The 72,089-nt window shown below is 31.8% G+C and overlaps 2 protein-coding genes across 3 annotated transcripts; one reads left to right on the plus strand and one right to left on the minus strand.

Annotated features, from left to right (window-relative positions):
* Positions 1 to 15,714: 15,714 nt before the first annotated feature.
* Positions 15,715 to 26,243, minus strand: LOC143059624 (uncharacterized). Of its 2 annotated transcripts, none has more exons than XM_076233139.1 (6): positions 26,143 to 26,243; positions 24,199 to 24,285; positions 23,378 to 23,459; positions 21,824 to 22,015; positions 20,495 to 20,565; positions 15,715 to 19,880 (listed from the first exon to the last, which is right to left on the minus strand). In XM_076233139.1, exons 2-6 carry the CDS (start codon positions 24,282 to 24,284, stop codon positions 19,631 to 19,633), a joined length of 681 nt encoding a protein of 226 aa, XP_076089254.1. In that variant the 5' UTR covers position 24,285; positions 26,143 to 26,243; the 3' UTR covers positions 15,715 to 19,630. The 2 variants fall into 2 exon arrangements, with proteins under 2 accessions (XP_076089254.1, XP_076089253.1); XM_076233138.1 differs by having other exon boundaries at positions 26,036 to 26,175.
* Positions 26,244 to 26,293: 50 nt separating this feature from the next.
* LOC143059320 (uncharacterized) lies at positions 26,294 to 31,203 on the plus strand. The gene is made up of 7 exons (XM_076232801.1): positions 26,294 to 26,484; positions 27,302 to 27,518; positions 27,799 to 27,926; positions 28,278 to 28,348; positions 29,119 to 29,213; positions 30,024 to 30,133; positions 30,835 to 31,203. The coding sequence occupies exons 1-7, from the start codon at positions 26,302 to 26,304 to the stop codon at positions 31,147 to 31,149; spliced, it is 1,119 nt and encodes a 372-aa protein (XP_076088916.1). The 5' UTR covers positions 26,294 to 26,301; the 3' UTR covers positions 31,150 to 31,203.
* The last annotated feature ends 40,886 nt before the right edge of the window (positions 31,204 to 72,089 follow it).

Below are 72,089 nucleotides of genomic sequence, written 5' to 3' on the forward strand. Positions count from 1 at the left end.
TGTCATTGTTAAAGACATCAATAAGTTTGTGTTTTTCTTTAACAACGGTTACTTTTAGGATATTACAATACAAATGACAGACATATGATGTAACAATTTGATTGCCCATTATTTTGATTCATTCTTTACAAATAGTATGTTTATGTCTGAATCATTAGATGACATGATAAAAGCCTAAGAAAAGACCTATTTCTACCATCGAAATGTATGTTTTGACAACTTATGTATCACTTGTTTAGCCTGTTACAAAATTATCTATCTTGTACAATACGAAAAACATTATTCGAAGGTATAAATTAGGATGCAAACTTTATGACTGTCCCAAGTCAGAAGCCTGTAATTCATTGGTAGACGTTTAATGGTGTGTTACATATATGTTTTTCGTTATTTTTGTACATAAATTAGACCGTTATATTTCACGTTTGAATTGTGTTACATTTGTCAGTTCATTTTTTCAGCTGGCTATGCGGTATGGGCTTTGCTCATAGTTGAATACCGTACAGCAACCTATAGTTGTTGATTTCTGTGTTATTTAGTCTCTTGTGGAGAGTTGTTCTATTAACAACCATACCACATCTTCTTTAGATATATATTGGTTTTAAAAAAATCATGCTGATGACTTATTTAAATTGCATACTGTACAACTCGACCATTTCTACTAGTAAGAACTTTACTTACGTTTTGTTTTTATCTGCAAACAAAGTAAACATCGTTCAAAAAACAATAACTATCACGTGATATTCTATATGATTATTTTGTGGTGGTGAGCTACCACATGCGACTAATTTTCCATCATTTCCCAAATACTATACTAAAACGGTTAATTGTTCATAACTCATTATAGGTGCTCTCATTTACGACGTAATAACCATAAAAAGTTATATGTTATATACTCGTATACGTGTTAACCTTTAGTATACAGCACAAATACACATTTTTCTGAGAGAAGCCTGTGGTTTAAATGCTGTTAAAATTTATGTTGATATATTTAACAAAAATATATATATAGAAAATGCATAATTTGATATAGCTGAATTAAAAAAATACACCCTGTCACCTTATTTTAGAAATCATTGTTTTGTAGCTAAAACAATGTCACAAAACATATTAGATAAACGGACAAAAGAACTGATGCACGGAAAAATGGACTGACGGACTGCCAGATGTACGAATGATTTTAAACAGTTTACCCTCACCCTTATAACGCGAGACTATAATTATCAAAAGATTTTCGTGTATGATTATTCAAATATGAGTCGTTGTTCGTCTTATGCTAGGTACTTTGTACTGTATGTTGAGATTCTAAGACAATATCTGATTACTTTATTAAGTATTATCTTTCCTATACGATAATGTGTTTGATTTCAAGTAGTTGGACATCAATAGGGTTAAACATGATTGGAATATTGCAATTTGCAATTCAATGTATGCTAGTCAGGGTATAAATGCATCAGTTTTATTATATCAAGTCGAATTAACAAAGACACTATTGGTATGTCTCAATTTAAATTTATCATACACTTACTGTTCTTCTTGGAGTGCGTGTATGCCCAGTAACCGACAATTACTGATCCAATTCCAGCTAATGCACTAACTGCACCTATTATTCCATTCACTAATGTGTCAGCTGAGAAAGTTATAAAAAATATTATAACCCCAATGTGTATGAAATGATTTTCTTTAACTTTATAATTGTTAAACCTTAAAAGAGGTTTGCAAATTAAAATTGGCATGGTCCCATAAAAATAATTCAAATCAAATAGGCCGGTCTTTGTTCGTGCAACATTCACATATTTATTTCCCAGATAAGCCAAAAATTCCGATTGTCTCTATCCCATGAAAATTTTAAGAAAGATTATACAAGGGAACAACGACATGTATAACAAAAAAAAATAAACACCAACAATAACAAACATGTGTATCGCCCACACATAAGTAACATGTAGATCAAGACATTTATTAAAAGGCTTATAGTTATCAATTGCATATACATTAAGATTTAAGTAAATTAGAAACAAAAGGAAAGTGTTTCAACAGTTCAAATAAAAAGTAAAATCTCAAAAATACTAAACTCCGAGGGAAATTATATAAAGGAGAGTTCCTTATCAAATGGCAAAATAGAAAGCTAAAACATATCAAACGAATTGATGACAACTGTCATACTCCTGACTTAGTACAAACATTTTCTTATGTCGAAAATGGTGGATATTAAACCTGGTTTTAAAGTATCTGAATCCACACATGTATGAAAGTCGCATCCAGCTTTCATAAATATCTTTTAAAAACTATCTAGCAGGTAGATATCAATACATACTATTGTCTTCCTCATCATCCTCATCGTCAGAGTCGTTTTCTGATGTAACTTCTGCCTTAACTAAAAATGGTATTAAATCATTTAAATTGTAGAGTAACATTTCACAAATTAATCAAATACATACACACAAAAGTATGAGCTGTTTTAATTGATTAGAAATATAATGCTACTAGCAACATTTTTTTTAACAGCTTAATTACAGGCATGCAAAGTGGGAGCCGCTTGAATTGTTAAGGCGCCCTTTCCCTCTATTTTTGGATTCCGTTTGATACTGATTTTGTTCGCTACCTTGGTTATTTTCTATATTTTATTATGAGATTTGAACATCGATAAAATATGGTCACCTTAATTTTTGCAATGTTATTTATAGATGACTCCATGATTCTGAGATTGTCTACATTTCTCTTTATATTCTATGAGTTTATGAAAGCCCCCTAAAAGGGGTAACTATTTTGTAAGGCTATGTGATTGTTGTATGCGGATCCGTATGAAAAATATATGTAATGTACATATTACGGACGCTATCACGAGTTGGTTGACCGTTTTGGAATATCCTGTTCACACATGATACTGGATATGTTGCGTATGTCGTAACTACAGTCCCATTCACTTCTGACGAATGTGACCTTCGAAGTTGACTAGTTACTGAGTTTATAATAACATGAACAACACGACTGATGCTAAAAGTTGAGCAGGATTTGCTCACCTTCCCGAGCACCTGAGATCAACCCCAGTTTTTAGTTTGGTTCATGTCGCTTAGTCTCTAGTCTTCTCGTCGTATTTTGATAATGCTTTGTTAGTTTCTGTGTGCGTGACATCTCACTGTGGTCTCGTTATTCTCCTATTATATTTAATGCGTTTCCCTCAGTTTTAGTAACCTGGAATTGTTTTTTTTTGTATCGATGTATGAGTTTCGAACAGCGGTTTGCTACTGTTACCTTTATTTCTATGTTGTGGTTTGTGTACTTTTATTTGTCTGTTTGTCTTTCTCTTTTCTATGTTTGGCACTGTCAGTGTATTTTCGATCTCTGAGTTTTTCTGTCCCTCTAGTATCGTTCGCCCCTTTCTTGTACAATAATTCTTGCTATAAAGAATACTGCGTCTTTATGAAATGTGTGAACAAGGATAACAAGATAGACCCAAATTATATTCACTTTTGCAAATATTAGTAAGCTACATTCAAATTTCAAATGCTATATTTTCAACTTCAATTGTATTTGTTTTCTCATTCAAAATGATATTTAATCAATATAAGAAATGTACCTTGCAATGTCATTTAAACCAGACTATTGCATTGTTTCATAAATTGTTATTTTAGTCGATCACGTATCAAATGCATTCGCGACGCTTCTATTAATGTGTATATATAAAATACACACCAAATACAGTGTCGTTCTAAACCACTACAAACATAATGCAACATGAATACGCGATAAAAGAAGATTGGCACTCCAATCGCTGGTCTGTTCTTTTGACAAAGACTACATGAGAGTCGAACAATGACAGTTTAAAGAAAGGTGATTTAAAACATAAGTAATACCAGTCAATGTTGCTGGAAAGCTACTACCAGTTCCGACAGAATTTTCAGCAAAGCATGTATATTCGCCAGTCATCGATTCCATTGCCGATGGAATAATAAGGGATGGATTGTCAACTGTTACTCCCATGATTCCAATTGAAACAGACGAAAGTCTTGTTATAGCGCCACGTATAGATCTTTCCCAGTACACCTTTGAAACTGCTGGAAACGCATGTTTTATGGAACAAGTAAGTGTTACAGTATAACCAATGCCCGTTATGTGCGTTATAGATGGAGCATCAACTACAGGACGACCTGCAACAATAAAGATTATTAACATGGTTTTTGTCTAATGTATCTAATGTATTGAATAAAGTTAACTTGGACCTAAATACATTATTGTTTATACCTACAATGCTACAAAGTTACCATTATTCCTACAAACATGCATAATTTTCGACTGATGCATAGCATGTTTGAAAAATTTAAGTCATTTCAATTGATATTCTATAGTGTGTCTTGCTATGTTGTGATGTTTTACTATTGCTACAGAAAACGGAGAAGGTTTGGTACTAATAAAACGTTTAATATTGCTACTTTCCTAAATAAAAAATTTGCGTTCAGTGGGTGTCCTCTGTTTATGTGGTTGATAAATCTGTCTCGTTTTCGTTTTTATATAAATTAAACCTTTGGTTACCCCGTGTTCATGGTTTTACAATATAGTACTATACACCATTAGTTTTAATATAATTGTCATGATCCGTTTATCTGTGAGTACATTTAGCAAACTTGGTCTATTATTATTAGAAAGTTGATTGATTTACAGTAAAGACATAATGTCGGATACTTTTGTTTTAAACTACATTCATAACAAACTAATCATTTTGCGATTTTCGTTTACAGTGTGATTTTGATCAGATTTCAGCCTATATTCTTTGTAGTTGTATGCATACGTCTAACTTGTTAAGATAAAATACCTCCAACGACATTAAGTTCAACTGATGAACTAGAATCCCTTCCAAATTCATTGACGGCGAAGCATTTGTAAAGTCCTTCATCCGAATCTGTTGCGTAGAGTAATATTAGCGATGGATTTTCTGATGTTATTCCTTCCGTATTAATGGTGCCGTTATGTATTACTGTTTTTATATCATTGAATTCTTTCTCCCAGTAAACTTGGGTAGGAGGGGGCTTACCGGTCACAACACATGCTATGTGTACCTTTTCGCCATAGTTAACTGGTGGCAAACTTGTTATGATACTGACAGATGGTAGCTCTGAAACATAACGAAGATTGAATTTAGAGGCTTAAAGTTCATAGTTTGCAAATATATTCACTTCATTTATGTACTTTTTTTTCTAGTTTTTGATACATTTATATCAGCAAAATTATAAACAGAACCTTTAAAATGACTTAGAATTGACAATGAATAGTATATTTGAAAAGCAGATATGAGAACAAAAACAAAGAATCTTTAAAATACTCTCACCACCAATGACCTCCAACCTTGTGGTTTCACTACAACCTGTGCCGACATCATTTGTGGCTATACATCTGTAATTTCCTATATCTGATGTAGTGCTTGTCACTATAGTAATCGATGGAGCATCTACAGAAATTCCTTGTATTCCTGTTGTTAAGTTATTTATGACTATGATCGAGCCGTTAAATTCTTTCTCCCAGTAAACATTTGTGACAATGGGATCAGAAGTTATATTACAGAACATTGTAACAGTTTCTCCATACCCTGCTGTATAATTTGATTTGCTAACAGAGACCTTCGGCACACCTGAAAACAAAATACGGATAATTACTTTTCATTGGACATTTGTGGCATAAGATGACTTTGAGGGATACAATTATAATTGTACACTATAATTACCATATTCGCTACAAACAAATAAATGTAAAAACAAAGAAGAAATATGCCAAGAATGAATACGCTTAATACAAAACTAAACAGGTTATTCATTTTTATTTTTGATTGGTACGCGTGTCTTACAAATAAAACTTGTCTCCTGTTAGATTTGATGTGAGTCACAAAGAGCAAACATTGATTCTAACACATTGACCTTGATAAATTTCATACGGTGAATGGGTCTAACGTGGTCTTTATCATTTGTGTATGGTCATTCTGATATTTAGCATTGTTATAAAGCGGGAGGTTTTTGCTAGTTATTTAACAAAGTTAAACGCAACTTGTTTTCTTAAAATGTCCAGTACCAAATCAGGAAAGTGGTAGTTTGTTTCTATGTATGATGCGTTTGTTTTTGTTGCAAAACAGTGTTCGTGTTGTTCCTGTGTGGTCCTCTTCTAGATGATTTGTTTCCACCTGTTTTAGGTTGGCAACCCGGATTTGATTTCTCTCCATCAATGTATGACTTTTGAACACCGGTGAACTACTGCCGCTTTTTTCATAATTTGTCACAATGATCACAGTCATCTTATCTTTCCTTTTTTAATATTGGAAATTCCTGCAACATTTGCAACAAATGACATTTATATATGAGCGTCACTGGTTAGTCTTGTATAGACGAAATGCGCGTCTGGCGTACTAAATTATAATCCTGGTACCTTCGATAACTATTGACCTATTGAAAAACTAAAGCGAAGAAAAAATTGAAAAAAGGCAAAACAAGAAAAAGGAAAACAGAAATACCGAACTAAAAGGCAAACAAACGGAAAGTCAATAAAACACGGACTAAAATAGACGTTATCAAAAGAACAGTAAAACCAAAAACATAATATATAGATATAGGAAATGTGGTGTGAGTGCCAATGAGACAACTCTCCATCCAGATAACAATTTATAAAAGTAAACCATTATAGTTCAATGTATGGCCTTCAACACGGAGCCTTGGCTCACACCGAACAACAAGCTATAAAGGGCCCCAAAATTACTAGTGTAAAACCATTCCAACGGGAAAATCAACGGTCTAATATATACCACCAATGGGTCTTAAACGCAGAAAAAAAAACACAGCAGGAGATGGTGTTCAGTGTGCCCTAAATAAAATTGTGTACTAGTTCAGTGAAAAAAGAAGTCACATAAAACCCCGAAACATATAAATGAACTAAAAATTTTAAAAATACATACCATTCTAACAAGACCAGAGGCACCTGATTGAGACATGTGAAAAATTGCGGCTTGGTAAAATATGTTTCGTGAGATCCAACCCTCTTCCTATACCTCTAGCCAATGTAAAATAAAGAAACACATATCAAACCTGAATATACGAGTATTACCTCCAGTAATGATAACATGTATTGGTCTACTTTGTCCTGTTTCGATGTCATTTTTAGCGTAACAGGTGTACGTTCCAGATTCTGAGGATGTCACATTCAAAATGGTGAGTGATGGAATTTTTATGGTGCTTCCGTTTATCCCGTCCGTTTCTTCTGAAATCTTTGTAATTACACCGTTATTATTATACTCCCAATATACATCAGAAACTGGATTGAATTCAGTTGTTCGAACTGAACTTGCAATTGTGAGAGGACTGCCATATTTCACAACATACTGGTTCGATTCAATGTTTACATTCGGATGATTCTGGTCTACAATGAAATATTATCACTGTTTTACTGTTTGTAAGATAATCCAACTTTGTCAAACATAAATGATTGTAAGTTGTCAAGATAAGCTTTTGCTTGGAAATCCTTATAAGTGAAAGTCTAACAAAGCGATGATTAAAAAATGCCATCAATGCATTTCATCAATCCATTATAATATAAAGATGATGAAGTATTATTCCTTTAAAGCATGAAAATCTTACTTCTGCACTGATTCGAACATCAACTGTCCGAAGACGATTTCATGAACATCTATTTCTCATTTGTTTATAGAATGAGTGTACTGCTTCTCTTTTTACCTTGATAAACACGAGATCCAAAAACACGATAATGTGGTTAAGGCGAAGTGTACGTAATTAAACTACACAATTGATTTTTTTTTAATTTCACATATGATTTCTGCCTGTACAATTACACCAGAAAAGAAAATTAAAAAAGGGGGTAAACGTTTTCGTTTTTGAGATACGAGCCGTTGAAATTAATATCATGATACGCCAAATATACAAAGGATATCTAGGGAAAATCATCAAAATGAGCAGATGTTTTTACATTGTCAAGATTTTCTATTTTGTTGGTCAACATAATTTTTTTTTTTAATTGATATACGATTCAAAAATGAAAGACGAATCCATCGGTGCAAAGAAAGTCCCTATCAACCGTGCTAGATTTTACGCTACTCTTTGTTGAAGTTTTTTTTTTTTTTGGCTGGAACATTAAAATTATTCGGTGACGTCATGGTCTACAGTAACATTGTCACAACTTCTACGTCGTCACTCTATTATACCGTACAATGTCGTAGCAATGTCGTACGTGTGTATCACCCATCTTCCTATGTATCACAATGCAAATAATCAAGTTTTGGCATGTGTATTCCTATAAATATATTTGTTGTCATTGTCCTAAATTAAAGTGAGACAACGTGGTTTTTTTTTTGTTTGTGTTGAATAAACTTTAATCTTGTTTGGTTAAGTGTATTGCTTACTTTTATTTCATTATTTCAAAATAAAGAGTGATTATGACGACGTACTTTTTTGTGTTGAATAAATTTTAATTATGTTTTGGTTAGTGCATTGCTATGATTTTTTGTTTTATTGTTTCAGATCAAAGGGGCCTATAAGCTGTTTAATAAAATCTTTTGTGTTTTTCATTTAAAATCTTCAATGCTTTTACTCATACCAAGCTAAAAACATGCAGTATTTACATGAAATCAATCAAAAACAACAGTCTTGATTTTCTAATTATTAAACTTGAATTTTATTTAAAATTGGGTGCGAACGGACCTTGGGTGCAAACGTGCGAGTTGGGAATGTGTAGGGTGCGAAACTGTACTAGGCGCGAACGAATCTGATACCCAAATGATCTAGCATTGTAAATTGATAAGAAAATAAACTAACTAATTTTAAAGAATATTTCAGTCGCCAAAAAATTGCAAGTTTGTAATTAAATTTACCGTAATTTAAAGAAAGTTACCGTAGATTTTATTCCTTTCTATATTACAGTGGTTTCCATGCCTTTTGTAATGCTTGCATGGATTGTAATTTATGTATAAATTTACTAAAACTTTGGAGTTCACATTCAACGTTTTTTTATCGAGTATTTTTATTTTATTTATTTATTTTTTTTTAAGGGGGGGGGGGGGGGGGTCAACACTGATCGTAAAAATTAGATATTCGATCAAAAACGTTGAATGTAAATATTATGAACTCCAAAGTCTTATATTATAAGACTAGTAAACCACAGGCTTCTAAATGCTTGTATGATCATGATCTACGTGAAAGCATAGAGCTGACCGAGTGCGAGATCCTCATTGATAATCATCGAGGTCATTAGACATCCCTAACAGTAAACTTTGGTTCAACTGAGAACAAAAATCTTTAAAATGCTATAGAAATGTTATAGTCTGAACACATTTCACCTTTCAATCCACTAAATATTAAATTGCAGTTACAAGTGTCACAAAACATTACTGATCTCTTTTCTTTAACCCTAATAGAGGGAGATGAGAAGGATGAGTCCAGATCCCGAAATCACGGGATTAAAAACACGAAATCCCGAGGTCCCGAATTTAAATAAATTTAAATCCTGACAACCCAAAATTTGGAAATAAATTCCTGGATCCCGAAAGGGTAAATCCTGAAATACCAATCTTAAAATCACCCGATCCCGGAGTCCCGATAAAGGTCCTACCCCCTCGTAATACTATATTCTATTCATTCATAATCTTGAATACTTGAATTTGTTACTTCAAAATTACATTCTCTCATTTTGAATGATGAACACAGGCACAATGAAAGAAAACAGAGTTCGCTGTATCTGTGTATATCTCTTTGAAATTGGAATTTGATAAAAGAAGAAATGACATGCTATATTTTATCTTACATGTTTGCTTTCAATTTAAATTTTGTTCTAAATTTAGATTTAGTTTTCCCATAAATTGCGGACGAAATAGAAGATACCTGTTTAAGTCAGGCTGCACACAGAACAACGTACAGAATGCTTTGATTTTTAATTGGAGTAATTCAGATAATTTCTATGAGGTTTTAAGACAAATGTCCTTGTTGGATTCATGATAGACCGCAAAAAGTAGTTTCTCTTTCTCGTGTCCAATATTGGAGTAAGGGAGATAACTTGCGTAAATAACGACGAACTTTTTTATCCTGTATTCCGCTAGAGGCGTGCAATTACGTATACTCCGCCTTATATGACATTACTCATATTGTTTATCTTTTTTTACTTCTCATATTATCATGTGTTTAGCTTAAAACAATGTAAAGTAATTCAACAGATGATAAACATGATAATTACAGCTGTATTATTTAGTTCAAAAAAATGAAATCGTACCTCCATATATAGTGACATTAACAGGTTTGCTTTTACCAGTACCGAGTACATTTTCTGCAAAACAGATGTACTGTCCTGAGTCACTGGATGATGCATTATCAAGAACCAGTAATGCTACAGACTCTGAGTGTGTTTCGCCTTCATCAGACTCTCTGTATGTTTCTCCCAGATGCCAAGTTGTAGTAACACCATTCGATACGCTTTCCCAATATACATTAAAATGTGTCGGAACAGATGTAATGTTACATTTAAGTGTAATGTTACTACCATGGCTAGCATTGAATGGTCCTGGTTCAAGGTGAACATAGGGAATATCTAAAAGGCAAACACAAAATAGCAGAAGACTTGTATGTGATCAGAATGAAAGAAGAATACACAAGGGCGGTTTTGTTATTGAATGCAGATAAAAGAAAAAAGAATCACATTTGCATACCCTAATTTTAATTTTTGGATTTGTGTTTTTGCATGATATGTTATATAGAAAAAAATATCTCTTATTTGTGCGCGATTGTGTGATGATTGATGCTTAAAATGTTTGGCGTGTCCCAAATGATTATGTAAATATTTTTGAATCAGGTGCGCTCAATCCATATTTTATACAAGTGCATACATAAATGACTTCCTCGGGTTTTAGATAGACGCATACTTTGATATTATGCGATGATATATACATGGTTTCTTCGATCAAAATGTTAATGGTCGATACACGAGGTGCCTGAAAAGTAAGGAATATTTCTTTCACATATGACGAAGAATATGTTACAATTGTCATAACTGCATTTATGTGCTCTTTAAAGTGCATGTGACATGCAGAATAAGACTTATCACCGAGTTTTATACTTAAATGAGCAACATCTACTTGCGATCAATATGTATGTTGTTTTCTAGGGTCCTTGTTGACTTTCATTATTTGTCATTAGTCTTTCATGTTATAGACAATGCATATTTTAAGGTGTTTCTTGTCGTAGAACACACCGAGGGGTGTCAGGATTTATCAAATGAAAGCCCGACCGTAGGGAGGTCTTTCTTTGAGCAATCCTGACAACCCGAGGTGTGTTCTACGACAAGAAAAACCTTAAAATATGCATTATCTGACTTATATACCGTCAAAAAAAATATTATTTTTTATAAAGATTTGCAAAATTTAGTATCCTATTTTACCGACAACACTAAAGTGGGATATTCCTTTCTAATGCGTTCAGGTTTTAATACGCCCTACGGCTCATTTAGAATGTTAAAAATAAAACTCACTTATTAATCTAGATATAAACCTTTTAAAAAAATATTATCCTTACACAATAAAACTATTACTGTAACTGCATGAAGTAATACACAAATGTATTGTTACCATCCGATAACGGTGTATGACAAATACAAGAGTCATTGTAAGTAATTTATTGTACCACTTAGTTTATGGAAAAGGGGGAGAGGTATGTGTTTTTTTTTCTTTTTGTAATGTCATTTCTATCGCGGAAAAGTGGTTATTTTTTTAACAATTTTAATTGAATCGAATGAAAATTTCAGAAAGATTGTCTTTGAATAGCAATACATTTTATTAACAGATAATCAGGATATAATTATATACCCTCCGCACCCGACCCTTTTCTGAGTTACGTTAATGTTATTCAATAGAATATAATATTATCTTATTAGTTGATCATTTGATAGAGTAAAAGTATACATAAATTGGTTATTCAATAGAATATAATATTATCTTATTAGTTGATCATTTGATAGAGTAAAAGTATACATAAATTTAAAACAGTTAAGAACTGACACAAAGACGAATATAAATACATGTAGGTCACAGTAGGATTGCCTATTCAGCGTCTATCGTCCTGAACATGCATGAAATATTTGCCACTGGACGTTAAGCAAGCAACCAACAATCAACCAACCTATTCAGTGTGACTCAATAAGATTTTCAAACTCTAACACACGGAATATGTTAAATCTGGCTTTTTATTTATGAAAGTCTATATTAAAGTTCATCTCACATACATGATAATGTTTCTTTATTGTAGCGATAAATTAACAAAACTTCCCGTTATTTGTTTCTAAAATTAAAATGCGGGCAATGAAGGTTTCTTTTACATCTATCATCGATTGAACTTTAAAATATAAATTTCCAAATCGGCAACAAAAAACTATTAGACGAATAAAATTTTGAAGTAAATTATAGATTGTATTTTTATCAAGGAAAATAATGACCTCACACAGGTCATTATTTTATGCCTTTGAACATTTTTCATTGAAACATGGTATCATCCGGGTTGATTCTGAAAAAGAATGACCTGTCGTTCTGAAAGAAAATAACTCCATATAGGTATATAAGCACTGTTATTGTAGTTTCCCTGACTTTTTATATCCCTTTGGTTTCTTTTTATTATTTTAATGCTATTTTTTCCATGTTCAAAGTAAAATCATAAAAATACTGAACTATATATATATTTAACTACTATGTCAAAAGGTTTTGCTAGCAGATTTATTAATTACTAACCGCCGATTATTTTCAAATCAAGGTACGGACTCGATCCAAGTGAAAACTGATTTGTAGCTGAACAAATGTACGAACTATCATCTTTGAAGGTAAGCGATCTTATTTCAAGAAAAAAGTGTTCCATTTTAAAACCATGCTTTTCTGGTATTGTTACAGAATGATTGCTTAATGTGACGTGGCCATATCCATAATATGAAGGCTGTACAGGAACGCTAATACCGCTCTCATTAAATTTAAACCAGGTTACGTTTACAGGTCCAAACTTTGTTTCGTATGTGACGCTGCAGTGAAGTGTTACCTGTGAACCATATACTTCTGTGTAGTTAGTTTTGCTACAGTTGACCACTATATCTCCTGAAAAAAGTTTTGAATTCTATATTGCTAAATTCTTCAGACATTGCGTGTTTAAAACATTTGATCAGTTGTCTTATATTTAAACCTTGACATGAGATTGGAGACAAATTACATGTATCATTATTTAAAAGAACAACAAACAGTTAAGATTTAACAAGAACAACAATATATTATACATGTTATACAGAATGCGCCCGGTCAAACATGCTAGTTGGCGATCAATCCTCCCTCTTATTCGGGGACAAGGGTGCAACAGAACGATATAAGAACTGAACAAAACAATAAACAAATACTGTATATGATCAAAGTAAACTATATTCTAATCCATATCAAAACATGGGCTTAGCGATTAATGAATTTGCAACGGCTATTGTAATGCTAATTTCACCGGGGAACTTATAAATATATAATTGTATGTGTGATTTGCATCCTGTATAACTTAACAACATAACGCATGTCTAAACATATATACCTTATTCATTCAAAACTGTCAATAACGTTTGTTCAAAGTATTGTTTTTTCTTATCAAATCAAAGTGCTTGCTTTTCGAAAGTATTTGTTAAGAGATTTAAATATATCTACCCTATGAAAATCAAATTTTTATCAAGATATATTTTTGAATGCAGGTGTCGATATTTAAAAATTTAGTCGGTGAATATACTATGTAGTTAAGGTGACGCTTTCTGACCCGGGCGACGTCAGTGGTGTTGGTCAATAAGTCATTGACTGCTTTTGTTTACGTCAATATCTGATGGGGGGAAAAGGTTGACAATTTGTTTGATTATAAACTGATCAGCAGTTTTGAACGTCAGACACGCATTGAAGAGGTTCGAGGATCTTTAATTAGGAATTTTTTGCTAAGTACACATAGGTTCATCTTTTCCAATCCTTATTTTTTCGAAACTTTATTATATTGTAAATTTGATTTATACTTTTGTCCGTATTACAATGTATTACGCGCGTTTTTTTTTCTTTCAAGCAAACATTATTTTATATACGGACGCAACTTTCAAGCAACGTCTACTACTAACAGTTACCATACCCCCTACTACTGTCAAAGTGGTGACTTGGCTGCTACCAGTTCCTACGATGTTAACAGCAAAGCATCTATACTGTCCTGCATCATCTGTCGATACATGGGTGATGTTCAATGATGGAAAAGTATCCGTTGTGCCGTCAAAACCAGGACTAGAAGATGTTATGTTTGCCACTGTATCATTAGATAGTTTTTGCCAGTATACAGCGTGATAGTCTGGTGTAGAAGTGATCATACATTCTAGTACAAAAGGCTTACCACTCCCTGTGCTATAGTTCAAATTTGGAATAGTTACATTTGGAATACCTGTAATGTATTAACAGATAATTTTTATTATTCCATGTTGAAACAATCATATCTTTTAACGTCACTACTAATTCAATAATAATAATTGGTGTTTTACTATTAATATAAACAAAATATCTTACAATGATGCACGATGGAAATGCACTATGCATGTGTTAGCCTTGTTTAAGAAAATTGAAATGCGAATGATTCTATAATAAACCAAAATGGATGAAGAGTAAAGCAAACCAAATCTAATAATCTTAACATGTTCAATATGATACTATGAATGCTGTGTTTTGGGATTATTTGTGTTTAATAAATAACTTAGAGTATAAATTTTGAAAATGTTTCGACACCATCACTGCATGAAAAGACATCTTTTGGTCAACTTTTGTACAGCACAAAATATTATTAAAAGATAATCCGTATCCCAAGATCATATTTTGTTACCTTTTGTCATAGGAAAGGCAACCTTCAGCCTTTTGTTTTAAAAAAATGTGAACAAAAGATGATATGTGACATTTTGTTCCTTTTAAAAGGTGGACCACATATCATCTGTGATATTTTGTTCATATTGAAAGGTAGACGACAGACCATATGTGACATTTTGTTGTTATGAAAAGGTTTATGACAGATCATCATTGACATTTTGTCCGTATGGAAAGATGAACGACAGATCAAGTGGACATTTTGTTAGTACTAAAAGGTGAAATACAGGTCATCTGTGACCTTTTGTTCATACTGAAAAATGAACAACAGGTTATTAAACATTTTGTTAATATTTTTACCATATGAGGTCACTGATGTACTGTGTATGTATGTAAATCTCACTAGCTATAGATATTTGTTTCAAGAACAAAAAAGTAAAAATCATTTACTTCGAGTATCTACAATGTAACATATGATGTTTTATATCAGGAAACGTCAATTACTAATACTTGTGTACAGTGTATTTAATATAAACTGTGGAGAGCATGTGACATCGCACTAACAATGGAATTCTATGAACTCTATAGAAGGTATGGTATAATTATACAACACTGCATGGTCTTCAACAAAGAGCAAAATCCATAGCAAGCTGTTCATTGAACTGGCATGACAACATGTGAAAAAATTTCAAGACAGAAAAAATCTAAAGGCCTGATCAACTTTATTCCAATTCAGCAATAGCAATTGAGCTAATATTATAAATTTCAACATCTCACTGTTAAGCTTTAATAGCATCTTCGAAGATTTTTAACATAGATCTTATAAATGAAACATACTGAATAATATAAAAACAAACACATTGTATAATGTACTATAAAATTTATTAAGTATAAAAAAGTTTGCATATTAAGAACATATTGGTATTAAAGACCACAAAATTAAATGAACAAAAACTTTCATACCAATTATTCTTCTTAGTTTAAGACAGCTTGCTTAACAAAATGTATTGTGTCCTTTTTATTGTGTAAAGTGTTATATAAACCAACTAGATCTTCAAAATGAATAACAAGCAACAATATTAATTACATTCATTAAATTTAAATACAATAATGTTCAGCAAAAATATAATAATGTACAGCAAAGGTGCGCTTACACTTTTGCGACATGTAAAAAAAATTATCCTAGATTCTCATTGTCTTGATAAAATCTACACGATTCAAAAAATTACATATACAAATCTATATTGAAAAAAACTTTTATACTTGTGCATGCAATACAATTTTCATGGTAAAGGGGTCTAAATACAGCACAAACAACATTTTCCTAAGACCAAAAAAGTTCAAAAGTATACTTTAACATAACTCATTTGTCTACATATATAATACCCTTTTATATTTTTTTCTCTGATAATATTATAAGTACTAATAATACTTTGCTTTCATTGAAAAAAAAGGATCTATAAAATAAAACGTTCCCTTGGAGAAACTACTATTACATTTCTGTGTCCAACTTTTACTTTTGCATGTACAAATCGACACTTGATTCTCTGGATAGGAATGAACATTGCAGGTCCATCTCTTACATATAAATCTGATGACCACACTTCTATTGGTTTACCATAACAGTGTCTTAAATTGTCTGGTAGTTGTTGGAACCAATTAACTTTGGCTAAATAATGTGGATGTGCAAATCCATCAACAATAATAGAATGCATATAAATTTTTACAATTTGTCCTGGGTGAGGTGTCATATCAGTACAATCAGTATCAATAGCGCCTTCTTCATTACACCAAAACGCCAAAACATATGATGATCTATGACTTCTACTTGTCTTAGATCCTATTAAACTACCATTAACATATAATTCTTTGCATACTTTAACAGATGTACACACAGTGAACTCATCATGGTGATATAATGTTGAATACAATCGATCAAGCCATTTTATCTCATTATCATTTAAAATATCATCCTTAAATTTTGATGCAAAAATATTTGTGGCTACATCATAACGTCCCTCAGTAATGGATGTATATTGAGAGGATAATTCAAGAATACTTGGTACTATTTGAGCAGATATTACACCCAATGTACCTCTCTCTCTTGTTGTATTTGTCAAGTCATTAAATACTGTTTGAAAATGTTTGTCCATATTCATATCCTCTTCCCTGACCAAAGACTCTTTCAAAAATCTTTTCATTAACTGTACTTCAATGTTCTTTTTATTGGTTTTGTATGAACCCAGTATGCCATTTTCTCTCTCAAAACTAAACAACCAAAATGAATACACAGGTCCAAAATCTAAAATACAGTCATACAAATGTCCATGCAAATGCATATTAGGAGTTACAAAATCTTGTCCATACAATTGTTCAAATTTCTTACAAAATTCTAACAATAGCCTATCAGCAACTTTAGCATTGTTAACAGTAATAAAAATTGAACATAATCTTCTACAAGCCAAAACGAATTTTCTCCAACAATCAAGATGTTCAGATGGTAATAAATCATACAGAGCATAAATTGAAAATAACAAAGTCCAATTCTTGTATTGATCCGCATTAAACGAACCAAAGGATGAAGAAAATTTTTTGGGTAGTCTCCCTACATCAGATGGACACTGAAAAGGTTCTAATCTCTCTTGTATTGTCCTAAAGTCATCATCACACAACAACTTTTTGGTCTTCCATACAGAAATCATATGTTTAGCCGTTCCTAAAAATAAATTATGCATGGGGTCCAGAGCGGTCATTCGAATCGGATCAAAATATACCAATTCAAGAAGCACAGAGTATCTTGTTCCAAAATTTCTTTCTAATGCTTCTTTGTCGCCTTTGCTGGTACAATTTTTCAATAAACAGCATTCTTCCCGATGACTTGCATTATCCCTACTTATCCAACTATCTCTATCAAAACCTCCATAATTTTTTTCTCCAACACCACCAGGAAATTTCTTTTTACATTTGTTACAACCAGCTGTGGCTGAATGTCCAAGAAACCCGCATAACTTTCTGCTGGCAGGGATATCACAACCAACACATATCAGAGCAAGTTTGAAACATTTTAGTATAGTAGGCGATTTGTATGAATACATGAAAAAACCTTCACACCAAGCAATCTTAAGCTCCTCAACAAGAGGTTTTAAAAATGTATTAGTCTTTGGTTCAACCCTCATATCAGGTATAACTCCAATAAGTAACATATTTTCCCTCCTAAATCTTTGAATTCTAGGAAGGTTACAAAAAGCTAAGTATATGGCACCAACTGAATATATAGAGTGTTCATATGGTTGAAACCAGTCTACATTTAAAATACAACCATAATTTCCCTCATTTGTAAAAAATTCATGCTTAATGCCATTAAATTCATGCCATATTCTACCATCATAGATATCATACATAATACCTTCTTTTGTTTCTCTTGTACGCCATTGTTCACATAAATCTTCAAAATTATTTCTCTTTACAAAGAAACTTAAGCTTGATTTAATTGATTTATAACAATAAATCTTATATGGAACAAGAATTTTTGAAGAACTATTATTAATTTCCTTCAAGAGGGGTTCATTGCATCTTTTTCTAAGATGTGGAAGGCGGTGGTTAGGAAACTCTACATATGAGCATGTATTTGAAAAACGTAAACCTTCAACTACATGAAAACAATCATCAAAGTCATACAAAGAATAACATTTAGTACAAACTACATACTGCTTAAAATCCAACATATTACTCTTTAAAAGTTTTGATAACTGGTACATATTTCCAGGAAAACTACTTTCAATCTTAGAACATACTTCTGAATTTGTAGATAACAGTTTAAAAAATGCAGATAAAATGTTCAACAGTAAGGTTACAGCAGCATCAGAAATATAATGAATACATTGCCATAAAACTAAAACTTTACAAAACCAATATGTTTGCTGTTTTATTTTTAAATCAAATTCTGATTCTTTATTATGATTTTCTTCTGAGCAAATATCACTATCAGAATTATGGTCAGATAAGTCTGAAAAATCATCATTGTCTGAATTTGCATCAAAATATGCCTGAATATCTTCTATTTCTAAATTATTATGAGATTTTGATAAAACATCATTCCAATTCCTTATTTGACCTAAATCAAACTCGACTTCTTCATCACTTATGTCATTTGGATTTAAACACTGAATACTAGTATGGTCTGTATTTGTGGCATCATCAGTCAATGCATTTGTATCACAGAATCTTACATTGCATTCTAATAAATGCCTACGAGCATGTCTGTCAGAAAAGACAGCATTACATTTTGGACATGCCTTCCGAGGTCGTTTTGCATTTGATGCCATTCTATATATATACTTGAAAAGTGACCAAAATAACTTGCACAGATTTGTTGGTGATAAGACAACTGTTGAACTAGGAGTAGTGGCTTCACGTCTTTGGGTATATGCTTTCTCAAAAGAAGTAGCGGCTTCACAGCTTGGTGTGCACGCTTTCTCCTAGGGAGTTGCAGTTTCTCAGTCCGTGTGCACACTTTCTCCTAAGTAGCTCATACACCAATAATCTAACCAAGTAATTGAAAATAAAAATTTTAAGCTAGAGCATTTTATAGCAGATTAAATTCAAAAGTAGTAAATTAACATTCAATCTAATCGATGAAAATTTATCTAAATTATTTATAGACCTTTAAGGTAAAAATATGTTTTTTTAAATGTTGGTATTAAGTTAAAACCAAAAATAAATCATATATATAACATAAATTAATTGTACAAGTGACTTATCAATATAACAACAATATCAATTATGTGAATGCAAACTTAAATTCAATACACTATTTTTCTTTAGCAAGTTGGCCGCAAGCCTGTGACCTCTCCGGTATTGTACCATGTTGGAAAATAGAGGATCTTTCTTCAAGTCTTCATAAAAATTGTTTGATTGTTTCCTTATTTTACATGGAACAGGTGTTTCTTCTGTGACTATTTCTGTTTCTGTTATACTGTTGGCCAGTTCCTGTTGTAGCTTGTTTTGTGCACATGTTTCTTTATACCTAAAGTGAAACAAGAAACCAAAATGATCTAAATGCCACTACATGTCAGGGCTGCTCCAGTAAATACCATGACGCTCCTTTTTTTTTGCAAGAAAATCAAATTGTTTAAATTTTGGCATTTCCTAATGGGTTCAGTATGGACTTATCACATTTTTATTCAAGACAGCATGGCGTACAATGAGTCACAAAGAGGATAAATCAAATAATATCACTAACTAGCAGAACTTTCTTGAAAAATGGCACAATGATTCATACAGATTAATGTATTAAAGTTATTGTCTGGAAACCAAAATTTGTCTCCGGAAGACAATGTCAACATCATCATAGCATTATATGAAACAAACAAAATATTGCAGTCTTATAATATATTTAGTTATGGTGGTCTTTTTTGGAGTCGTCTTTTGTAATTTGAGTTTTTCAATTTGTATAAGACCACATTTTAATGTGTATAAGATCACAAGGTCATGTCTAGTTGATTTGGGTGACAATTTGAAATATTCCTGATTCCCCTCTGATTTTTAAAAGGATATAAATAGAATGCTGAAGAAAGTGTATATTATAAGTGTGTTTATCATGTTTATGTCTAGAAAAAAATCAAAAGATATTAAGCCTACCTTTGCCTTTTTTCTCTGCGTCGCTTTCTACTTTTTGCTTTAACCTTTTCTTTACTTATCTTTGTACGCTCCTTTGAAAAGAAAAATTGAAGAAAAATATAAATATTGCTCTTACCTAAAAAGAAACAAAAGAGAAGGTAATATGATAATACAGTTAACTCTCGTTGTCTAGAATTCAGTTGACTCGAAATTTGGATGAGTTTAAGTTTTCACTTGGTCCCGAACTTTGTTCCATATAATTTATAAATGTATGTAATTCGACTCCAGATGAGTCGAAATTGGATGAGTCGAAATTTTGGTTGAGTCGAACTAAATTTACAATCCCAAGGTTAACAAAAGCATTCATAATTCATTATTTATCTCAAACTAATACACATATGTCAAAACATGACCTTCAGCAATTATTTAAATGGATTTAAGAGGTAATCTAACGATACACATGTAATTAATTTTTTAGACACTGACCACTCTATTGATTTGTGATATGCTATTTCCATGAGTGTTTACCCAAGATTAACTTTTATAGAATTTTCCTAAATAATTAGTGATACATTTTTAATGTTCTTGGAAAAGTATTTAAAATGTTTTCAACACAATTAATTGTGATTTAAACTAATGAGCTTGGGTGTGTATAAAATAAGGATTATGACTTCCGTTGATGATCACATAAAAACTTCTCAATTGGTGTCTTTAATCTTGTTGTGTTTTCTTTTAAAAAGAGAGAGTGTATCCACGAAACCCACGAAAATTGGTATCCAAGAAATAATAATGAATCCTCAGTATCTCAACTTGTGTTTTGCATGACTTAATAAAAAATGAGAAAGTGTCCCCATAGACACTGATGAAGCCCCTGGTTGCTGCCAAGCATACAACATTCATCATTAAGGGGCAAACCTAAAGAATGGTTAAAGTGAACGCCACCAAAATTAGATCTGTATTTTGTGGAAATAAGCATTATGTATATGTTTGATAATATTTGATTGTGAAAAAAAGGATAAAAGAGTACGGAAACTAAAGATTTTGCAATTTCTCTATTTACATTTGTATAAAGGGGCATTACTCTAAACCAATTAAAGTGCCAAACTTCTATCTTGATCTGTGTTTTGTGGTAATAATCATTTTGTATAAATTTGATAACATTTGGTTGAGGCTAATTGAGAAACATTTTGTAAGTTTCATTTATAAAGGGGCAAAACGTACAGATGGACAAGGTTAAAACCTCCTGGCCTCTCCACTTCATCGGAGGCATAAAAATTCAAAGGAGAGAGAGGCGCATGCTATATATGTGTAAAAAAAGTTCTGGCTAGTTTGGTAGTTTTTATGGCTTACTGTGATTTCAGGACAATGTTTCTTGCATTTTGACTTCTGGTCAGGATAACATGTTGCTGTTTTACAATGCTCAAAACGAAAGGATCTATCTACTATAGTAAACACATCTCCATGATTGAGCTTCCCAGGTTTTGTAATTACTTGATTGTTTACTTTCAGAGGATAATCTGTACTGAAATTTGTAATCTTTGCCTACAAAATTATACAAAAGAAAACATATTTTAAGTGTGATAATTCTTTCCTTCACAAAATATGAAATCAATACATGGAATATATATTGGTCATTCATGTACATGTCAGTATGTCTTTTTTTCTCAGCTGATTTTTTTGTTTTACGTCAGCCCTATATCATGTGTATGTATTCACAGTGGTGTAGCTTTTTCTTTCTATATTGAAGACCATATGGTGACCTTTCATTTTTTAAAGGTGTTTTTTGTGTCATTGCGACATATAGTTTCTTTTTCACATGTTCATATACAATGTATTAAATGAGGTTAAATTTCAAAACTCAAGTATCACAAGCAGTATTCTGTAGTCTCTCATTTAAACAAAAAAGATGTCATTTATCATCATGATCTTTTTCACCAAGTGTCCAGTGCAATATGAATATAACATGCATATATATATGAAGTGTGTACAATGAAAGTCATTTAAGTGGCCTATAGTTGAGAACTATGTGTGTTTTGAAATATCCAATCATCTGGTCAGGAAGTACATATATACATGTATGTAGTATTAATTCATATCTATTTAATATTAAACATGATTGTTCCTAATTATGAGCTGGCATTTCTGATGATGAAAAATTTACAAAATATCTTTTTTATTTTCCTTCTTTCATGATTTCCAATTTGATAATCTTCAAATTATAAGACTGCAGTCTTATGTTTAAATATTTATTATGTACAAATTTATATGGGTCAAGTCTCAAAATCTGAACACAATATATATATAAAAAAGAAGATGTGGTATGATTGCCAATGAGACAACTATCCACAAAAAACCAAAATGACACAAACATTAACAACTATAGGTCACTGCATAACCTTCAACAATGAGCAAAGCCCATACCGCATAGTCAGCTATAAAAGGCCCTGATAAGACAATGTAAAACTATTTAAACGAGAAAACTAACGGCCTTATTTAAGTAAAAAAAATGAACGAAAAAAAATATGTAACACATAAACAAACAATAACCACTGAATTACAGGCTTTTTTATTGTTAAATAAAAAAAACAATGGGATGATATATTTTGACAGGATGCATGCTATGTACAAAGTCAGAAATACGACATTTGTTTCAATTCTTTTGCTGTGTTTGAGCTTCTGATATTGTCTTTTGATAAGAGACTTTCCGATATGAATTTTCCTTAGAGTTATTTTTTTTATATTTTACTTTTCTCTAGTAATTGACTTCAGCTAAACTATTTAGTTTGGACTTTAATAGCATGCATAACATTGAAACTAAAACTAGTTTGGCATTATATATTCAGCAAGAACATGTATGATATATCATGTATATTAAAACTTATATATATATGATTCAATAATTACCTCTCCATTATCTAAGATCCAAATTCCGCAATGTTTGTTGGACACATTTGTATGATTGATAATTATGTCACAATCTTTGTCTCTGCAAACAAAGATATATCTACATGTAATTAAGTCATGCTTGTCCATGACAAGTTATAAAAAATATTTATATTCATATAAAAGAAAATGCATATATGCTCCCAGTTGAACATGCCTTAATTAATAAACCTTATCTTGTTTTTCTTTTTTAAATTGCTTGATGATTTAAGATGAATGATCATTTAGTCAAACAATAAAGTTCTGTTTCTAACTTTTACCTACCCATAATTTCTATGCTTCCCCCAACAGATTTCACGAATATTTTTTTTCATACTCACAATCAGGAAACAACTACTTTAAACTCTTGTGTCACCTAATGTCTATAACACTTTTTTTTTTTAATGTTTCCCAAATTAAAAAGCAATCCTTACAAGTTACATCACTAAAACTAACTTATAAATGAAATGCTTAGAAATGAAGTCATGCATCAATAATTAACATTTAATTTACATTAACCATGTAGACAATGAAACTAATTTTTTGAATAAAACCAGTCAAGGGGTCATTCAAGCCTTGAGCACTTTACAATATTCAAAGATTGTAAGAGAATGATAATCCCTCTCTTTATGATAACTAATGCTCCTACTTATTCATGAAGAAAGGGATTATCATTCTCTTTCATATACATATAAATATGTTTGAATTAATTGATCTTGTCAGCTTAAAGCTTACATCAGCATGACCAGGGCCCAAGGGACATACAAATTAATTTAATAAAGATTTTTTATATTCTCACCTACCTTCCAAGCAAACAGTTTCTAACAGTTAAAGGAAACTTGGCTCCATCAATACCACTTCTTTCAATAACTATTATTCCTCCAAGCATTCTGAAATGAAAGTAATGCATTTCATAAATATAAAATCTATCGTTGCCCAGTATTCCATGCATTCATAAACCCCAGCATGAATTAAAATCAGCATGCACGTACAAATATAAGAATGAATTTTAAACAGACAAATTTTCTGGAGGTTCATCATAAAAATAAATTCAATCATTTCAACATATGTACATTGTATATGGACCATAATTTGGTATTCCGCCTTTGGTTTCTTTTTGTATCCTTTTTTATAAGTTCTAAAACTTTAAGTTTTATTCTGTGGGTTGTGTTGGTGTTAGAATAGTATGAATGGAACAATTGAGTTTTTTGAGAAAAAAATAATACGTTTTGATTCACCGTTTACGTGACAGGAAACCAAGCAGGAAACCAATCTTTATTTTCTTTATTTTGCACAATATATTTCAAAAGATATAAATGTACACCATTACTAGTGTTACTTGCTTCATGTTAAAGTCATAAGAAACGAGTGACCGGTGAAAAATAATGTTCTTCCAATTCTTGAACTAATGCATACTAACACAATAAATTTAGTCTTCTGTGCACGAATTTATTATTTTTTTCGTGTAAATTTCGTATAATCGTCATTTATTTTTCAATCGGTCAGTGTTGTTGTGAAAATATGGCAGGTAATTAAAGTTCGTGTTTTGAAGCCGAAGTTTAACGGTGGTCACCTGTTTGTCAACAATCAACAAATAATAAACAAAAAAGCATGGAAAGAGAGCACGTGTTTAACATGTAAATTCAGATAATAGTTTATTTTAAGGACATCCATGTGTATTGTGATCACCGGATTTTTACGAGATGGGTCACACTGAGGTCACTTTGCATACGGAAAATATGTCGGGGGAATAGCTTGCTGGAAGGAAGCAATTAAAATGAAGTAAACTTCTTCTAAATATGAATAAATTAAAGAATTTTCTTCCGAAAAAAGTATATGTACATAAGTTTAATAATGAAAACTATCCATTAAGTTATAAAAAAACATATGCATTATTTTTTTTATTTGAGGTTTCTTATGACTTTAATATTTAAAATCTATTTTCAATGTTAAATTAAAGTTTTTTTCAAACGCGACAGGAAACCATAAGAAACCAAAAGCATTTTTTCAGTTTTATTTTATTGCAAAATCTGCTTAAAATGATCTGAACAGTATACTTTTTCTTAAAATCAATCTTAAATGTAACAGTTTTATAAAACTCCTAAATATGTGCTTGTTTTGAAACCAATTAGTACAATTTATTTGGAAATTTCCATATTTTCTTCATTGATACAGGATACCATAATCATTGTATCATGATGTTATAGCCACAAAAATATATTTATATTTAATTTTGAAATTCCAGTTATATACAATTTATTCCAAATCATAGGTTGAGCCTGGGCCCCCTTTTGTGGGAAAAATTTAGTTGATTATGAAGCATGACTGGAGCATGCCCCCTTAAGAAAAGTTAAGCACCCTATAACTAGTACAAAATATTTAAAAATAAATATTCTTTAGAACTAAAATTCAGAAACACAAATAATAGCTATAGCATCACTGTGCCATCACAACAATCATGACAATCTATAAAAAAAATCCTTTTGGATCTCATTACATGACAGTTACCATGATGCTACTACATACATACAAACCTGGGGATATTAAATGAACCTTAAACTTTTTAAAAACTTGAAATTATTACTGTACAGGCATGTACTGATGTAGCTACAAATATTAATACAATTAACAATTACATACATGTTCAAAATCTTCTTGCATAGTTGATTTCAAATCAGATCAGCATAATAAAGCCGCTTTGTCTTTGAGCATGTGCCGGATTCCATATAAGTACATCAGCAACTTACATCCAATCGGCAGCTGTATTTTCTTATCTTTTCTCAGTCTTCGCGCTTCTTTCAAAGAACGGCATCGGTCAACGAGAACATCGCCATTCAATCTTCAAGTCGCAGTATTCTAGCTATAGTCTATAACTAATATCAACGTTCCATTTCCGTAGTATTATCATGTCTAGTGAAGAATCGGACATATCAGACGACGAAATTCAAGCAACCAGCTCAAGGTCTTCAAGTATGAAAAGATTGAGATTGACTGCCGATGAACTTGTCCGCCATCTAGAAGACGACGACTCTGATATCGACCAAACAACTCGTGTGGATTCTGACGATGAAAGTGATTCAAGACACCAGGTATTATTCTAAATAAATCTTTATCCAAAACTAAAACGGCCAAATATAATTCCAGGGAAATGAAATACTCAAATAGTCCGCCATTTTTTTTTACATGAAATGGGAGATAATCAAACAGTTTAATCAAAAACCAAAAGACCAGTTAAGAAAACATGAATACAAGCCTTCATAAAAATAGGATGAAATATATATATACAATCCGTTCAATCTTTTGAGGAAGAAACACAGGGGGGCAGGGGCTATGTTTTTTTTTCCGCCTTCAGTGAAGAACAATCTGGGTTTTTTTTAGCGACAAACCGAAAACATTTTTTTACTTTCAATTTTAGCATTACATATAGTGGTAGCTGAGGGTGAAACAAACAATTTTTTTTTTATCTCAGGGTCCAAAACAAATTATTTTTTTCACCAAAACCTGGAAACAAATTCTTTATTTTCCAAAAAAAACCATAGCCCCCCCCCCCCCCGAAAATAAAATGGTTGCTGCCTTATTATACTTGATCACTGGCCTAGGAAAAAACTCAGACCCCCCCCCCCCCAAAAAAAAAAATTCTTAGGTTGAAACAGAATTTGATTTTATCTTGCCATTTTTACATTATTTACGTTATATTTGGCCATGCCGATAACATTATTCATAATTCAGAATTTTCATAAGTGGGGGCCTGCTCCAGTCACACTTCAGTGATTCCCTATTTAAGCAACCAATTTGTTTCCCAAAAGGGGGTGCAGGCCCCCTCCCCCTAAATCTGCCTCTGACGGAGTTTGAATGTTTATATATTTTTATACTATATATATAGAAAATGTGTTTTTTACCATTTAGATAGATGCAAGAGATATCTCAGTTTCACCAGTGCCTGCTGAAATAAGAACGCCAATAGCTATTTCAAATAGAACAGAACAAAGAACACCTATTTCTAACAGGAACTCTAGGACACCTAACAACACAAGCTACAGTAGAGCTAACACCAGTACACCTCTGCACCAAAGTTCTCAACTACAAGATGAGAATACAACAACTCCATCAGTACATTCTATGAGTAAGAAAAATCTGTTTGATAAATTTCCACAGTGTACACACATAACTAAATGTAAATACATAGTTCTTTAGATTTCTCTTAATGAAATTAGTATATCTATCAACTTTCAATAATAATATAATAATAGTAGGCAAAGTATAACAAGAAAACAAGAGTGTAAAAGGGAAAACAGACACAAACATGTACACTTGAATTGTTTATTTAATATATTAAAGAACCTGTAAATTATTATTTTTGTGAAATATGTAATAATTAAAACTTATTTTGTTGAACATTTCAGGTACAAGAGATTTACTCATAAAGATTTACGAAAGACAGAATGAAATTTTGATAAGACTAAAAGAGAGGGAAACTGTAGGAGTATCCCAGAAGGTTGATCAAACAGTTATTGTACCTCCTGCTGTTAAGGTATATTTTAACTGAGGACGATTATGAAAATGCCAAAAGAATTATAAAGTTCAAAATGACAAAGGAATTATAAAGTTCAAAATGCCATAAGAATTATAAAGTTCAAAATTATCAGTTAAACACTACCATGACTACAGCATATGTCATCATGCTAAATTTCACAAATGATTGCTTTTTATTTCTAAAAGGTTCCATAATAATTTTTAAACAGCATTTTCAACTTGCTTTTATGTACATATAATGAAATATGCAATTTACCAAACCTATATATATACATATATATGTGTGATTATTCATTTTTATTATTTTTGATCTCATTACTTTTAATTCACACTTTTGATATTTCTGCAGAATGCTGTGCGACAAGGTTTTAAGAATGGAAAAGACAAAGGCTTGACATGGATCTTTGATGATGGTAAAAGGTATTACAGCATTTTATTTAGACATTTAGGCAGCAACTATTGATTTTCTGGTGAGGGGGGCTATGGGTTTTTTTGGAAAAACAAGTTTGTTTCCAGTTTTTGGAGAAAAAAAATAATTTATTTTTGATCCTAAGAAAAAAAAATTGTTTGTTTAATCCTCAGCTGCCACTATATGTAATGCTAAAATTGAAAGAAAAAATTTGTTTTCAACTTGTCGTTATAAAAATAGATTGTTTTTCGCCGCAGGCAAACAAAAATGTTTGTCCAGAAAAAAATCCATAGCCCCCGCCCCCAGAAAATCAAATGGTTGCTGCCTTATACTTTCATATGTACACGTACAACTGCAAAGATTTATTATGGGATAATTACCCACCTGCAGTGGAATAAAACATGATGAAATGAAGGAAGTTTTAATTCACTGTATGGCCTATAACAATAAGCAAAGCTATTACTTGATTGTAAGGGAATGACCATTTAACTTCAAGGAGGGGGGGGGGGGGTTTGATTTTTTCTAAAAATGTATTCTGATTATTTGGTTTTATAATTTTCTCATGTACTCGGTAATACTGAGCTATACTTAAATTCAAGTAATCCCTATTAAAATGTACTATACTTTTCGAAACAGTACATAATGTTTTACTGTAATGCGTATGATTGATACCTTAATCACATCATTTTAATGTTCTCGTTAACAAGTTTTACAGTTTTCATCTTTAAAGCTTTGTTTCAAACTAACAATAACTTTTTATTTATATTCATTTTGTTTTTAGAGTTTGTGATGCCATAAATGATGGTATGACATCTCACATCAAAAATTTTATGAAAGGTTGGAATCCGACATATGATAACCCAACTGTCCTTAATCGTGAGTATATATTAAAATCTATTTAAATTGAAGTTCACATGCATACAGATTCAGTGAGGTTGAATTATTTACTTGCAAGTGAATCATTCATAATCAATGTTTTTTGTTAGCATATTTTGTCAAATTGAAACATACTGGCTGCTAAAAGCGAACTATTATTTCACTATTCGCATTTCATTAATGATTGAGCAAAACAAATAATTTATTTAATTTTTTAGTTATCTTGTAGCTTGTGCCCCTTTAACATGGTAAATAACCCCCATGACGTCATGTATTAAATAAATTTCATGATATTGTTAAAAGTTTTTTTTTTTAAATATATCTATGATCGATTATTTAAAGAAAAAAAATCTTCAAATTAAAAAAATTTACAAACTTTAACAAAACATAAAAAAATAAATGTAAAAACAAGTAATATAAAATTGAGAATGGAAATAGGGAATGTGTCAAAGCAACAACAACCCGACCATAGAGCAGACAACATGGTGTTATTGTCCAGGAGACAATATGATATCTATTAAATTCCAACAAATTAAATGATCTTATTATATTTATTATACTGATGATCTTAAAACAAGGTGGAAATTAATAATATAACAATTATAGACAAGATATATCGACCGCGGACTTTGACCTCAGTCAATATACTTCTTTTATGTCTATATATCCTTGTATCGACCTGATGCAAACGCTTTTATTATAAAGTGTACAATTCCATATATTGGTATTCTATGATGGGATGTTCAAAGAACTTATGTTTTAATAAAAAAAATATGTACGAGAAGATCTAGATTAATTGATTTATTTCAGATGCTCTCAACAGATACTTCCTTACAAAGAAGCAGGAAAACACTGCCATCCATAAAGACAAGCTTGAGACAGAGAAAAGGAAAAGAGCATCGTATGAAAGGAAGAAAGAAGTATGTTTAAAAGGACATATATAATGTTCTTTTTTTTCTTAAAAATGTGGAGTAAATTTTTCATGAAACAAACTAACAGACAACATAAGCAATCATTATGTAATCAAATAGTTACTGCATTATAGGACAGTAAATGTTCATGCACACTGTATGGTATTCACTAAAATGATCATTTAGAGAGTTAACAAACATGTTCTGTTCTGTATACCTTTGGTTTTGTTAATAGTTTTTAGTTTTCGAACAAAAAATTATTCAACAATTTTTGATGATATTTCCATATGGTATTGTATGTGTTAATTTGACTATGTGGTAGAAAACATATATTTGTTAATTTTAAAACTAACTTTGTATCTTCGAGTACAGTCTTATTAGTTTAATTTCAAAGTTATGAAATGATATTTTCTGTATAAACAAATCAACGAAATTTTATCGGCCAGATTGATGTGATATATATTGTATATTGGTATAAAAAAAAGTTATAACATTTTGGGTATACTTGTCTGTCTGTTAATATGTCTTGTAAATATAACACCTTAATAATGTTTTAATGAAGAAAATTTTGGTGTAACACTTACTGGGGGATGTAATTATAGCACACATTCAGGACAAAAAAAGTATCTTTAGCTGAAAGCTATTTTAACCATACAAATGATTTGGAGATCTGTAAAATAAATTTCAATGATTATTTTTACTTTTTTTAGAAAGCCAAGCGCAGGATTACTGCTCTAGAGAAGATGGAGATCAGCGCAGCTAAGAAAGCAAATATAAGAGCTTGTTTAGAAAACAAATACATGTCATCTGATGAAGAATGTGCAGATGGTTTTATAACACATCAACCATCCTGGCAGTCAAAGAGATTCGCAGAATACAAGAGGAAATTAGATAGCAAATTTCTAGATATATGCTCCACAAAGAGCAGAAGACTTTTGTCAAAAAGAACTATTGGTTCAGTATCTGAAAAAGAAAACCCAGACATAAAAGATGAAACTCTTTTATGGGTTATTAAAGAAAATTAGAACATGATACATGTAATTTCAAATAAATACTAAGTGTGAGGACACATATATGCATTGATAGTTGTTTAATTCTTTTGATAAACATATTTTCAACTATAGAACGAGATGTGGTATTAATTTCCATGAGACAAACAATTACAGCAATTGCAAGGTTTTAGTATAATTTACTTAGGGTTATTGTAAACACAAAGGGTTGTATATAGTTGAAACATTGTTAGATAGAACTCCTTGGCAAAATGAACATATCAGCTTTTACTTGCAGTGGTTTTTTTTAATATCTGTACATCCATGTAAAACTCATAAAATATCAACATTTAACAAACAGCTTTAACTGCTTATATCTGCTATAGCTTTATTAAGTTAGGAGCACACATTGACCCTTCTTAGCAAATCATTTGCATTCATTTATTTCCGTGGTTTTTTTTTATAGAGGCAATGGGGTTGGTAGCTGCATGGCCATGGATTTCTGTTTTTTAATTTTTATTGTGTGTTTTACTTTTATGGCAAATAATCTGGTTATATATATATATATATGTGTAAAAGGGGAGGTTTGTATTTGGCACAAACAAAAAATTAAAGGTACCCATGATTTTGATAATACTGTAGTCTATGTGGACCATGCCAATGTGTTGTTGGTTGTTTCCTCTGTTTGTACAACTTTTGTTAGAGGAACTGTTGGTTATTTAATTCCTGATTTCCTATTCAGGTGTTATTATATCGGCAATGTTAAGCAAATGACAGTAAGAGAGACAATGATTACTATTACTAAAACGTATATATATAACTAGATATAGGAAGATGTGGTGTGAGTGCCAATGAGACAACTCTCCATCCAAATAACAATTTAAAAAGTAAACCATTATAGGTCAAAGTACGGCCTTCAAAACGGAGCCGTGGCTCACACCCAAACAACAAGCTATAAAGGGCCCCAAAATTACTAGTGTAAAACCATTCAAACGGGAAAACCAACGGTCTAATCTATATAAACAAAACGAAACTGACATGGAATGAATTGCAAAAACCTCACAAGCCTTCTGGTTAGTCAAAATGCAGAAGTACAGTTTGGCAGATAAGATACACACAATCTAAACATTTTGTATCTTTTTTTTTTACAATATTTTGGATCACACCAAGTAATCTGTCCTATATCTTTTGTCACTATATATTTACACAAAAGAAGACCTTTTGGGATCAAAATATCATATGACTATGGCCTTTTATTCTATGAAATATCATCTGTATCAAACCTTTTGTCATCTTTTTTTCTTCTGGTAAATGAACTTTTGTTATCTTTTGAAAAAAAAAGATTATATTTTACATACAAAAGGTTATATTTTGTCATCCACCTTTCAAACACATTTTAGCTATTTAAAGATCGACTTTTAAACACCTTTTGTGAAAACAAAAGTGGGCCATTTCGACTATCTTTTGAAGTAAAAAAGGTATACAAAAAGATGATCTTTTAGATCTTTTGGATTTTTTAAAAATGTATTAAAAAGTCATCAAAATGTAGTCAAAATTGGGCCTTTTAGTCCTCTTTTGGATATCTCAAAAGATATTTTTTCATGCAGTGCATTGAGTCTTCTAAACAAAACACTTTACAACATATACATGATATGGTAGGTACATTTTCTCGTTGATTTTATACTGGATATTTATAAACAGATATATCATGTTAAGGAGGATTATTTGCGAAAAATATCAGTGGAGAGAATGTTAAATTTCGCGAGCCGTAAGGCGAGGGAAATTCATTCTCAAGACTGGTATTTTTTCGCAAATATCCCTGAAGAACATGCTATATCTGTTTAATTACACCAAAGGTTAATTTTCAAAAACGCATAAATGATCGTGACGTTACAAGCGTCCAGATGGATGGAGTAATTTTTGCCAAATACCACTGCAGAGATGAACGATATTCATTTGATAACAGTAAATTGGTGAAAAATGCACTGACTTTAAACCAATCAAAACCCAGGATTCTTACATAATGTGCAATAACACTCAAAATAAAGTGCCATCGCGAAAAACCTTTGGCTGACTTGATAATAATCTAAAACTTTCTTGTCAGCAACTTTAATGTTTTTGATTTATTTAAAACTTTGAATATCTAAATATCTGATTACTCTACGACAGACATTCTACACAGGACATCCGGATAAGAAATGACACAGCATAAGCATTATGGTAGTAAAATGAAGAGGTTATATGCAACTACTCTATCTGCAATATGTCAATCACTCCTTCTGGTAATTTTTATTTCAAACAGCATAAAAGAATTATCCAGATAATCATGATAATGTTACTATTTGATAAAAACAATATAGTGTATCAGTAACCATTGAATGATAAGTATAACACTTGACACGCGGCTTATCGTTAATCAAATCAATATAGTATGTCAATTATTTTAACTGTGATCTTTGTACAGGTCAAACATATATGACCAATACGATTGAATATCTTGTTAGGTTTCAATGATGAAATATTGAGAAATGTTATTTCTTGTAATTTTTAGATATATGAAATGAATAACGTTAACTTCCATGTGAAATGAGAACCGAAAATTTCACATGTAAAATACACGTGGTTATTTCACCCCTTTGACGTCATACAACAATATGCATTATCATGACGTCCGATCAAAACAGAATATGAATGCTTAGAAACCGACATACCTTTAACTTGAGAACAAAAAGCACTTGCCAATGTAATAAAATGAATAACTAATCAAAGAATTTGAATATAGAACAATATTCAAATGGTGACCGAACAACACTGATATACGCGCTTTCGTGAATAAATGTGTTATTCTGTCACTCGTTGAATATTTTTTCTCTATTGGAATTCTTCGATTGGTTATGCTATAACCCCATATAATTGCGAACCACTATCTGATTACTTTTCATATTTGATGTTGTTTGATGGCTTTTATGTGTTTGGTTCGTTTAGTGTTTTGTCATAAGTCAGGTCGCAGCTATTTTATTTTATCGGGTTTTTTTTCGTTTGAAATATTTTACTCTTGTGTTTTGTCTCAGTTCTTTGAAAGATGACTAAACGGTATTATTTTTTGTTATTGTTGATGGCCTTTCTTAGACACAAAAATTGCTTTTATGTACGTAATCTATACTCTACTGGATACATTTCCAATTTACAGTCATACAACATGGATTATTTTATATCTAATATATAATAATGTTTATCAGAATAATAGAAATTTATTTATAAATTCAATGTTTATTTTTGTTCCTACAAATCAGACATTATAATTTACTAATGTATTTTATATCAAAGGTCCCTTATGCTGTTGACATACTAACAAAGTCGAAAATTTTTATTATCTGGTAATTGGTCACAACTAAGGATTATCGTGAATGAAAAGAAGCACAAATAGTTGAATCAAATTATCGATTTAAATGGTGTGCAATCAAGTGCTGGTTTGCCCCACAAGTATAGTGTCCGGTTAGATTAAAATTTTACATAAAGACTGTTGAAATAAATAAATGTTTACAATCACTATTTTATATAGCAGTGTTTGTTCTATGTTCTTTTGACTGTTAAACAAAATGTATTTTATCATGCAAAGACAAATATGTTATCAAATGCAGATAATATTGAACTTAATATCAACATGATCAATACGTGATACCTACAAACATACATTGATGTTGTTGACATCTGTTATGCTTATTTGCATATCTTAAACAAAAAGCTTTTTTCATAATTGCTTACATCCACTTTGTATGATCTTTGTTGGATAATTGTCTATAAGCCAATCATGCCACATATCCTTATATTTATATTGCTATGGATTCATTAGTATTCGTTGGTTACCAATTTTTGTCGGTTATGTGACAACAGGTGAAACACGAATTTAAATGTCAATGAATTGTCAACTGTCTATAGACTTCGTATGCAGAGTTTGGCAGACCCGAAAATTTAAATATCCAGGAAAATGCAAATTTTCTCAATCTATGAAAATTGATACCTACGCAATATATTACCCAACTGTGAGTTAATTTATATAAAGATACGTGACATAATAAACATGTTTGCCAATGTATCTTCATTGGGAACGATGAAATCACGAAGACCGTCTCGCGTAATAAAAAACACTTGTATTTGTCATATGTTAATTATTTACCTCCAATTATTGTGAGAAAAATGGCAATATATCCCGCTGAGTACTGATCTTTAGCTGAACAGATGTACAGACCATCATCCTTGAATGAAAGTGTTGTTATTGTAAGAAAATAGTGGTTCATTGTAAAACCATTTTTTTCCGGAATTTCCACTGAATTATTTTCAAAGGTCACGTGGTCATTTTCATACCATGCAGGATGTTCAGGATAACGAACAACACTGTTATTGTATTTATCCCAGGACACTCTTAAAGGTCCAAACTCTGTTTCGAATGTGACGCTACACTGCATTGTAACTTGAGAACCATATTCTTCTGCATAGAAGCGTTCGCTTGAGTTGACCAATACATACCCTTCAATAATATTTTAAAAACATTTAATCGAAATATTAAAGTGATGTCTTAAATCAAAAATCAAATATTTCGAAACAATAATTATACATAGAGTTGCCCATCATAATCTTAAAAAAACAGTTATTTCATCATGAAGAATTTCATATTCAACCTTTAAAATAAAATTTGGAACATTAGTTAATTGTAGGGCGATAGATGTCACGAGCAATGCATAACATTATCAATAAAACCACATATGAGATATTCTAAAGGAATAAAGTCAATCAACATTTGTTTTTGAAATCTGTAAAACTGTTTTATTGATGATTTATTTTCCAGTATAACATTTTTTAGCTGGCGCTTTAGAGCCGGTTTACATTTCTGATGATAACATTTATTTTGTTATTTTCTAAATATGTAACTCAAGACAACCGCCGTACTTGCGTCGCGAAACCGACGTATTGTTTTGAAAAAGTAGCATTCTAAAGAATACACCTGCCATTTGAAATTGCGACGTGTGCCTAAATTTTCGGATTTTCATAGTTGAACCTACATCTATAAATCACATTGTTTTTTAATTCTTGAACTAAAAAAGGTGTATCAAGTTTTAAGATTGGTTTCATAAGGTGCATCTTTTATCCATGACCTCCTTGTGTGAATTTCAGATTGAGTACCTTTTCATTGTATTTCCTGACAAAAACAACCAACAACTATTATAAAAACAGTGGCAAATAATTTCCGCTTGAGCTCTTTTCACCAAATCTCCTGTCAAAAACAGCTGTTAATAACTATTCAAAAAAAAAAAACAGTTGAAGAGTATTATTCCTTTATTGCTTAATTAACCTCCTATTTTTAGAAAAAAAATATTTGTTTATGTCAGAATCAATCCAGTTTACAAACAAAGTGTGATTACAAAAACTAACTATATGCCTTATCGAACCAATCATGGGCCTTTTTTTTTTTTTATAAAAAGACGGTTTGGTTCAATTTATTAATTGTATCTTAATTTATTTGATCTCATAATGTTTTACATTTTAAAAAAAAATTACTAATTAAACTTCTACAAATATACGATACGCAATGGAAAACAGGTATATTATGTATTACTGAAAAATTATTACACCAGGGTTTTCGATATCAAAAACTAGTCAAAACATTTACTAAATTTTATCATCGGTATAAGGACATCATTCGTAAATATATCTCAATATGCAGACTTCTTATACGTTCAGGTATTTCACATCCAATTTTTTATGTAAATATTCTATATAAAGCACAAAAATGTCAGTATTCACTTCAGAAACTAATAAAACCTTTAAATAGACTTATTAAGAAGGGGTATAGTTACGAAACTGCTATCAGGTCATTAAAGATTGCATATTTTGGCGTTGATATTGATTCACTTATAGGGTCTTTGCATCGGAACTAAACACATTTAGTCAAAAACCAGTTGTTGGCAAAACATGGGTTATGTTCTTCTCATATATGTTGTGATGGTATGATACTAAATCCCTAACGGGAAGGATTGTGCCTGATATTCATATGATGAAATCATAATCTTTCAATCAGGTTTATTGAAGTCTGGAGCTGGCATGTCAGTGAACTGCTAGTAGTCTGTTGTTATTTATGTATTATTGTCATTTTGTTTATTTTCTTTGGTTACATCTTCTGACATCAGACTCGGACTCCTTTTGAACTGAATTTTAATGTGCGTAGTGTTATGCGTTTACTTTTCTACATTGGCTAGAGGTATAGGGGGAGGGTTGAGATGTCATTAACATGTTTAACCCCGCTGCTTATTGCGCCTGTCCCAAATCAGGAGCTTCTGGCCTTTGTTAGTCTTGTATTATTTTAATTTTAGTTTCTTGTAAACAATTTGGAAATTAGTATGGCGTTCATTATCACTGAACTAGTATATATTTGTATGGGGGCCAGCAGCAGAACGACTCCAGGTGCGGGAATTTCTCGTTACATTGACGACCTTGTTGTGACCTTCTTCTTTTGTTTTTTCTATGGTCGGGTTGTTATCTCTTTGACACATTCCCCATTTCTATTCTCAATTTTATTTTATATAGTTTATGAGGTACGAAATAGTAGCTGCATTTGGCTCGTAGGGTACAAAATTGATTTTATCATGGGTACGAAATGGTAAATGTTAGATACGGAATGTTTATTGTGGGTACAAAATGATAGGGGTATAAAAAGAGCGCAAGTCGTTTGTCAAAAATATGTCCTAATCATAGAGGAATAATAAATCTCTTGTTATCTGTATGTATTTTTGTAGGGGTGTGGTGGACTAAATACATTTACAAAGTTTATGAATTGTTGAAATGCTCATACATGAGACATTCACTGGGATTATCGTTATTGCTCCTTTAACATATTCTTTTTTCTATTGATCTTTTAGTTTGAGGTTCACGCATGAGGCTATTGTTGTCGAAATGTGTAAACTAAAACATCTGTGCAGTTGGGAAAATAAAAATAAAATCAAAACTGAAAGATAAGTTTAATATTTAGATTAGTAAAAAGTTAAAACTTTAACAATAATGTTCATAACAAAGTACAATTGGAAAGATTTCCATGCATTGCCATTTCATATTATCAAAAACTCCAAAAAGAAGTGGTTTCAATACAGACTACTATACATAGAATACATATAAACTAACAGCAAATTTTCCCTCAAATAAAAGTAAAAGATACAAAAAAGTGTGGTTTGCAATTTCGCTTGTGATATAGTCGAAACAATTAAACGGATTTGTTTTGCTACAGCTCTTATAACATACCTTCTTAATATTTGAAAATAAAGAAATAGAATAAGCTTTGAATATATATTAGTTCATTATCACTGAACTAGTATATATTTGTTTAGGGGCCAGCTGAAGGACGCCTCCGGGTGCGGGAATTTCTCGCTACATTGAAAACCTGTTGGTGACCTTCTGCTGTTGTTTTTTTCTACGGTCGGGTTGTTGTCTCTTTGACACATTCCCCAGTTCACTTCTCAATTTTAGTATTTAGTTTTAATAACGAAAACCAATACAATTGACATAAATAACTAAATCATTTTGTTAGCACAATTCAATATTTATTGAAGCAAATGCATGATGGGAACACATATGATAGCACTAACAGACATTAATAAAAAAATGTATTTATAGAAAAATAATTAGTCACATTACACACAAATATTTGGACGGGTAAAGAAAGAAACGGATATACGTATTTACTGCCGGACGCTATCGGAAAATGGTTATTAAGTCGGAACCGCAACAGGAACTCATGATAATATTATAAAACCGACACCGATCAACATAAGAAACAGTGTCAAAATATGCAGGCTTTAATGCAGATTTGTATTTCTATCGATTTTTGAGCTTTAAACATCGGTATACTACTGTTGCCTTTATTTAATTAACTCTGTATTTGGGTACGTTGGTGCAAGTATACGATCTGTATTGCGTCTCATTCTATGCTAGACAAATTATCTTGAACTGCTGTACATATATTATATCACTGTGTATGTATATATTTATGCGTTAACGCGTTACTTATGAGCAATGCAAGTCAAGTAGATCGAACAGATTTCTGAGTAAGTTTTTAAACATTTCAAAGGAAGCTATTAAACCAAGAGTTCCAAATGGTGAAGTTGAAATCATCCCTTCGTAAATTTTACGGACGCCATCACGAGTTGGTTGACCGTTATGAAATAACCGTATCACAAATGATATCGGATATGTTCCTTACGTCGTAACTACAATCCCCTTCCCTTTCCTGAATGTGACCTACCGAATTAGACTATTTCCTGGATTTGTTATCACATAAGCAACACGACGGGTGCCGCATGTGGAGCAGGATCTGCTTACCCTTCCGGAGCACCAGAGATCACCCCTAGTTTTTTGGTGGGGTTCGTGTTGTTTATTCTTTAGTTTTCTATGTTGTGTCGTGTGTGCTGTTGTTTGTTTGTCTTTTTCATTTTTAGCCACGGCGTTGTCAGTTTGTTTTAGATTTATGAGTTTGACTATCCCTTTGGTATCTTTCGTCCCTCTTTTCAAACAAATATTCTTTACCATGTTTACTGTGGGTAATTCATTCAGTCGTCGCTGTTCTATAAATCAACAGCTTTTGAGTATATTGATAATTTCGAATCCTAATTAGGACGAAGCACGGATATGGTGTTAAATCAATTCTATTCATGTGTCATATCACTAAAAACCATTAAAGTCTGAAATGGCCTATATCTGTACTCAACTGTACTGATGTTTACTCGACCAGTCTGAATTGGTCTGACTTTAACTTGACATTACTCGACCCCTGTCTGAGCCATACTTGACTGTACTGAATCGTACTTGACCCTTATCATTGACGTTGAAAATAGTCTCAACTATTACTCGACCAGTCTGAAACAGTCTTAACCCATTCTCGACCTGTACTCGACCTATTTTTCAGTATGAACCATACTTAACCAAAGGTCTGAACAATACTTGACCAGTCTGAACCATACTAGACCAAAAAAAACTCTACTTTGTTAACTGTTAAAATAAATGTCTTTTTAATTGACATATATAACAATAGCCAACATTTTTTTTAAATTGCTTAACCTTATATTAGAAATATATATTTATGATTATATTTAGGAAAAAAAAATATATTATATATATAATTTATATTAAAAAGGGATAAAGTTAAAGACATAAATAAAACTGTTTTTCTGATTAGTGGTGAACTATAAACAATAACCTCTGCTTGGGGGGGGGGGGGGGGAACTCATAAATAAGATCACTACTGGTCAGAGGTATTAAATTCTAAATAACATTGATTCAAAATTGCAACATCCTGTTTGAATTAAATAACAAGGCCTTTCGAATATACATGTACTATGTACTAGATAAGTAATACACGAATTTAAGAAAATAGGGCTTTCTTTCTACCTGTAAAACACACATGTACTGAGGTAATTAGACCATATTAAAGTGCTGTATGTATGCCATATAAAAAAGAAGATGTGGTATGATTGCCAATGAGACAACTATCCACAAAAGACCAAAATGACACAGACATTAACAACTATAGGTCACCGTACGGCCTTCAACAATGAGCAAAGCCCATACCGCATAGTCAGCTATAAAAGGCCCCGATAAGACAATGTAAAACAATTCAAACGAGAAAACTAACGGCCTTATTTATGTAAAAAAATGAACGAAAAACAAATATGTAACACATAAACAAACGACAACCACTGAATATACAGGCTCCTGACTTGGAACAGGCACATACATAAATAATGTGGCGGGATTAAACATGTTAGCGGGATCCCAACCCTCCCCCTAACCTGGGACAGTTGTATAACAGTACAACATAAGAACGAACTATAAAAATCAGTTGAAAAAGGCTTAACTCATCAGATGGACAAAAATATAAGTGGACGTGGCCGGGTACTTATACATCCCGACACAAAAAGACACAATGAACAGATCTGAGAGTACTCGCAGTTATCTGACAGCTAGTTCAAAGCCACAAGCAACTAATAAAAAAAATCATGCATCTAAAACTAAACTATCAATCCGTACACATCCAACATCCAATGGATTTAGTGTAAAGACATCATAAACAGCCAGAGAAAAACATGACCTTGTGCAATGCCAAGTTACAGGTATCGACAAATTGTAGATCCATGAATATGTATATATATAACATACTAGTAAAATTTAGTTAGCTTTTAATCTACTGATGACAAAATCAATATTTATTCCAATAAAAACAATATTCAATGATCTTATTACGGTGTTGAATAGGTAACCTTTTAGAATAAGTTTTTTTAAAGGAGCGACAAGTTTACATGGATCATTTCTAAATTTCCGGGCACGGTTAACAACATTTCATGTCTTTATTTGACAAATAGTCCAGTTTCCGTAAAATACTTCCGAAATATTCATAAAATTTTGAATAATATTGAAAATATTAATCACAATTCATTTTTTAGATTATTTGATTAGCTTGTCTTATTTATATTTTAAAAGTTGATATATATTATAATGTAAGTGTTGATTAATATTGTGTTGAAGTTATATCATGATTGATTATTTTGAAATTTTAATTTCAATACTATATTGAATATATTTTTAGTTTCAAGTTGTTGTTCAAATTTCATTTTTATTAAAAATTATTTCCTAAATTGATGAAATCAGTTGATAGATACAAAATATGTATAAGTTGGTTAAGACCTGTTCGAGTATGGTTCAGTCTAGGTCGAGTATGGTTCAGACTAGGTCAAGTACGGTTCAGACTAGGTCGAGTACGGTTCAGACTAGGTCAAGTATGGTTCAGACTAGTTTGAGTACGGTTCAGACTCATATAACATGATAAGTGAGTGATTAAGTACACATTCAGACTGTTAGGTATGGTCCAGACTACAGTCGAGTATTTTCAAGTATATTTCAGATCAATTCAGACTGGTCGAGTAAAAATCAGTACAGTCGAGTACAGATATAGGCCATTTCAGACTTTTTAAAGAAAATTAGACACTGGTCATGCAGTACTTGCATGACAAATTAAAGTCGTCATTAAACCCCTCACCCAAAATATACCTTGTTTATTGAGGAAACTTACAGGTTGCATTTCTGTAAATATTGACATTGCAATTTCCCATTGACACTCCTTTTACGGCTTAAACTGTTCCACTTATACTATGAAGCTTTGAAAAAAATCTAATCCTAGATTTGAAAGTTCATTTGCACCACAAATTCTTTCAAAGCTCAAAATATAGGTCTGTGCGGCATATTTACAACGTTTATATGCCCTGACCTTCTCAGAGTTTAAACTAACACTAATGTTCTTAACTACTCCTACCTCGAATGAAAGGTTACCACATAGTTCATTGTAAACAATATGCACATATTTATTTTCTGGTAACATTCCCAAGAAATGGAACACAGAGATCATAACTGGGAACCAGTATGTAAACAAAATTAATTTTCTATGAATATTCAAGATCTACCCAAAAGAGGCGTGTTTTGCGAAACAGCTGCATTTACAAAGTGTAACATACAGATACAGTTTATTATGTATATATGATATGAGATGAAGAACACGCCTATAGCAATGCAGTATGCTGTCAGTGATACACTGTTTCAAATTGTGTTCATATCCTCTTAAGCGCATCTGATACAGTTTCAAGGGAGGTAACTTTTGGCACGACGTTAAGCGTTTGAATTCCCGCAAAACGTCACTTTTTGCGGGACGTAATGCGTGTAATTTCCCGTAATAAGAAACGTAATGTGGATTTTTCGATGCTCCGATTTCTGTTTCTCCAGCATACTAATTTCTACACCATTAACATTAGTGCATTTGATTCTAACAGGATAACAGTCATAAGAAATAAAACACATTACTGTTTCTGAGAGATCTTCAACAAAATATCGTATAGTGATCAATCTCAAGACGACTGACCCTTTCGATGTTACTAATATAATGCATGTCAATTATCATTTTATTATCATTTATCATCCATAATTTGGTCCGGATGCGATTGTCTGTCATTTGATTACAGCACAGAAAACATGATATTTTTAAAATAATACAAAAAAAATAGGCACACAAAGAAGTAAACTTCCTAACTGAACAATTTATTCAATTTATTTAAGTTAGGTAAATAATGGTACGCCGCTAATATGAACAATGATACAATTTTAATTAAAGAACAAAGTTCCTATTTCCTCTACGTAGCACGTATTTTATCTAAAAAAAGGCAATAGCCAACAATATTTTTATACGCCCGTAAAAATTGACGGGAGGTATTATGGTTTACAAATGTCCGGTGTCCGTCTGTCAGTCGTAAAGATGGTACAGCATATCTATACAGCACGTTGCAGAGGGTATAATGTGTTGACCCGTCCGTCTGTCTGTCAGTCAATCCTGTTTCTTGTCATCGCAACTCCTCTCAAACCACACATCAGAATTTCATGAAACCTTGTTGGATAATAAGGACAATCTTACGTAGTTGTGCAATTACAATTCAATTTTTTTTCTAAGAGTTACGCCCCTTTGACCATATTTGCTTCAATATACTTCTGCAGCATTTTGACGTCGCAACTCCTCTGAAACCACACAACAGAATTTCATGAAACCATTTTAGATAAAAAGGACATACTATGCAGATGTGCATATTGACAGGAAATTAGGTCTTTCCACTTTTCTGTGGAAAGACCTATTGTTTTTCTTCTGATTATTTTTTTTTTTTTTTTTCTTCCGCCTAATTTTGTTCTTGCGATAAACATTTGTTTCGCAATATGTCGCTTAGATATTTGGTATATGATATCGAACAGTTTATGCGCTTTTGAAATTTACCCTGCGTAAACGAATACTTTTCTTTGTAGGAGTTATCTCCCCAAACACTGTTTTCCTTGTTAGCGCAACTCCTTCGCAACCGTAAAATATTATGACAAATTTATTTTACAAAATTGCTCGTTATATCCTTCGCATGATTTGTCCTATTTTGACCGAAGCGATATGAACGCTCCATATGAGAGTTATTTCCCCTTATGCATTTGTTATAAGTGATATGCATTTCTATCTTGTAAACCATAAGTGCTAGAGACCTAGAATCTTTAGATTTAAGGTCCTTGGTCCAAAAAAATAAAAATTAGGTCAAGGTCAAAGGTCAAGGTCAAATTCTAAATTTTGATTTTGGCTTATTTTCACTCTTTTTCATTATTTTTATAAGATTTCGACAAATTATTTTTACTAAATTGTTAGTTGCGACATGTCGTAACTTAAAAATTTTTGAATGGAAGGGTGCGTAGACAATAAATGGGAGTTTTTGCCCCTTTTATATTTAGAATTATGCGTAAAGGGATATTACTCATGAACCATACATAATACAGACCTATGGTCTTTTGATATGGAATCCTTGGTTTATGACCTTAAAATTGAGGTCAAGGTCATAGGTTAATTGGACGTTCTAGATTTTGACCTTTGCTTGAAATTCATATTTATACATCATTAAGCCATAGGAACTGACATTTTCAACTGAATTTTAATATTTTCATATCAAAATAGATACTTATTGGTGGAAAGACCCTCAATTGTTCTTTGAACAATTGGTTTTTAATTATGATTCCTTTTTTTTCCTATACAATTTTGTTTATTACAGTTATTTCATTTCTCCAGTGACAAAGTGGGGACGTTGTTATGTGAGCACGCTCACTAAGGTTCTTTGATATCCTTATTTCATTAAACTTAACATGGTTATTTTTTCTTGATGAATTAAATGATCTGTATACTTTTTGGTGAACGTTTTGAGTTATAGGACTTTGTAACTAAAACAGGGGTATGTTTTTTTTTTCACAGGTCGCGCTGTATCTCAAAAACGATTTTTGATAATTGCTTAAAACTTTACAAACTGCTTAGTTATATTAATCTGAAGATCTGTATACTTTTTGAGGATGATTCCAATTTTAGTTAAGAGTTATCGAGTTTATGAAAAAGAGGGGGTTTTCACATGTCGCGCCGTATCTCAGAAACTATTTATAATTAGCATAAAATTTCACATAATTGTTAGTTAAATTATTCTATAGATCTGTACCCTTTTCGTGATGATTCTTTAATTCATTTTTGAGTTCTTGAATTTTCATTGAGCTTCAATTTGGTATCATAGAAAACGTGTTGTGATATATAAACTTCCTGTTGAGCAAGAATAAGGAATGAGTCAGGATATACTTAGCATGACTTCCTGTACAACCCCTATGTTGTTTTAAAACATGTATTATGGTTTTTTTCATAAGACGACGGGCGTGTCATGCGCTCGTAGCGCAGCTGTTTATTTTGTTCTTCTTCTTTCTTTTTTTTTTACAAATGACGGAATGACAGCAATACAATGCAATTCCCAATATAATTAAAATTTCCAAATGGCATAATATTGATAAGCACTGATTTTCGAACATGTCCATACGATATCAGTTTTTTAGAAATTTGGCAAAAATTGTACACGTGAAAAATCTAATTAACCAGAAGGACCGAAGGACAGACAGAGGAATGTACGTGCGATATTTTATGTACCCCGCAATGCGTCTCGTTGTGGTGAAAAATATCATATAGTCATTTACCAATAAAATTACGCAATGACAGAAGTATTTGGATTTTAACTTGCCAACTCTCCCCTCCCCCCCCCCCCCCAAAACAGCATTAAAAAATGAGGATATAGTATATAAAAGTACAATATGATAAAAATGACTTGCTTTGAAATCGTAATTTTGGTAGGTATAGTGTGGAAAGTTGGAAGAAGAAAACAAACCTAAGCTGGGGGGGGGGGGGGGGGGGGTATAGGTAATATGTCTAGTCCTCTCGCTATTGATTCAATCGTTTTTTGCCAAATCAAAAAATCAAAATTATGGTATGGTCTCTCTGTCTGGACAAAAGCATTCTTTAGCATATTGAAGATTTTCCTTTATAAGGTTTTGTTTTTGTTTTCTGACAACATAAAAAAGATGTGGTATAACTGCTAATGAGACAACTCTCCACAAGAGACAAACATGACACAGAAATTAACAACTATAGGTCAAGGCACGGTCTACAACCATAAGCAAAGCCCATACAGCATAGTCAGATATAAAAACTGCAAACTTTAAAACTGTTAAGGAGCCTCCCAATTTTATTCAATTGTAATCATTGACCCGGATAAAAGTTTAATTCTATGAATAAATGTGAAATTCTTAAAAGTGATCTAAATGTGAAGAAAGGGATTTTAATGGGGTATTGTAAAGAAACAGCACCCCACCAAACAAAACAAAACAAAAAACAACATCTAGAGGTCAACATATGGTATTTATAAATTTAAACACAAGTGTGTACAGTACATGTACCTGTATGTCAAGTTCTAAATTGCCGAGTCTTCAATTTTAAAAGCCGTAAATATTATTAACAGTCCGTAATAACATTTTTCTTGTGATGTTTCTCACTTAGACCACAAACAAAGAGATGTATGTAAGATTAACATGATTTTATTTCCGAAAACAATATTACAAATTTTCACGTAGCTTTTTACAAGCAATATTTATACATCTCAAAAATGTCGCCTGTAATTTGCAGGGATAACGTCGAAATTGTCTTCCAGCGACGTCGTGCACTTTAGCGCTAACGTTGAGGTTACAAAAGGGGGAAGCAATTTTTAGGATAAATCGCGTTTATCTTAGAATCCAGCACGGTGACATATATTTTTTACTTGAGATTTGGAGAAAGCATGACAAAATGCAGTTTATGCAGAAAAATGATAAAAATGACATTTTAAGAAACAGTTTATTTCCTTGTTTTTAGGTTTAAAAAATACCACTTTGAGCATCTGGTCCGCAATATCAAGCAAGGCTTGAACAATTGTATAGTCATTCGTGTTGGGATTTAATTTTTTCCTTATTGTCACTTACCACAGCTTCAGATTGAACCCGATCTTAATAATTCACGACGAAGAATATTTGCTCCAAAAATTTTATAACAATGCCTAACTTTTTTACAAAATAGCACAAATCCCCAAATTTCAGCCTCAATTTTCTCGAAAACAAGTACGGTGACCTATCTTTTATTTCGTGTTTTATTTTTTAACTCGTCAAGGCCTACAACATATATCAAAATTATGAAAATTACATTATATCGAGAAACTGTATCGGATGCCCTTAACTTCAACATCATTGATCCTGCTACTTGTAAAACTATTTATTGTTTTATATGGTGTATATTTTATCCTGTCAGAATTCAAATGAACCCAATAATTTACATATATATATTTGAATAACCGGATTCATTAAAGACACATACATGCATGCTGGGAATTTCCTCACAAAAACATACACAAGATACAGACACGCAAAATCTCAAAAAACAAGACACCATAACAACCAATTTATTTAGAAAACTTCAAACTTATATCATATTCTTTATAGAAAATAATGATAAGCATTTGAAACTTTATAAATAAGACTGTACTAAGTATATGGAAATTGTCTCCCCATAACAATGATTTTTTTGGAAATTAACCAGAGGAGTTATCCTACATTATTCACAAAGGGTAGTAAGCAAACAATTTTTACTTTGAGATTATTTCATGTTAACAACATTTGTTCACTATGAATTGATATTACTTTACTTCAATTATAAGGATTAAGTCACCCATATCTACTAATTTAATTTTGAAATTAAGAATTTTCAGGACAAATGATAACAATGCAAAATAAAGGAAGTAACTCATGTATGCTACTGCACTGTAATTAGTATATGTTATAATTGTACAAACCTCAAATGATTAACTGATTTGGTTTCGTTACTTAAACGTTTTTAAAAGCATACCTCCTAATACTGTCAGAGTAGTTGGTTGACTTTTACCAATTCCTACAAGGTTAACAGCAAAGCATGTGTACTGTCCAGCATCATCTTGTGATACTCGATTTATGGTCAATGACGGTAAACTGATTATTGATCCATAAAAGCCAGGACTAGTTGATGTTATATTTGTTATTGTACCATTTGATAGTTTTTGCCAGTATACACTGGTATGGTTTGGAGTAGATTCTATATTGCATTCTAGTTCCAAATGATAACCATGCCCTCTGCTATAGTTTGAATTTGGAATTGACACATTTGGAACACCTATAAAATGCATTTAACCGAAAATATTATGTTGTCATATTGATACAACCAATTCACTTTTACGTCAACAATAATTCAACAATCGATTAAATTGTAATCTATGCTTTAATATCTGAATCAAATTTAAAAGAACATTAAATATGATCAAGCTCACACAATAACACTGTATAAGTGCACTACAAATTATGTCAGCTTTTTAAAAGAAAAGGGAAATATGGATGACGTTTACATAAACACAAATGATGGAGAGTAAAGCAAAACAAACCTTAGAAGCGTCTCATTGACAATCTGTTTTACACTAGTAATTTTTGGAGCCCGTCATTGCTTATTGTTCGATGTGAGACTAAACTCCGTGTTGAAGATCGTACTTTGACCTATAATGTTTATTTTTTTTTTTATAAATTGTAACTTGAATGGAGAATTGTTTCATTGGCACTCATGCCACATCTTCCTATATCTACTAACAATTCTATATTAACAATTCGAAGGTTAAATCGGTGATCGTGAATGCCGTGCTTTTTAATCATCATTGAATACATAAATATGTAATTAACTTTAATATAATATATGCAAAAGGTCCGATACAATTGAGTCGACTGAAAATAAAGACATTATACAACATTTTTTCGTTGGTTTTATCCAGGATTGTTACTGTTAAAACAATCTGTATGCGGCATATAATCTATTGTTGTATTTTTAACATTGAAATATCTGACAACTATAGGACATACATTAATTTTGAGATAAACTGTATAAGAAGTGAAACAGAATATACACATTATTGTAGTTAAATGAGCAGGGTATGGCTTCACGTTCTTCTAAGTTTTTAGGGATCAAATTATTAAAAAATTTCTTTTCTCGTAAAGTTGTGATGTATTTGAATATCCGAAAAGGCGTTATGCAGATAACATCGGATATGTTCCTTATGCCGTCACTACAATCCCGCTCCCCTTCCGATAACTTACCGGCTTTGTTATAACATGAGCAACACGACCGGTGCCACATGTGAAGCAGCACCTGAAGTCACCGCCAGTTCTTGTTGGGTTTGTGTTCATGTTTTACCCTATTTGTGACATTTTGTCCAGGCATCGTCATAAATATAATTAAATTTGTTGATACTGTCATACAAGAGAGGTTTAATGCTATAAAACGAGGTTCATTGCACCTTTTTCTACGTTTGAAACATTCCAGTACCAAGTCAGGAATATGACAGTTATAGTCAATTCGTTTAATGTGTTTTATCGTTTGATTTCTCCATTTAATTAGGAACTTCAGTTTTGAGTTTTCCTCGGATTTCAGTATTTTTGTGATTTTGCTTTTTGTTTAACTCCCTTATGAATAAGAACCAGTATTGATTACTTCAAATTAAAACATTTTGCGTTTTCACGGAGACAAACAATTGTTTTAACCTTTAATCATAATGATTCTTGGACTGTGCTTAACAATTTAATATATTGCTACATTCATCTAAATAACAGAAATGCCTTTATACGAAAAACGTGTATGTAAGTTACTCAAATAAAAGATTTATCAGTTACAAATGTATTCTATGTTGTTGTGTGACCACTATTCTTTAAAGATTTATAACTGGAAAACAATATTAATGTTTATCATTTACCTTTAACATACACTAAGAAAATGCATTACGACCAAAAAGATTAAACTCCGATGAAGCAGTCAAGCAACCTCTTATCAAAGGTCATCTACGCGTGTACAAATATACTGTTTCTCTAGGTGGTATTTGTTGTTTAATGCAACCGATTCCCTCAACTAAAGGTTTGAAGGCTTGTACCGAGAATGATATGAAACTGTATCGGAAGAGAGGTTGTTACACATGCTATTAACTCACATTTTGACATTAAATTTGCTGAACATACTACAGATTGTGTGTAGACAATTTTAATGATGTTGGGTGATCAATTGTTGTAAAAAAATAAAATCACAGTGAAACTAAAATTCTGTTTCTAAATTCTATAATTTACACTATTTATATGAACGAAAAACATGCATGCAAAGAACCTTCATAAGTGACCAAAATTATATTTGTGGTTTGTTAATGGTATACATTAGAAAAATTGCTATATGACTTTTATCGTTTTTTCTTTGAATATTTGATTTTTTAAATTTGAAAAAAAAATCGATGCAATAAAAATAGGTGGTGCTAAACTGTATATGTTGTATAACGCCTTTATTTTCAGCTCAGGACAGCTTTGTCGGTCGAAGCCATTGTGGTTTACTTTGATGATGCTGGAAGAGGAACTTATGTCGTAACATTTTAATATATAGATACGAAATAGTGGAGGCATAGGTATTATGTATCGTGCTTTTTTTTTAAATGAGCAGGTGCATTCTAACTATTGTTTTCGTTGCGGTTCCCGTTAAAAAGTTATAGATTGTATAATGAAAAGTAACGGCGGTAAAACAGAGATGAATGTTTTAAAGTGTAAATCATCAATTATGGGATAAAAACATAGTTCGTATATCGTAGAAAAGATAATATATGCATTTAAACTAATTAATTATAAGAATTAACAAATATCTAATACGCCCTAATTGTTAACAAATCATGAACATGAACTATAGCCACGATACCACTACGATCTGTGAAAAAATGCAAATTTTGAAGATTGCAGTAAGGTCGTGGTGAGGTCTTCAAGATTGAGATTAGCGTAGCCAACTTTGAACATGTTCAAAACAATCGTGGTGCAGTCGTGGCGAAATCAGGTCGTAGTAGAAGCGTAGCGAGAGCATACTAAGATCGAAGTAATATCGCAAAGGTCGCCGTACCATCGTAGCGAGATCGTAGTGAAAGCATGATTCTATTTAGAGAGACTACGCGAAGATCTCCCACCGACGTTATTACGACCTCACTATAACCATCATATTCTCACCACGACCCAACTACGCGTCCACTACCACTCTGTTTACGACTAGTATTAATCTAGCGTCACGCTTTTCTTACGACGTGACTGCGTTCATACTACGACCATCATTCTCATTGTCTTTTTCACAAAAAAAATTATAAAGAAGGTCCTTCGATTTTGTTATTCTGTATGTAATTATCCATTTTCTCTAACGGCTCAACCTTGCTTCTCGTTTTTCTATAGATTATACTGTATTGATAAGGAACACAATATTAACGTTATTGCTGGCAACGTAGTAAGATTGCGGTGTGAGTGTAGTATAATCGTGGTAAGAACGTGGTATAATCGCAGTATATAGAAACGTGGTAAGATCGTAGTAAGAACGTGAAAAGTGTAGAACGATCTTGATAAACATAGTAAAGTGGCAGAATAAGCGTGGTGAGAACGTGGTACAATCGTTGCGGAATCGTTGTTGAAATGTAATGAGGTCGACTTAGCAACGAACATTTACATTTTCATGCCGCGACCTCACCACGATCTGAATTTATTTTAGATCGCAGTGAGCGTGGTGCGATCGTGGTCTAGTGTGACTGGGGATTTAGCATACTAGCCCTTGAAAACATCAATGAACTTGAACGTTTTCAGCCAAAAAACATTTCCATATTTTTCATCGCACTTTAGCGTGATATTCCATTGTACAATATCAAACAATCAACCACCGCAATGAGAACAAATCACACCAAATCAGTTGAAAGTCGATGCTGTATAAGTGTTTGAGAAACTGAGGAGTTATACCAGGTGTGTCTTCGAATAAATATGTGTGTTTATATGTAGCACTGCTATTTGTTTATTACTATTGTACAGGCGTTTACATGTAGTTTATCAATACCAACCTCCGATTATGATCAGATCAAGGTATGGACTCTTGTCCATTGCAAACTGATTGGAAGCTATACACTGGTATGGACCTTTATCCTCGAAAGATAGAGGTGATATTGTAAGATAATGATGTTCTATGATGAATCCATCTTTTCCGGGAATTACAAGAGAATAATTATATGAGGTAATATCAAGGTCCTCTCCGTAGTACGGAGGATAAACAACAGATCCGCGTGTTGTTATGTTATCTGTTCTTCTAAATTTAAGCCAGGACAAATGTACAGACCCAAACTTTGTCTCGTATGTAATGCTGCACTGCATCGTAACTTGTGAACCATATACCTCTGTGTAATTAGTTATACTTGAGTTAACCACAATATCTCCTACAAAAAAAAAAGGATTTGAATTTGTAGTCAGTTCAGTCAAATGACCCACTAAAAATATATATTATATTATAAATATAGTAACCCATTATACCTGACATTTCATATCATTCAGGGACGTGCATTAAATATTTTTTTCTATATCATTCTGAGTTAAATGCATCACTTTTTCTCAATCCTTATCTTGAAATAAGATTGCAGACAGCATTATAATAGTTTTCTTTAAAAAGATTAATAACTTTATCACTGATTTGGTGCATTTCTATATATAAGCCTTAGAAAAACATTCAAAATTTGACATTTCAAAGTATAAAAAAGTGGGGTGACCTTCTATATTTTTTTTATCATAAGGAAATATTAGATTTTTAGATTTATCATTGTTTTTTATGTCATGATTCAATGTTATGTAGTTCATTTTTTCTGTGTTACTGTCCTATCAGTTAATGCATACTAAGAATTGAATTACAGTGAATGGCAAACATTATAGGTTTTTTCATGTAACACGGACGAAAAAAAGCATGAATGGTCTCCATGGCAATCATACTGAAACTTTGATTTTTTATATCATTTAAGTCATTTTAAGGTGATAATATAATCTGTCTACAAGTATGAATAATTCTGAGACTATAAATTTCTGCCCACCCTCTATAAATTCTTGTCCGAACAGAAGTTCTTCTTTAAATATTACTGTATGTATAGTGTCCGACTAGGATCGTGTTTTTTTGAGTGATTTGATCGGTTTTATTTTAGTTTGACCACTTTTTCATTCGGGTGAATATGATTAATAATGTAAACGAACAGATTTCTTTTCTTACAAGACAAGACAAGTTTATACAAGGTATGCTAGTTTTTCAGATACAAATATATTATCATTCTGACATTATTTTTTTTATAAAAGAAAAGATGAATTTAGCCTTACAATGCTCATATTCGAAAATACAGAATAAAAATCATTTTTATATGCATATCAATGTAAATGTCGAAGGATATGCATACATTAAATCTATATATCCAAAGATACACAAACACTGTACACACGTTTTTTTGTCGTTGCATTGGATACGACATTTTGAGACTAGATTTATTTTTTTCATGAGCAGTCTGGGCTTTTGTCATTGCGTCCTTGGTTTATCGAGTGATTATACTAATTTCCTATAGCTTAATAAGTTATGTGTCAGTGTATTAACGTTTTAAAGCAAAAGAAGTCTTCCAATTACTAAGAAGTACTTTTCAAGACACGACACCAATTCATGTATTAGTTTGATAATGGTATAATAATGCTTACATTTCATAAAGTATTGGTCATTTGTATAAATTGTTAACTGTCACATCTATTAAATTGCACATACACACCGGTATGTATAGAATATATTTTTGATGTCAACAATCTGATGTAAGCAAAGACCATGAATTTGGATTGAGTCATACATACATATAGTGTGTTTTAGCTTTTTACTTCATTGCTAATTATAAGATAAATGAAATTTAATTCAAATGTTATTGTCAAAGGCACTAAATATAGGTCGGGTTATGTGTGTGTGTGTGTGTGTGTGTGTGTGGTTTTTTAATAAAGTTTTGTTCTTCCCTTTTTGGAGTGGGAGCAGGCCTCTATTAAAATAATAGTTTTCATTACACGGCATCTTTCTGATTCTTCGCTGATGTCCAGTAGGTTTCTTACTACCTTTTTATAAACTCCAGAGTTCACCACAAGAATTATGATTAACTGTAAAATCAAAAGTAGCATGACTTGAAGTTGAAAAGAGTATGAGTCCGTTTTATGCTTCTGCACTACGTTCGAAAGACTAATTTATAAAGGATACAGTAATTTTTAATTTAACATGTTTAACACTGGAATGTTGTGATAATAAGTTTTCCGAACAGAAATTTTGCATTAAGGTACCACAATACCGAATAGAATACCTCCCTTTCTTCGGCTTATTTTTTCAATTTTCCAATGGTTGGTTATGCTTTTATATACGGAGAAAACAAAGTAAAAGAACATAATATCCAGGATTGTATACTGAACCCATACATACATATAGAAACTTATATGTCACCATCTTCAACCTTGTTGTCGAAATAAATGGCTTCAAAATTGATTAATACGCTTAGAATGTGACAGGAAACGTGTGTCGATATTAATCACATAATATAACATTATTCCTACTCAGAGGTATTGAAAAAATATGTTTGACAATGGTGATAACATCGTTGCATCCATGCATAATAAAATGATATTCGAAATAAGAGGCAATGATCTGGATTTTAACTAACGTTTCTTGTGACGGATGTATATAGCAGGATAAAAACAATATAAAAATTATGTAAATTGTCGGAAATATAAATTTATTTGTACTCACTACGAAACAAGTGAAAAGCTAGACCAGGGGCGGATTTAGGCGGGGGCGTGGCGGGCGTGCACCCCCCCCCCCTAAAATTTGCAAAGCATGGGTTGTCCGCACGTAATAAGTATCCGAAGAGACGACGAAAGCTAGCCTAATGTCGTCGCATTCAATCTGTTTTAACATTCAAACAAGTATTACTATATAAAACAGTAATTTAACAGAATTATTTAACGTGATTACTTATCAACTGACCTATTGTTTATTTAAGTTCTATAAACATGTTACACTTCAAAGGAAGGTGTCAAACGCGGTACTGCGTTTGATGACAAATATCATAGGCTTTCAGCAGTTAGAATAAAACAATTGTGACATTGTAGTTGCAGTTTTAATAAACAATTTCTTTGATAATCGAAGTTCAAAAACATCCCTACATCACTTTCCCACGAAGAAGGTGGAAGTGCCCTACCCGCTATTTGGGTTATTTCATCATGGCACGACCAAGAAAGCAGTCTAAGTTACCGTAGGTACTACAGTATTACATGGGATCCCAAGAAAATAAGCACAATTTTTTAAGGATCTCATTTTGATTTTAGTGGTTAGCGTCCAATTTTTTTTTTACAGAATTGAAAAGTCTAGCACGACCTCCGAAAATAGAACAAAAATAAAAACACGTATTATGAATTGACAAATAAATTGTACCAGTAATAATTTTCGTTTTCAAAATCTTATATTGGTCAGATGAAAAATCGTCATTTGCTTCGTCTCACTTTGCGTCTGTCGGTCCGCCTGTCTATCTGTCAACTCTTCACATTATGGTTAATGTAAATTGTCATTAAAATTATGCGGTTTTAGATTGAAACTTTAATTTCTCGCTCATTTTACCACAAATGTTTCTCGCCACACTTCGCTTGGCAAGATATCTATCTACATTGCACCCACTCTAGAAGAATATTTCAATAACTTTGATTATTTTAACCTCAAAAAAATGTTCGCCTCGCTCCGCTCGGCGAATTTTTATTCTGCGTAGAAGAATATTTCAATAACTTTGATTATTTTATTCTGCCCCCCCCCCCCCCTAACGTCTTATCCTGTATCCGCCCCTGTAGACTAGCCTCTCAATACGCAACGTCTTGATAGCTCGTAAAAATAAAATTATAAATTTTCCGACAATTTATATACATGGTATGCATTTTGATCAACGCAGTTGTATGTTTTGGTGATTTATTGGGAATATATGAAATAGTCCTTCACTTAATTAATGTTATAAACTAGAATACGTCATTTTTTTAAAAAGTCAATATATCTATTTCTTATTCATCTTTTTTAAACCCGGACCATTTGTTGAAAAACCCGGCCAGTTTCAATGTTTATCTCGAAAAAACCTGGACAATTTTAAAAGCTAGATTTGTTGGTTAAATACAAGGAAATTATGCTTCTTTGTTTATACAAAACGTGTAAAGTATTCAAAATAAGATTGGGAGCAATGCATAAAACTATCATAATTACGAAAGACCTGTTAATTGACCTTATCGGATGTGTTATCACTCGAAAAAAGAGGAGCGATTCATCCCAAAAACCAGGATCCTAGCAGGACACTATACATTCTGCGTCAATGTAGATTTAACTTGGTTTTTTTTTTCTTTTAGAAGTTGAACATAATCTAAATAAAACTAAACATACACCATAGAATTTTGAGATAAAATATTAGAAAAAAGCTGTCATATTATGCTTTCAGATAATAAAAAGAAAAAAATGAGTGACTGGACTTGATTTTGTTTCTGCTTCATAATCAAATAGGTAATTCCTAACACATTCTTTTGTAAAATTTACTTTATATGAATTATCTGCCCTTACATTTGAGGTGTTCCCCAAAGTTGGCAAAATTAAATTAAACAAATGTTTTCTGTTTTTTCTAAAAAAAACAAAAAAAACAACAATAAATATTATGAAACATATCATTTTCTATATCTAAATGAAACTTCTTACACGTGAATTATCTGCTACTCTCAAAATTTGCACACTTCATTAAAAATCTAGATCGTTTGTTTTCTGATATTTCACAGTCCAAGATGAATTTAATTTGTATGTTAGATTTTTGGTGTTTTAACGCCACTTTTAGGCACCGCATTTAGACTATTTCTAGCCATTTGTTAGGTTGAGGAAACCGGAGTGCCTGGAGAAAACGACCGAACTTCAAAAAAAAATTCAATGCTAGTCAGGCCAAATAAAAATATATGCGTGTTTCCTATGTCCCTTCGTATCTGGTGTTTTAAGCTTAAAAATAGCCTACCTGAAAGTTTGTTTTGTAATTTTTCAATAAGCACTGATAAAGTCCGAATTTCCCTCCCATAGATTCAATGTAAACAAAATGTACAATAACAAGAATTCCCTACCTAACTAAATAAAAATATTATTGTATTTGGCCTCAATTAAAGTCAAGTGCAACCACAAGAGCGGGGTTCGATCTTATAACCTCAGTGACTGGCTAGTGATTACAGAGGTAACTATTTAGACAACTCAGCCACCGAGGTCCCCTCCAAGATGGAGGAAGACACCCTATCTACCTTAATGAAGAATCAATTGATGCTTTTCTTCCATCTCAACTTTAATCTAAAGTGTATACTGAACACTGCTGTTGTTTTTACAAAAGAAGTGACCATCATTAAGCCATGAATTTAGACGTAGCAGAAGTAGATAGATATCAAAATATAAGAGGAAGGTCTGAAACTAGAAATTAAATAAATAAATAAAGAATTGTTTGAATAATGAGAGAGATAGCGGATGCATGGGTACATATAAGTATTTTGAAGGAGTCCATTCGTGTTAATTTTGAGGTAAACTAATGGAATGTTAAGAAGATTTTCTAGTGTAGAGTGTATTCCTAATTTTAAAATGTCTGTTTTATTTATATTAGATGCGTGCAATCAATGGAATATGGTTCCTTGGACGAAGGACATCAATAATGTATTTTTGGGAAAACGTGGATTCCTTTGTTAGGTGTATTTCGTCTTTGGAAAGAACTGTCCGAATTCTGTTTCATGTGAACATATTAACAATAAGACGAGAAAGGGTGCACAATTGAAAACGCCCACATATATCCAGTTCAATTTTCGATGTGAAAACTGATATTCAGTAGTTAATTCCATTGGGTTACTTATGTATGATTGTAAGTAGTTAAAAATTATCCAACCATTTGAATAGCATATAAACATTAGAAATAAAGCAGACATTATCATTTCTATATCTCGGAACCATAATTCCTACATCTTATCCTTTTTTTGTTATATAAATTCTAAATTAATAGAGTGTGGCAATATTTATTACTTAATGATAAGTTAAAATGAGTAACACATATGCCGCATATATTTATAGATATATATGTAATTCGTCTAAACAATGTAAGATCTGTATATTTTCGGTTATTTTCTGACCGTGATTCAAACTCGATCCTCTCGTACAGTTTTCTATGGTTCAGACGTACGTACTTATAATATATATACTAGTATATAAACAACGTTTAAATCTACGATTGGTTTGGATAAAAATCGTTATTTCTATTTATTAACATGCAAAACAAATTTCTTGTTTTAGGGATGTAAATACAGCACAACCAACATTTCTTTGTGGACCACTTGAAAATACTACAGGTTTTGTCTTTCAATTTTAAGTCCTATGTGGACTGTAAAGGAGGGACGAAAGATACCAAGGGACAGTCAAACTCAGAAATCTAAAATAAACTGAAAACGCCATGGCTAAAAATGAAAAAGACAAACAGACAAACAATAGTACACATGACACAACATAGAAAACTAAAGAAAAAACAACACGAACCCCACCAAAAACTAGGTGTGATCTCAGGTGCTCCGGAGAATAAGCAGATCCTGCTCCACATGTGGCACCCGTCGTGTTGCTTATGTGACAACAAATCCGGTAAATAGTCTTATTCGGTAGGTCACATTCATGGAAGGGTATGGGGATTGTAGTTACGACGTAAGTACATATTCGATATCATTTGTGAAACGGTTATTCCATAACGGTCAACCAACTCGTGATGGCGTCCGTAAAATTTACGAAGGGATGATTTCAACTTCACCATTTGGAACTCTTGGTTTAATAAAGAAAATCATGATAGGAAATGCAAGCACGTGAATATCGTATCAATTGGAAAATATATACCCCGTATGCAGGTGCTTCTGGAATGTTACTACTTAGAAATGGAAAGTTCACAATTGGAAAGCTGAAATCATCTCTTTTGTCGTAAAGTTTTGTTTTCAACTGACCCTCATTGTCAATTTCTAGATCTAAGTCAAGATATGAGGCTGACTTAACTGTATCTGTAGTATCCTTTATCTCTAGTTCGATGGGATAGATGCGTTCCACATAGTCACCAAATTTTGAATTATTTGGCGAAAGAACATCATCTATATAGCGGAAAGTAGAGTTACGGATATTGCTAACTTCTTGTCTTTCTTCCTAAGAAGTTCTTGCATGAAGTCAGCCTCATAATAATAAAGAAACAAGTCGGCAAGTAGAGGGGCACAGTTTGTTCCCGTTCGAATGCCGACAGTCTGTTGAAAAACACGTCCTCCGAAGGTAACAAATATGTTGTCAATCAAGAAATCAAGCATCTTGATAACATCAGTTTCAGAGAAGTTTTTTTTTTTTTAATCAGAGTGATCCTTTACAGTATTTATCTCTCCCTAAAACAAGATACTTGTATCTACGTTGGCCATTCTTTTTTATGAAGCAAAGCAATACCAACTTTTTCAATTTGTCTTTCACAGACGTAGCCTGGGCATTGATAGACCCATTTAGTTTCTTAATTCTAATTTGTATCAACGACCTCACTGCCTTAATCCATTCGGAGAGAGTGTCTACGTCTTCCTTCTCGCGCTTAGCCCATTGCCTGGCATAATCCTCGACTGAATCCATCAAAATTTTAAAGTTGTATTCCCAATTAATGGATTTAGGCTCACGATATTTCGGACCTTTAGATAACACATAACACATTAATTCATATTAACAATGTTGAGGTCACCGATAATAACGTGGCCAGCAGACTATATGTGCAACTTGCCTAGTTTATTGTCATTGTTTTACGTTCCAAATTATCAACAAAGCTTTTATACTTTATACAATTACAAAAACAAGATGACAGTTCCTGACTGGAGGTAAAAATTTAATTAGAAAATGATGATCTCCAAGGAAAATTTAAAAAGGAAATTCCCTAGTCAAATGACAAAATCAAAATATCAGACACTACAAACGAATGAACATTCCTGACTTGGTACAGACATTTTTTCTATATAAAAAATGGTGGAGTAACCCTCGTTTTAAAGATATCTAAATCTCTCTCTTGTATGACAGTTGCATCATGAAAAGATGATAACTGAAAAATATCAGAAGGTCATTCAAACTCAAACGTCGAATAAAAACTGACAACGCCATGTAAAAAAAGACCAATAGCAAATAATCAATTATTGGGGTATGACTTTTAAACAAAGCTTTTTTTTATTTAAACACATCACTTAACAGTGACGCTAGAAGCAAAATAGCTAAATGAGAAAAGACGAGCATTGTAGGTCAAAGGTTTGGAAAGGTGTTGATCACCTATCCACTTAGAGCTACATACGAGGTGTATTTCTCCCAATGTATACGATATTCCCGTTCTTGCATTTTCTATCATGATTTTCTTGATCGAGGGTTGTTGCTCACAGTGAAGTTATTAAACCAAGAGTTCCAAATGGTGAAGTTGAAATCATCCCTTCGTAAATTTTACGGACGCTATCACGAGTTGGTTGACCGTTATTGAATAACCGTTTCACAAATGATATCGAATATGTTCCTTACGTTGACCTACAATCCCCTTCCCTTTCATGAATTTGACCTACCGAATTAGACTATTTACCGGATTTGTTATAACAGAAGCAACACGACGGGTGCAACATGTGGAGCAGGATCTGCTTATCCTTCCGTAGCACCTGAGACCACCCATCGTTTTGGTTGGGTTCGTGTTGCTTATTCTTCAGTTTTCTTAGGTGTGTCCTGTGTTTTAATGTTTGTCTGTTTTTCTTCTTTCATTTTTAGTCAGGCGCTGTCAGTTTATTTTCGATTTATGAGTTTGACGATCCCTTTGGTATCTTTCGTCCCTCTTTTATAAGTTTTCCATAGCAGATACATAACAACTCATTCTGGTTTATCTTAAAAAAAAGAGATGATCCTATCAACGTCTTCTGGGTACGTGAATCTTGTTCTTGTCACTGTACTGAACCTACAACATATTATAGATAAAAACAAATGATTGAGTTTGCTTCGTTAGTTAAAATAGTATAGATTCTTACCCCCTAATACTGTCAGAGTGGTTGGTTGACTGCTACCAGTTCCTACGATATTAACAGCAAAGCATGTATACTGTCCTGCATCATTTGTTGTAAGTCGAAGGAAAGTCAATGACGGGAGACTGACAGTTGAGCCATACATATCAGAATCTGTCACTGTTATATTTGTTGCTGAACCATTAGATAGTTTTTGCCAGTACACATCGGTATGGTTTGGAGAAGAATCTATCAAGCATTCTAGTCGTACACCCCAACCACTTCCTTTGATATATTCCAAATTTGGAATTGTAACATTTGGAACACCTGTAAAATGCAGTGATTAGATAATAATTGATTTCAAGTAAACGTTCAATGGTTTGGTTTTATTATTGCAGCCCTTCTAATAGATGACCATATTTGTGATTGGATTCAGGCATTTTTTGGATGCAAATGGAAGATAGAATTTGTAAATTCAAGAAGTTATTAAAAAACGATAAAGAAGAAATATTAAATAATAATACTTTTCAACAATTGACCATATTTCTTTTTCCTGTCTATTGTCTGACATTGTGTTTTGTCCATCTTCATCATTGGGCTGTTGTTATATTGTCTTATATTCACTTGCCTTTTATTGTTTTATATATGAATGGAATAAGACAAGGAAATTCAATGGGTTTCAAAAATATTGATATGAATGTACAGGTAACATGATTTAATGTCTGAATGATATTTGATTATTTACCGAAAGATCTATACTTGGCAACATTCGACATGTTGAGACAAAAATCATCTGAAAACATCGGTTTTATACAACATTACTTTCTTAAGTCGAGTGATGCATTTTCTTATCGTGAGGTATGGTTGTTACACTGAAATAATGTGTAAAAGCACGCAGGTCGGCTAGTTTTGTCATTTGTGAGGACTTGTAACTTTATACTTCAGTCACCATTTTATTATTACTCATGTTGTTTGTTTTACATTTTGTAAAAGGTTAGCATGCGAGTGATAAATAGGTATAGGAAGATGTGGTATGAGTGCCAATGAGACAACTCTCCATCCGAATAACAATTTATAAAAGTAAACCATTATAGGTCAAGGTACGGTCTTTAACACGGATCCTTGGCTCACACCGAACAACAAGCTATCAAGGGCCAAAAGTTACAAGTGTAAAACCATTCAAACGGGAAAACCAACGGTCTTATCTATATAAACAAACGAGAAACGAGAAACATGTATGAACTACATATTAAACAAACGACAACTACTGTACATCAAATTCCTGACTTAGGACAGGTGCAAATATTAGCAGCGTGATTAAACGTTTTAATGGTACCAAACCTTCTCCCTTTTACTAATATTTAGAATATTGTGAAGAAATGTTTTGTATTTTTTTTGCTACAAATAGAGGATTCATAATGTAACAACATGATCTAGTTTACAACTTATAAAATCAGTTACATCATAAAGCTCAACTAAATAGTTTTCTTGAATTTTTTCACGGATCATAAGTTTTCTCTTTTCTTTCTTCCTGTCCAGATAAACATGTTCAACATGTTAAACCTGTTAAACGCATTATACATTTCTGGGTTTTCCGTATAAACTCTCAAAGGTATAGCTCATTTTTAAATGACCTGATAGTTGTCTCATTGACAATTATACTGCATTTTCTTATTTCTGTATTATATACATGATAAGTGCTATAACTAATTTTCAGATTGAGAAAAAAAAACCTTTGTGCAATGAAAGGAATATATTTTTTATATTATTACTTGTAGTATACCGTTTGCTGTCTAACACCTATACAAGTATAGGCTGCATAATTACATGAACTATACAACGCACGTTCGACGAATCATTGTGTACTTCTTCCATATCATTTAGTTTTTTTTTAAACATGGATATATTTGGTATTTTGACAAACAACCTTGTAAATAACCAATCTATTGGTCATAGATGATTTTAAGCTTAACGTGCAGTTATATAATTTTGTTTAAGGTAAAGTAATTGCAACTCTTATGTATATCAAGTTATTATCCATCATTAAAATATATCTATTTCAGTCGAAAGCGTAATGTTTATTCCATAGTGCGTAGTTCGTGATACGCCATTTAGTTCCCGTGACCAATATACGTTGAAATGGCGTGGGTTGGATGTGATATTACAAACCAAAGTGATATCTTGACCGTATTCAACACTGTATGGTCTTGGTTCAATACGCACCGAGGGAAAACCTAATTGCAAATTAAAATATAAATGATGATTATAGTTTACATTATGTATTATATATCATTTGTATATTGATCAGCGGAGGTATCAAAGTCTAATATAAATCAATTGTATTCAACTTCTTTGCCCAAATTTTTTTTTTTGAATTCGATCAGCATCAATCAATACATACATTTGAGATGGAATATTTGAACAACAGCGGGGCAAGATAAGACGTATTGACATTGTTGGTTTTTTTGATAAATATAAACGATGACAAATTCTTCTTTTACTTGTTTATATTGTTATCAATTTCTCTCGTACCAGAACAGTTTTTTATTTTGATTAAAATTACAAGGAAATCATTTTTTAATACCACATTTTAGTATACATCGCAATGTAAGTAAATTAATAAAAAAAATCAGTATACCTTTTTCAACTAAGGTGATACCAAAATAAAATGATAGATACACAGTAGCAGTGACCTTGAAATTTTACTTGCTGATCTCAATACCAATAGACATTCCCAAAATTTATTTTTTGTTCATTTGCCACTCTCATTTTAAGTGAAAAACAAAACATGTTATTCAAGGCTTATGGTCCTAATCTATATCTGTTGTTGGCAATGATATTTTGCCAATCAACTAAAAGAGAGCGGTCCGGAGACTACATATGGGAGTTATTTCCCCTTTTGTATTTTAAAAATATTTTTTTTGTTGTAGCTTGCAAACCATAAGTGATAGAATCCTTGTGTCCTTTGATTTGAGGTCCTTGGTCCCAAAAACAATATGGTCAAGGTCAAAGGTCAAGGTCCTTTATAAATTTTGATTTTGAATAATTTTCACCTCTTTTCAAACACGATATAAGAAATCGACAACATATTTTTACCTAATTGTTTATTTCAACATGTTGTAATACATACATATTGGTTTAAAAAGTACGCTTACATCAAATTGAATTTTCTCCCCTCTTTTAGTTGAAAATATGCATATGGTGATATAACTCATGACGCAAATATAATTTAGACCTAGGGTCTTTTGATTTGAGATCCGTGGTTGATGACCTTGACCTTTGCATTTACCTCATATGTCTTCATGATAATGCAATGGAATTTTTTCAAGTCATTTAACCTTATAAAAGCCAACCGGAAGTGATCTTTTGTAAACCGGAAAAGTGTATTAAACCAGATATTTTGGTATCAGTGTCAGTTAATTTGTTGATTAATACCGAAAGTAACATTTTTTTTTTTCAAACCGGAAGTATAAATTGTCTCCCTTATTTAAAAAAAATGTATAGAAACATTTTTTTTTTGCAAGAAGCGAGTATTTAACGCTGGGAATGATATTTTAAACTAAATTTTACTATTTTCATATCAAAATAGATCTTTACAGCTGAAAAGACTTTCTGTTGGTTCTCTGAACAATTGTTTTTTTTTTATTGTTTTCTGTATATGTTTTTAGTATAATCTTTTGTGTTAATTATTAATTATTTCATTTCTGAATATGGTTGAATATTCATGACTGGATTTGACATTTAACCTCCATCAACACTTAAATTTTGTCTATGTTTGCAAAAGATGACCACAACGTTTGTAAAGTTGTCAAATTGAATCTCAATGTGTAAGCAACAGTTTAATCAGACCAATAGTCAGCATTTCGATGTTGACATGAATATCAATTGTAATAAATGTCCTGTTTACAGAAGTAAGATTTTTTCGAAATACTAAGAATTTTCTTATCCCAGTAATAGATTAGCTTAGCCGTATTTGACACAACGTTTTAGAATTTTTGGTCCTCAATACTCTTCAACTTTGTACTTGTTTGATTTTATAATTATATTGACCTGAGTGTCACTGATGAGTCTTATGTAGACGAAACGCGCGTCTGCCGTATTAAATTATATACTGGTACCTTTGATTACTATAATGTGTCGAAAACTTACCCCATTGGATAGACAGTGTGGATTCAACATTGCCACATACTGAAAGAAGAATCAGTATAGTATAACGTGACCACCTGGACATGCATATTCTAGGCTCTGACAGCTACGTGATCAAACGGTTATGTTTAATGAAGAAATATATAATGGTTTATACCTCGCATTATAAAAATTATTGAAGAAATAGAGAATAGTATATACCTCGCATTATAAAAGTTATTGAAGAAATAGAGAATATTTTGTACCGCGCATTATGTAAAACTTTTTTGAATTTTGGCTCATTAATGCTCTTCAACTTTGTACTTGTTTGGTGTTACTGAGCGTCACTGATGAGTCTTATGTAGATGAAATCTTATGTAGCCGAATTCGCGTCGAAGTATAATCCTGGTACCTTTGATTACTATTTATTAAACACTTTTGAGAAAAAAACAATAGTCAATGTTGAAAGGATAATAAGGATAATGAGATCTGTTTGAGAAGTTTCACCACTTTAAATTTCTAACACTGACCCGAAATAAACAGCCACTGTTAACTAAAATATTTTTATTTTAACATTCAAAAATATATGCGTTTAGGCATGACCACAGTCTCCGATTTCTTATATCTTAAAATCCTAATGTTACTAGGATTTATGGCATTTCATCAAGCAGTTAATAGGGGAAACATAACAAAATTAATGTTCAATTGGATGTAAAAAAAACAGTTTTTGCACCTGATTCCTCTCTCACCACAATAAACACTAATTCAGTAAATGATGTATTGTTTGTCCAATCAGCAAGTGTATATACATTTGCCTAAGTATGTTATACAAAAGAGCAACCTAGTGCCCGGAAAGAACAAATTATCGTTAAAACTTCATCTCACATATCAATATAATATTTTACCTGCTAAAATAAGCAAGAGTGTCTGTGGTATACTACAGTTCAAAGTCATAATCTAGATAAGTAGAATTGTTACAAAACAATATTAACATTTCTTTTATTTTGACATATTTAAACAATTGAAGATCCGTTTAACAAATAAAAATCGGTCGAAAGATTATCCGAGAAACCGGTTCTTCTGAACTGCTTAACATGACAACACTAATATTTAGGGTCATTCATGTAACATGCATGTGCGAAAATCACATATTCTGATTAAAAATAAATTTAAGGCAGCTCTAACGATAAATGATTTAGAAAATAAGTTGAACTCTTGCATATCTACAAGAATGTGTAATTACTTAAGAAATTAGGTCTCCTTCAAATTGTTAAGACTAAAAAATCAAGGATTACCAGATTAATATAATGTATGTTCAGGTTGATAACATTTTGCTTTTTTATGTAAAGTTGAGTTTGAACTTATCATATTATGATTACAATTGTATACCGCAAACATGATGTGCAAAATTTGGCACACCATCATTATGTATAAATATGCAAAAAAATTGATATTTTGTACTTCTGATAACAATTTATGAACGATCAACTCAACTATTCAACTACACAAGTTGACATTTCTATCGATTACACCTAAGCAGGTTCCGCTCCCGAAAGATTGTCAACTCTTTTTCGTCCTAACTAAAATTATTAAAATTGATATTTGACGGTTTTTTTTTTCTTTTAAATATAAAGTAGTTTCTCTTACCAGATATATAGTAAAAATATGAAATATCCTAGACCCAAAGCATTACTAATAATGCTTACTAAGCATGAGTTTGTTGTGGTATTTAAATATAACGATTCAAAGATTTCATGATTAACTTGCAACTATTCTCAGCGAATAAAACATTTTTCGAAAATTAAATATCTGAAGAAAGAGGACAAGGATAAACATTATTTACAACTTTAATAATATGTGTTTATCATATTTTATTTCTTTAAAAATCAGCATTTGTGAAATAATATATAATAGGCGTGTTTTTTGTAATAACTTTGCACTGTGAAACAGACCTTTAACAGTAAAAGTTAAACATCATATAAAAAATGTTCTTTAAAAATTAAAATGTCAATTTGACACGCATTATTAATAGTTAAAAGTTTGAAAAACTGACCAAGGATATGCATTGTACATGTTGTTGTTAAACGCTTTTTTCCCCTTTTTAAAGCAAAATTGAATAATACATGGAATGGTTGTGATGCATATTTCGGGTTAAATTTGTGTTGGTGTTATAATGTTTTAAACGTGTTTCATGTTTTAATTGCAAATCTAAATGTTTGTAATTTGTAAAACCTTTAAAAGCTTTTATTTTATTTATTTATTCTCTGCGTTGGGATGAATTCGACAGATGAAACCATGTTATATTAATGTTACACTGAATTCTACAACCAACACAATATAACAAAATACATTAACATATATCGGTTGATGGTAAATGCAAGGACATTTATTCGACATAGATATCAGGTTTTCTTTCCATAGAGAAGTTTTTATGTCTTGCTCGAACCGCCAACCATCATTTTAAATTTGCACCAATCGTAATTATTCTTACGTTCTTTTTTTATTTCTGCAGAAATAATGAGCTCTTTCAACTCGGACACAACTTCTCTGTTAAAACAATGTATTGTGAGAGCTGCCAAAATGTTTTTTTTTTATTATGTTATGTTAAAACAAAGTATGCCAATACGTCAATATGTGTAGTATTACTCACATGTCATTTATAAAACCATTAAAAGATCCAGCATGCTGGAAATGTTATCGAAAAACCAATGCTAAATCCCATTAGAATTATTAATAATATATTTTTGGATGTAACACGTTTTCTGATTGACTGACGTTGCTTTGTTTATCAGCTCATAGACTTAATTTTGTCATGTGACCGTGACGTCATCAACGTTTTTTCATGGTTTTCTCTGTTTTAAAATGGAATTTAGAATTAAATTATGATAAATGACTGTACTATTTTTTCTGTCTATTCCAAATAACATAAAACATCTGGTGCACACTTCAAAATAACCCTCTACACTAGTAATTCAGTGTGCATCACATTTTGTAAGTTAATTCTTCATAGACAAAAAAATATAACAGTCATTCTTTAAAAGGAAAAAAAGATAACAATGAGTTCATTTTATCGAAGTTATCAACCAACTGTTTGGTCTACTCTAGACTGTTTCAGTGTCGTATCTTCATCAATTTCTAATCGTAGATTACTTTGTCATGTTTGTCCTTTGAATTGAACACCGTTTGGTGTAAAAAGATAACAATGAGTTCATTTTATCGAAGTTATCAACCAACTGTTTGGTCTACTCTAGACTGTTTCAGTGTCGTATCTTCATCAATTTCTAATCGTAGATTACTTTGTCATGTTTGTCCTTTGAATTGAACACCGTTTGGTGTAAAAAGATAACAATGAGTTCATTTTATCGAAGTTATCAACCAACTGTTTGGTCTACTCTAGACTGTTTCAGTGTCGTATCTTCATCAATTTCTAATCGTAGATTACTTTGTCATGTTTGTCCTTTGAATTGAACACCGTTTGGTGTTGATGACATGATTCCCTTGCGTCCCATGATATTTATCTGGGATTGTATTAAAAAACAAGTTTTGTGCTTAACAGATAGAAGATGTTTTGATGAAAATGTATACATGTATTATTGACGAAATCACAATGCACTAATGCAAAAGGTGGAAATGCGACCTTTTAAAGGATGTTACAATTGCCAAACGAACTGCGTGTGGATATAACCACCAAATAAACGCACTGTTTATACCAGTTATGCATATCACTCTTACAGGCAGAAACCCAGTTGAAATAGAACAAACGAATCGAAGCTCTTTGTTAGAGAAGGCGATAAATGCTTACTGTAATGTTTACTATAGTAACAAAACATTTAAAAGTTAATAGAAACAAATAAAAGGACAATTTTCTTCTCAATTACGAAGTGTTTTATTTTAAAAACACCATTTGCATAAGTTTTCAATTTAGCTATTACATAGTAATGCAGAACAATTAGATATCAAGTTGACGACATGGGTATCTATCAAGTTGGATGTAGAAAATGCATAACCTCCGATTTAAAAAAAAAAATTACCACGGACGGAAAACATATCAATCTATTAGTTCAGTAATTTTCGTGTCTGCCCTTCCATTATGTGACCCAAGAAAAAAATTCCAAAAAATGGGTAGCAATTGTATCGAAAAGATAAAATCGAGTGCACCTTTTTATGTCAGGGCGTGTTAGAGGTGTATATTTTGTCTTTAAGGTTCATCATAAGGAATTGAAAAATATGGCCGTGTTTACACCTCCAAAATTACTATGAGTACAGACAAACTGGTACATCCAGGAAAGTTTTAAGGCATGGCAGGAACTAGATATATAAAAGTTATATGAAGTCTACGTTTCAGAAAATTATAAATTTACCTGGATTTTGATGTTCATTTTTTTTCCAGTCTGCAGAAGATAGCAAAATAAACAAACACCCGAGTTTCATTTGATACGGTCCACTCAGTTACACAGTTTAAACCTGTTAAATCACCTATTGTTTACAGGTGTCTATTGTCCATCTATTGTCCATTTAAATCAATACTACTCACAACATTGATTATATGAGGGGAGCTTCTCAATCGTTTTCACTACTTGGTTAATTTTTGCGCCTTCTGCAGGAACGAAAAAAAATGGATAGCAAAATATAGAAAAGTTTATAATTTTCTGAAACATAAAATGCATTTAAAATTTATATATCTAGTTCCTGCCATCCCTTAAAACTGTTGCAGGTGTATAGGTTAGTCTGTACTCATAGTAAAATTTGGGGTGTAAATACGGCCATTTTAGCCAAAAGGTTATGATGAACCTTAAAACGTACAAAGCAAGAGTATTTAATGTATCATCTCATCATTTTTCTATATATCAAAGCTACAGGTTGACTTTATAACATAAAAAATCACAGTACGAAAAGATGAAATATATGGATCAAGTGAAATGAATCACTAAAACAGAGTAGGTGTGTTCGAATAGCTGTTTTACTAAAAGTACTTGACGACAGTTTTTTTAAGTTGGATGATGAAAATGAATATCTTCGAAAAAATATAATTTTTTAGTGTGTGTAAACTAGATTTTATAATCTTCAACCACTGAACAGTTTTAGTCTGCCCTTCCACGAAATATTTATTACAATTTTTTTTAATGTTTTAAAATTTTCGAAAATTCCACCAGAGAATTTTTTTTAAATGTTTAAGACTTTTCGAAAATTCCACCTGATAACCGATCAGACAATAGTTTTAAGTTGAATCAATGCAGAGAAGATCATTAACTGATGCCCATTAGCTAGTAGATACATGTACATTTTTGATTTATCGGTTTTTAAGGGCACAATTGGCATGGCGTCATCCCTACAATGGCTTCCATTTCTACGATTGTGAAAATGAACTGGCGTAATGGGGAGATAATTTTGACGAAGTAGAATCCTGACCGTCTTAGACTTAATTCGTACTTATTTTATAAACACTGTCTTTAGGCTTAGCTATGAATGAATAAATTTCACACGAAGTTAGCAAATAATACAATTGGTTTGCTCGTAGTCAGTTTGTGTCAGAAAGCACTATGACATGATACGAAATAAATATGCAGACACCTTATATGATAAAATATATAGCAGGCCAATTTCTCTTACATGTCTTACTTTATCTTCAATAAAAAAAAGGAAATCTCATAGACGCCAAACTTCATAGAATGCTCACTTTGCATCCAGTTAGTTATTCTTATTGTAGTATCTAAATAAGGAGGATTCATGATCTAACTTAAGTTAGTTTTGTTGAATTACATATTTTCAAAAACTGAATCTAAATATTTCAATTTAAGATGCTATATCTGTATTTTTTTTCTTCTATAGTATAACAATTAAAAGTATTCTCAGGATATGCGTTGAATAACTTTGTATATCTTATTTTACAAGATCATTGTCCAGCTTGTTGACAATTAAATGAAAAGAAGCATATCTTATTTTATTCAATTTATAGATAAAATGTAGTACACAAGGGTACTATATTAACGTTGCACTGCATAATAGAACTTTAACAAGATCAGTTAAACTTAAAATTAAAAAAAATATGAGAAAATGTCATATTGTGGTAAAGAGTCAGTTTGACCAGAATTCTGTAAAGTTAAAATGCAAAAAATAGACCAAGTTTTTTTTAATTATGAATACAATTTAAAACGTTTAAAAGATCTTTTTAAAAGAAAAATCATTGTCAAGCTTATTGACTGAAATGTATTATATTTGTTTAGTGCACTATTAAAATAATACATATAAGTGTAATGGTATGATTATGTGGGTCTTATATTTTAGCAAAACAAGGTTTTATTGTTGTTATGACATAAATGTTTTGTAATTTTTAAAAAATTCAAATGATCTTATTTAAAAGTTGGGATATTTTTTTTTCATCTGCATTGGCAGTATTCTACATGTCACAGTTTAACTTGTTTGTTTTATCAAAAATTCACTAAACACCAGATCTTTAACCAGACAAAATAAATCAAGTTTACATTGCTCCGTGTTGAAGGACGTACTTTGACCTACAATTTTTACTATTTATATACTCTGACTTGCATATTTTTTTTATTTTGCAATGATTTGCATTTGTTAGTTCGAGGCGTTTAATAGCTGACTATGCGGTATAGGTATTTATCATTGTTGAAGGCATTACGATGACAAAATGTTGGTAATTTCTGTGTCATTAGGCCTCCTTTGGATATATAGATATCCTATCTTTTTGTTTTATATTATGATCACGGCCAGGGTTCTTCAAAAGGCCTTCGTCAGTTACAAGGTAGCATCTGTTTACGTAATGGTTTTTATCTAAGATACCACGTGTTCCTGAGCTAGCTGTTATTCTATGTATTTAAATAAGATGACTCATGTTTCTGGAATAGCTTTAAAAGTTATGTTGGAGAACACCTCTTCCCTGAACGTATTTCATCAGTAATAACACGTGT

Source organism: Mytilus galloprovincialis, chromosome 14 (assembly GCF_965363235.1).
Source record: "Mytilus galloprovincialis chromosome 14, xbMytGall1.hap1.1, whole genome shotgun sequence".
Classification (NCBI taxonomy): Eukaryota; Metazoa; Mollusca; class Bivalvia; order Mytilida; family Mytilidae; genus Mytilus; species Mytilus galloprovincialis.

Coding starts and splice junctions, on each gene's coding strand:
- LOC143059320 (XM_076232801.1), top strand. CDS start 26,302: ATGTCTAGTGAAGAATCGGACATATCAGACGACGAAATTCAAGCAACC. Junction 27,519..27,798: donor TCCATCAGTACATTCTATGA/GTAAGAAAAATC, acceptor TGAACATTTCAG/GTACAAGAGATTTACTCATA. Junction 29,214..30,023: donor TAACCCAACTGTCCTTAATC/GTGAGTATATAT, acceptor GATTTATTTCAG/ATGCTCTCAACAGATACTTC.
- LOC143059624 (XM_076233139.1), bottom strand. CDS start 24,284: ATGCTTGGAGGAATAATAGTTATTGAAAGAAGTGGTATTGATGGAGCC. Junction 20,566..21,823: donor AACATTGTCCTGAAATCACA/GTAAGCCATAAA, acceptor TTCTTTTCAAAG/GAGCGTACAAAGATAAGTAA. Junction 19,881..20,494: donor CGCAGAGAAAAAAGGCAAAG/GTAGGCTTAATA, acceptor GTTTCACTTTAG/GTATAAAGAAACATGTGCAC.